The sequence below is a fragment of the Panicum hallii genome, chromosome 1 (assembly GCF_002211085.1).
Source record: "Panicum hallii strain FIL2 chromosome 1, PHallii_v3.1, whole genome shotgun sequence".
Lineage (NCBI taxonomy): Eukaryota > Viridiplantae > Streptophyta > Magnoliopsida > Poales > Poaceae > Panicum > Panicum hallii.
Window position 1 is genome coordinate 11,295,425 of NC_038042.1, and position 72,089 is coordinate 11,367,513.

General features: G+C 45.0%; 2 protein-coding genes across 5 annotated transcripts; one reads left to right on the plus strand and one right to left on the minus strand.

Moving 5' to 3' along the window:
• Nucleotides 1–27,939: 27,939 nt before the first annotated feature.
• Nucleotides 27,940–31,490, plus strand: LOC112899878 (recombination repair protein 1-like). Its single transcript, XM_025968528.1, has 2 exons — nt 27,940–29,830; nt 31,138–31,490. The coding sequence occupies exon 1, from the start codon at nt 28,004–28,006 to the stop codon at nt 29,798–29,800; it is 1,797 nt and encodes a 598-aa protein (XP_025824313.1). The 5' UTR covers nt 27,940–28,003; the 3' UTR covers nt 29,801–29,830; nt 31,138–31,490.
• Nucleotides 31,491–33,408: 1,918 nt separating this feature from the next.
• LOC112899572 (protein DETOXIFICATION 16-like) lies at nt 33,409–35,913 on the minus strand. 4 transcript variants are annotated; one of them, XM_025968090.1, is made up of 8 exons: nt 35,541–35,913; nt 34,909–35,453; nt 34,709–34,795; nt 34,561–34,617; nt 34,210–34,448; nt 34,012–34,130; nt 33,794–33,880; nt 33,409–33,689 (listed from the first exon to the last, which is right to left on the minus strand). In XM_025968090.1, exons 1-8 carry the CDS (start codon nt 35,784–35,786, stop codon nt 33,627–33,629), a joined length of 1,443 nt encoding a protein of 480 aa, XP_025823875.1. In that variant the 5' UTR covers nt 35,787–35,913; the 3' UTR covers nt 33,409–33,626. The 4 variants fall into 4 exon arrangements, with proteins under 4 accessions (XP_025823875.1, XP_025823901.1, XP_025823884.1 ...); XM_025968116.1 differs by having other exon boundaries at nt 34,909–35,449; nt 35,541–35,665; XM_025968099.1 differs by lacking the exon at nt 34,561–34,617.
• Between the last annotated feature and the right edge of the window lie 36,176 nt (nt 35,914–72,089).

Here is a 72,089-nt window from a genome sequence, read left to right on the forward strand (position 1 = left end):
GATGTTGGAGGTTTCCAATCCATCACTTCTTGTACTTTACTGGGATCAACAGATATGCTGTCACTGGAGATAGTATGGCCCAGAAATTTCACAGTATCTAACCAGAACTCGCACTTGGAGAATTTGGCGTACAGGTGGTGGTCTCTTAAGCGCTGAAGAATGACATGAAGATGTTTTGCATGATCTTCTGGATTTTTGGAATAGATCAGGATATCATAAATGAAGACCACAACAAACTTGTCAAGTTCTTGCATGAAGACAGAATTCATGAGATACATGAAATATGCTGGGGCATTGGTAAGACCAAACGACATGACTAGGTATTCATAAAGTCCATATCTGGTAGAGAAGGCTGTTTTTGGAATGTCACTTGGCCGGATTTTAATTTGATGATAGCCAGAACGAAGATCAATTTTGGAAAATACTTTAGCTCCGGCTAGCTGATCGAAGAGAATATCAATGCGGGGTAGGGGATATTTATTTTTGATAGTTACCGCATTGAGAGGACAATAGTCTACACATAGTCTTAAGCTATTATCTTTCTTTTTCACGAATAAGGCGGGACAACCCCATGGTGATGCACTCGGACGAATGAAACCCTTATCAAGGAGGTCTTGGAGTTGGATTTTTAACTCGGCTAACTCGATAGGAGGCATACGATAGGGTCTCTTAGAGATAGGGGCTATGCCGGGCTGCAGTTCTATGATAAATTCGATATCCCGGTCCGGGGGCATTCCAGGTAAATCATCTGGGAAGACATATGGGTATTCACAGACGATAGGGATATCCTTTAACTTGATCCCGGTTGCAGCATAGGTGCAAGAGTTAATGTACTCCCGTGGTGGAAGATAGAGAATGGTAGGTTCATATTCAGGTGAATTTATCTCCACAGTTCGGGACGAGATATCTAATGACACATGGTGCTGGGTCATCCAATTCATACCTCAGAGGACATCCATTCCTTCTAGGTCCAGTAATAGTAGATCTGTCCTCATCAGAGTTTTACCCATTTGAATTGGCACGCTTCTACAAACTTGGTTGGAGGAGATTTTACCGCCAGGAGTTGCTATCATATATACCCCACTAATAGGATAAAGGTCCAAGCCTAATTTTGTTCTACACTTTGAACTGATAAAACTATGGGTGGCACCAGAGTCAAAAAGAACAATTACGGGTTGATGGTTGATAGAGAAAATACCCGTCATTATTGGTGTTCCCTCGGGGAGTTCGGAGAGAGTGGTGAGGTTCACCCTTCCCTGGCGGATCTGGACCACTTGCTTCCTACCCTTGCCCTTGTTGGTTGGATTGGATGTTTGCCCTTGGAATGATTTCCTAGGTTGAGGGCAATCCTTGATGAAGTGGGACGGGCTTCCGCAGTTGAAACAACGATAGTTGCTATTTCCTTGGTTGACTGGCCGAAAGCTCGGCCGTGGACCCTATTGTTGTTGTTGTTGTTGAGGTTGTGGTGTCGGTGGTCGATTGAATCGTGCCTGCTGGGGTGGTCTAGCTACCCATCTGCCAGGCAAGTTGCTTCGAGGCGGTGCTCGAGGAACGGTGCTCGGAACCAACCGATACCTTGCCGGTTGCGTAGCTGAAGGCCCTACGGGTGTCTTCGTTTTCTTTTCTGCTTTGTGGGCTGAGATGCAGTCTTCCTGAGTGATGGCCATGTTGACCAATTCATTAAAATTACTAGCCCTTACCAAATTCAGTCGTTCTTTAAGTTTGGTGTTCAGGCCTCGGCGAAAACGATCCCGCTTGCGGGCATCATTGTCCGCATGGTATCCCGCATACTGGCACAAGTGATTGAAAACTTGTGCATATTGCAAAATGGTGCAGGTTCCCTGAGTCAGATTCAGAAATTCATTGAGCTTCCGCTCAATGAGTCCTTCGGGAATATGGTGCGCTCGAAAAGCGGTCCGAAACTCGTCCCAAGTGACGACATGACCGGCAGGCTGCATGGCACGAAAATGATCCCACCAGATGCGGGCAGTGCCACGGAGTTGTTGGGCTGCAAAGAGCGTTTTGTTCTCATCTGAACATATGGCAGACAATAAGATGAACTTGGATTCAATGGTATGAAGCCAAGCGTCAGCGTCTAAGGGTTCATTCGCCTTATGGAACAGTGGAGGCTGGGTACTGAGGAAGTCTTGATAACTGGCCGATGGAGGTTCATCTCGACCTCGGGATTGCTGATGGAAGTGGCCCATCTGAGCCTGCACAAGCTGGTTGAGGAGTTCTGTTTGTCGGGCCATGACCTCGGCCAGATTTGGAGGTGGTGGTGGCGGTTGCTGGGAACCGCTAGCCTGATCTGCCCAGAAACCTTCCGGGGTTCCGCGAGTAGCTCCAACCATCTGAAACAAAGGAAATATCCATTATCAATCATATCCTTACTCCAATTTCAGATGATATACAATTACCAAACAGGAATGTAATTCATATGCTCCATTCAATCGACTCATTTCAGATGCAAGGAGATTAAGTAAGATGGTAGAACACGGGGTTTGGATTACTATATAAACACTGATGGTCCTTACATCTTACATCAGGGTGCTTAAACTTACTACAAGTCATTCCATACGTACACCTGCCACATACAATACAACAAGTGGCTCTAGATCTAGGTAGACTACTCACTACCTATGTCACCTCTTTCTACACTAATTACAACTAAGACGTCACCAACTCAAACCAAACTAAAAGTCATCGAAATTGCCCACTGATGACTGACTGCCTAAAGAAGAATGATGAGGACTAATAACAGGATCTCCATGCTCAGAATCGAGGTCTGAAACTCCATCGATTTCCTCTGGATCATCTTCTTCGGCTTCAGGTGCTGATACAGCAGGAGGTGCTGGCTGCTGTTGGAGTTCATTGATTTGGGCTTGAGCATCATCAACTTTGAGGATGAGGTCGTGGATTTGTTCCTGGAGGAACTCAATGATCGTGTTGCGTTGGGTGATCATTGCGTCACTCTCGTTGATTTGATCTTCCCGGTGATGAATGGTCTCCTCTCGGGCAGCGTTGATTTCATCTTTCTCGGTCACCAAGGCTTGAAGCTGCGCAATCTGGGTGACTTGTCGGTCAGCATTCCTAAAATGACCTTGCGCGATACTGATCAACTGACCCATACCACGACGTAGCAGAAGTTGATAATGATGCTGAACATTCATGAACCGCATAGTACCCTGAAGCGCTTCTTCCGTTGAGCCTTCCAACCTGTGACTTTCAGGGACTTCCCTGAGGTTCCACTTAGGATCATTTGGATCTGTTGTAGGGAATCGACCGATAGGCTGTCCCGCAACTTCCCTTGGATGTTGGTTGCAGAAGAGGTAGATGGCTTCCAGAGCTGCTCCCTCAATCGTATCGACTATACGATGACCTACCACGTCAACTTCAATGGGCTGCCATTGGGAGCGGAACAGATGTTGAGGAATAGTCATTCTGACTTGACATCGGCGAACACCTTCTTCCTGATACTCCACTGCATCATACTGTGGAGGCTCGGTATAAAGAAACGAGCGTAGTGACTCCCAGAGAAGACGAGGAAAACCCTCCCAGTCCAAGGCATTAGTGTGGAGATGCCCTGCAGGATCCCAAAAGACGTTGGAAGGGGCTGCCATCTGCAACAAGAATGCAAATGGTGAGACTTATTTACCCTGCTGAGAACTCACAAGGTAAATGGAACGAGATAATCAATTCTGATAACAGCAAAGACTGGAAATCAGATGGATGCTTAAGATACTTCACTTAGAGCTACCACAAAAATCCTATTAACCCACTCTAGAAATAAGCAACACGATATTTGTCCTTAATAGAACCAAACATACATTGCATTCATGCATTTGATGATGGATTATGCATGCACGTACTATTCGACCTCATAACCAAAAATAACTGCCGAATATCTTCGGACTTACGTGGTTAATTTCGGTGGCATTACCCATACGTCTCTCATTAATAACTAGTCGATAAGTCCTATCCGTCTTAACCTATTAATCGTGGTTAGTGTACCTACAAAAGATCACATATAAATAACCTGAACCTTTCATGGCAGCACGACATGAAAGCGTTCCCAAACAGTACTGTTCACTATAAAAAAACATCTGTACAATTACCGCCGTACAGACAACGTTAACATACATCGTTAAACAACGTATTCACGGGGTACCGCAAAATGCGGGGGTATGAACAGCGATCGCCATACCCTGCGCCGAACCATATACTCCCAATATAACCAACCTAAGTTGATATATTGGCAGCATCTCAAGTAGGCCACTGCTTGAGAAACAGCGTTCGGTTCGCATCACCGACGGGAAGGCTAACTCCCCAGTTAGCTGAGGATCCTTACCTTCTTACCTCATAATTGAAGGTGTCGTTACAGAAAGTAAGGTTGAGTTGTACATAAATTTAAGTTTTGACCGAAAGTAGTGCTGCAAGTTAGAACTATCTATACATATATACATATTCTAGCAGCCACCAGATATTTCCCATATACATCCCTAGGGCTTTGCGTTCTAACACTAACCTTAACGAATCCAACGCACGTTGTAAATTCATTTGTTGCCCAATTTTATCCTGAAAACACTTTTTAAGAGCTACTGCAGTCGTAAGGGTAAACCTACAGCTCTGATACCAGCTGTGGCAGAACCGCCTGAATTATTCCGGCTCAAGTGCGCTAATTACCGCTATACAGCCGATATCATTTCAACGCACTTCAACAGAACAACCCATTGGTCTGTCAGGTCTCCGCCCGATACAACCATGGTTCAACAGGATCGAAGCAGGTTTACCTCGCACGAAGGCGAGTTTACAACCACAGCACAGCTCATCAATTTTTAAGTTACAGAAACGCAAATATTATTACAAGCTTTTTTTCAAACTTAATGTAAACTTATACAAACAGTGTTTAAAACGACAAGCTAAACAGCTTGTCCATGTTCCCAGCGGAAGGAAAATAAACACGCAACTACACACGTCGCGAAGGTTGACACCATACTCAACCCAAGGCTTGGTGTCACTCAGGAGGGTCACTGCTAGCCGGGGATGGATCCCACTCCACGGACCAGCCATACGGAACAGAAGTTGGCCATGCAGAACTATCCGTGGGGTTCTCGAAGGCTATACCTGAAAATGTTACTAGCAAGACTGAGTATTCTAATACTCAGCAAGGCTTACCCGGGATTGGGTATACTTAGCCCGTATTTAGACTCATGAAGGCATTGCAAAAGTTCTGGGTTTATTTTCAGCTGAAAAGCAACAAAGAGTATGATCTATTTTCAAATTTTAGCATTCAAGTTCTAGTTGATCATCCATTCTAGGTTAGCACCTACACTAAACAAGCAAGGTTGAGATTAACTTTCATCAAGATAATTCCATTAATAATTACACTTCTTACTCTATGTGGCAGAAGTAATAAGCAGTCGCAATTTTCACGAGAGACGGACGATTCTGAATCGAATTTCACCCTTGCAAGGTAAACCTAACTCACACGCTTGGAACATCTAAATATCATTCCGAAGCAACCGTTTCCCTCATATTCTGGGTTATGGATCAGGGCCACCACAACCGACTGCAGGACCGTACGCACACCAATTGTGCAGGACATACGTCTGTAGCGCGACTACATGACCGTATTCCTATCTGCTTTGCAGAACACACTCCCACACGTCGGTGCGTTAAACATAAATAAAAGTCGAGTGGTGGAGACATGTCCATTTGCTAGGCCAATCAGGTACTAGGCTTACCGCTTTACCATATTTCGCGGTATGTGCCTAGTACTTTCAAACGCTTAGCCACCACTACCACACACTGCGACCTTATCAACTTTTATCAACACAGACAGGGTAAACTTCCAGGTCATGATACTGCACCTGACCCCGTACATGATCCTTATAGTGATTGCAAGAGAGTAAACATTCAATTCCTATATCGCACGAGTGACAGGAAATTACTCGACTTTTACCGGTCCTATTTAGCAGAGCATCTATGCGATAAGGACTCGGGTACAATACATTGGATTCCTAGGAATTATGCAACTAAGGTTTCATTTCAACTCCTAGACGTAATGCAAGATATATAACATATAAGTGAAGTGGTAATAAATTAAAATACTGAGGTATGCATCGGGGCTTGCCTTCTTGAGTGGGGTTGGGGGCAGGAGTGTCAAAGACTTCCGAACTTTGGTTTTGGGCTTCAGTTAGGTTCTCGACGATGTTTGTCGGGTCTTCAGAAAGCCCTTGGTCTTGTTCCAGGACTAGTTCGTAGTCTCCATCATCGAGTGTCGTTGATTCTACATGATATGCAATAATTTAAGCGAGATGGTGCTTGAGTTAAAGATTTTATTTCATGATAAAGTTGCAATCCAACAAATTAACACACATGAACTCATGAAACAGGGGGTTAATCTCAAGTTACTATTTACACTTAAGTTATGGTTATAGCACTGGAATTATTGAAAACAGAAACTAAAACATTTGAATTTGAATTCAAACTTCAAGTTTAAATTCAAATCTTAGGTAAATAGAAATATAAAGTCTTGAAAATTTAATTATGAACTAATTATCAACATATTAGATTATGATAAAAAGATCTAAATAAATAAGCCTTAGGAATATGCTTAACTAAATTCAAATCCTTTTAAATTTGATTTGCACAAGTTCAAAAGAACTTAGACTACAAAACAGTACTGAGCATGAAATTTTTACACTAGCTCATACATGACCTAAAGAAGCTACATACCAAAAATCATAAGAAACTAAGCTAGTGTGTAGAAGTTATGCATACTATACCCTTTTACCTTAAGTTTAAAATAGATTCAAAAGTATTTAGTTTCAAACTAAACTTTATTAATAAAAGTTGTAGAGTTTGAAATTTAGTTTCCAACAAAACTAGTTTGCAAATTTTTGGATTTTTCTACAATTTTCTACGAATTTTACAAGCTGGCTGATTTGAAAACAAGAGAGGTTTCCAGACAGGTCCCTGGAATTTGCACTAAGGCCCTCAAAATAGGAAAACAAATTGCAGATATGCCCTTGCCAGAGCTCGACGGCGGCCGGCCTGTCTGCTCCGGCGCGTTCTCGCCGGCGGTGAGGTCTCTGGCGGGGAAAATCTAGCCTAGCAGGGCCTACGGGACGCAAGGTGCTTGGCGGTGGGTGATGTGCTCGAAGAGCGGCGGCAGAGCAAGGCCGTCGGCGAGGTATGGCGGCGGCCGTGTCGGGGTACCGGTGTTCCCGGCGAGGGACCGATGAACACGGGCAAGTAAGGCACGCACGAGCACCAGTGGCTGCGAGGGTAGGATCTGAGTACTAGATGAGCTGGAGGTCGAGCGGAAGGGGGTTGTCGACGACGAGGCGGTGCGCGGGCGTCTCCGGCGAGGGGCGGCTCGGGATTAAAGCAATTCCGACGAAGGAGGGCCGGAAGCTGGACCAGATCAGGTCGGGGAGCTAGCGGAGGAGGTGAGGAAGCGGTGGGCAGCTGGAATTTGGGCGGGGTGGAGCGGTCGCGGCGAATTCCGGCGAGGAGCGCGGGGTGAGCTTCGGTGTCGCGAGGAGGAAGAAGGGAATCAGGCGAGGATGTAGGGGTTTGGGTCGGGTTTTATATCGACGGGGCGCTCAGTGGAGGAGGAAGGGAGGGGGAGCAGGCACATGGCCGGCTTCAAGATGACGAGCAGCACCGGCGTGCTCGACTGGGCTGCGTGGCAGCCGCTCGGGATCGACGGCCCGACGTGGCTGAGCGGGGGACGGCCAGCGGGGGCAGCGGGGGCGGTGGGAGGAGTGGTGGGGCGACGCGTGGAGCAGGATAAGGGCGGCGCAGACCTGCAGGGGCTTGGGAGGCGGCCGGCGGCAGAGATCACGCGCGCGGCAGAGAGCAGAGGAGATCGGGGCCTGAGGAAGATGAAGGAGGACCTAGGTGCAATTTCACAGAAATGCAGGGACCCTACTGTAATGCTCTGATAACTTTCAAACCAGTGCTCAATTGGAGATGGGCCCAAAAGCAAAAATGCAGGGTTTTCCAAAATGTACAACTTTTCTTTAAGGTGCATTCACAGAAGAGCTAAGGATTTGAAGTTAATATAAAACTTAGCAAAGTTTCTAAACTTTACATAAATCCTATTTAAAAATTGCACTACATTTACATCCCATGTGTAGTTTCACCTACATTTGCGATTTAAACACAAGTTCTTGACTTTTACAAAACAACCCTCATACTTTTAAATTCTACCTCTCATGTTCATCCTTTTAACATTAAAGGACCTTTATTAATTTAGAATTATTTAAACAACCATTTTTCCTTAGCATTTAAATTTTTAAACATACTTTTACCACATTTTGCACATAACATCACACTAAATTTAGGGTGTGACAACACTAATTACTTGAGTGTCACATACAGCAGGCCATTTGTAATTCATCAGTTTAATATTGTCTCGTTATCGCTTTGCTCATTGGTGAACACTGGCTCATCAGTGCCACATAATCGGTAATAATTTTTTAAGTTTATTCAATATTGTTGTAACTAAGCGATTGCTTCAATTCATAATTTTGTTTTTTAATTTCAGCATATAGCCATGTCATGTAGAAGGTATCCATCCGGTTCTGAGAAAAGGAAGAGGAAGAAACGAGCAGATGAGTTCATAGAAACACAGAGAGGAGCCATGGACAAATTTTTTTCTAGTAATTCAAGAACTTCAAGGAATCAAAATGAGATGGCTACAGTTGCTATGGAGGAGCAACCTGATAATAACCCAGAAGATCAGGGCTTTACACCAGAAGAAAATATTGACACCAATAGGAATGATAACAATGTGAGTGATCATGAGCCTATGGTTAATTCACCTCCTACAGAAAATGCTAGTGTTGATGAACAACCTATTTTTACTGAGGATATTTATGATCCAAGAAATTGGGATAATCTTGATAACAAGTCAAGGGACATATTAGTAGAGAAGGGACCCATCAGAGATGAAAATATTGAATTTCCTTTGGATACCAATGGCAGACATTTTTCATATACTCAATACTCTAGAAAGATGAGCAATGGAGAAGTTTATGATAGAAAGTGGTTGGTATATTCAAAACATGTTGATAGAGTGTTTTGTTTTTCATGCAAGCTTTTCAATACAGAAAACTGCAAGAGTTCATTGGGTATGAGGGGTTTAAAGATTGGAAGCATATTAATGAGAGGTTGAAAGAACATGAGGCTAGTATACAACATATTACAAGCATGAACTCTTGGAATGAACTGAGGGTGAGGCTCGGTAAGCATGAAACAATTGACAAAAACATTCAGCAGCAAATCACCAAGGAGAAAGAGCCTATCAGGAAAGTTTTACAAAGAATAATTGTTGTTGTGAAATTTCTTGGTAAGCGGAATTTAGCTTTCAGAGGACCAAGTGAGCAACTTTACAATGATCAAAATGGTAATTTCATAGCTTGTGTTGAGATGATTGCTGAATTTGATTTGGTTATGCAAGATCACCTCAGACGTATTCAAAACAATGAGATTCATTATCACTATCTTAGTCATAAAATTCAGAATGAGTTGATTTCTCTTTTGGCTTCTGACATCACTAAATCTATCATAAACACTGTTAAAGAGGCCAAATATTTTTCAGTTATCCTTGATTGTACCCCTGATGTCAGTCATCAAGAACAAATGAGTTTGTTGATCCGATGTGTTAATATGTCTACTGGTAAAGTTGAGGAGTATTTTTTGGATTTCATGAAGGTAGATGATACATCTGGTGAGGGACTTTTTAATTCATTACTTGATTCCATTAAGTCCTTTGGCCTAAATATTGAAGATGTTAGGGGTCAAGGTTATGATAATGGATCTAACATGAAAGGAAAGCACAAGGGCATGCGAAGACGACTGCTTGATATAAATCCAAGAGCTTTGTTTATGCCATGTGCTTGTCATAGTCTTAATCTTACACTTTGTGACATGGCTAAATCTTGTGGAAAGCTATTTTATTTTTTGAAATTGTGCAACGAATATATACATTGTTCTCTAGTTCTACTAAAAGATGGGATGTTTTGAAGTATCATGTTGAAAGTTTAACTGTGAAGTCATGGTGCAATACTCGTTGGGAGAGTCGGATCAAAAGTGTCAAAGCAATAAGATTTCAAGCTCCTCAGATAAGGTCAGCTTTGCTTCAGTTGAGTACCGATAAGGATACCGAATCAAAGGATAGGAGTGATGCAAAAAATTTATTTGATCTTCTTGGTACCTTTGATTTTATACTTGGTATGGTTATTTGGTATGATATTTTATTTACAGTAAACAAAGTGAGCAAGCAGTTGCAATCCCCATCCATGTGCATTGATGCTACATTAATGAGAATAGAAGATACAATGAGTTACTTTCAGAACTATAGAAATAATGGATTTGCTTCTAGTTTGATCATTGCCAAAGAGATTGCATCTGAATTGTGTATAGAGCCATCATTACCAGTGAAACATCATGCTAAGAGGAAGAAACAATATGATGAAACTGATTGTGAGGAAGCAAATCTTGAAGGTGAAAAAGCATTTGAAGTTATTTATTTTTTGGCCATGGTTGATATTGCAATTAGTTCATTAAAAAGTATATTTGAAGAACTCCAATCATTCAAAGACATATTTCGATTTTTGATGGACTCCATAACCTTGAAGTCATTGGATACTATTGAACTAAGAGAATGTTGCACCAAATTTGCAAACACTTTCTCTTTTGATGGCTCATCAGATGTTGACCTAAATGATCTAATTTCAGAGCTTAGTGTTTTGCAGTTGACTTTATCAGATAAACCAATGTCTGCCATGGATATTTTTGAGTATGTTAGAGAAGTGGATTCTTATCCTAATACTTCTATTGCTTATCAACTTTTATTTACTGTGCCCGTGACCGTTGCGTCAGCTAAAAGAAGTTTTTCAAAGTTGAAGTTGCTGAAGAATTATTTGAGGTCCATAATGTCTCAAGAAAGACTACATCGTTTGGCTATTTTATGCATCGAGAAAATATTATTGGATCAAATTGATACTGATGCTATCATCAATGACTTCGCTTCGAGACATGTTAGAAGACAATTTTAAGGTAATCACATATTTATATTTTTTTCTTATGATGAATAATTTCTTGATATATTTTTAAATGTTTATTAGCAACATGTATTATATATATTATTATAATAAGGGCTAGGACCGTCGCTGCCCACGCCTGCCCTCCTCGTCGCCCCTCACTGCGCTCTGATTCCCCCGCCTCGTCGCCAAGCTTTCCACTCCGCCCCTCGCGGCATCACCCCCTCCACCCGGCAGCTTCCGCGGCTGTGGAGACACCGACGGCGGCGATGGAGGAGGAGGAGCGGACCCTCCCGGCCCCGGCGACGGGTGGTGGTGTCGGTGGCTCCAGGCCCTCCACCCGGAGTTCCTCCTCTTCCTGCTCCTCCAGTCCGGCGCCGCGTCCGCGCTCGCCGAGGCTCCGGTGGCGCGTTGCCATGCGGGAGGTCCTCGTGCCCCTGCTGCAGTCGCTGCTCGTGCTGCTCGACCACGCAGGCTACGCCGCCGGCAACCAGCTCCTCTTCTCACGCGACGATGGCTGCTTCCTTAGGACTCCTTCTCCGACGCCGCCACGGTGGTGCCGCTCCCCACCCTGTCCCGTGTCCGGCGCCGGTAAAAGGAGAAATCAGATGGGTCCACCGTCAATCACGACGACACCGTGACGACGACCATGACCGTGACGAGACTGCTTCTGTGCTCGCCCCTGCCGGTGCGCTGCGTGGGGCAGGTGCTCTTCCTGTCGGAGCATGATGGCGGAGCGGATGACGGAGACGGTGATCCTGCTAATACCGAGGCTGGTGTACGCGGACCCGAGGTCGAGGCTGGAGACGCTCAAGTACGCCGTGGACGTGACGGTGGACGCGATCATCGAGAGGGTCAACAAGCTGAGGGAGGAGATGGGCGGTGGCCGAGGGCACCTGTAGCAGCAGCGAACCGGCGGCGGAGGTGCCGAGCGAAGTTAGATCAGAAAATTAGTGACAGATTATTAGCTGATTGTGAGAACCGCCCAATTTAATATCATTTTAAGCGAAACCGTCGGTCCTTATCATGATGATGAGAGTTAACTCGCGCTCGCACCAATGGCGCGCCACGGGTTAACCCACATCTAAACTACCAAGAACCAACTTAACTTTTCGCCGAAAATAATATTAAACCCGGTAGTTCCGGTATGTGCTCCAACATATGCCCAAGATCACACACACGCACATACCGTCACAAGCTCATACATCACCAATGATCCACAAAGAGCAAATTTTAATACAAAGTTAAGCCAATAACCATTACAACATTGACATAAGGGGGGGTTCCAAGTCTGAATTTTAAGGTTCAAATAAAGGATACAAGCCTCGGCTCACAATAACATAGAAGAGATAAAAACCATAAAGTTTAATGTTTATCATGATAACCCCAAGTACGATACGCAGCGGAAAATATAACGATAGATAATATTAATGGCGTCTTGCTCAAGGACACCATTGACCATATCGGCCTATTCCTCACCCGCGCCGGGTTCGGCGGGGTAGAAATGGCCAAACACCACTTCCGGCTCACCTGCAACTTAGTATAATAAAGCAACATGAGTACAAAGGTACTCGCAAGACTTACGCGAATAAATAGATCAAGGAAAATGCATATGAAGGCTCACAAAAAGGCTTTAGGGTTAAGTAAATTAAATAAGCATGAGCTCCCTAATTCCACCATCTAGGCTCCTAGCATTTTAATTAACTTGCCCAACCCACCTCAAATTTTAGTTAATTAGATAACTCAATTCCTAAGCATCATCAAGAGGTAACGTAACATGTAACCAACCATTTGACCAAAACTTCTACGAAGATTTCATAGGATAAAGAGCTTGCTCATAACCGAGAGCACGGCAATTCGAATTGATTCATTAACCTTGCAAGGGTGTACTACTTTACCCACACGACACGAGGACCATGCGACTCACCCAACCGATCACGTGGGGTGAGGTGGTACTCGCATCAACCTTTCCCGACAAGTTGTAACCGTTGAACATCACACCTAGCTTGCGCGGAGAGTTACCTAGGTCCACCGAGGACACCCCTAAGCCTCTCTACAAAGCCTTACGGCCACGCATCTAGGACCGTGCATCAACGATTAAAACTAGAGGGTAATCGGTTTATCCACCCCATGAATGGATATGTGGTAGTACGATAAGTGCTCAATTTCCGAGGTCATCCACGGACGGTCCTTAATCGGTTCAAGCGGACTAAACCTCCGAGACTCCTTTCTCTAGGCCCTACTTCCGCTCAAACCTCGAAACCACACTTCCAACTAGACCGATCCCAAAACCAACAACCCGACACCGGACAACATGTTTAAGATAATAAAATGTGGGTGAAACAAGTGATCCTATTCCAATCTTCCCTACAAGATATCTACCAACTCTAGGCACGACTAAGCATTTAGTTAATTGGGTTGCAACTAGCTACGTGTGCCAAGGCATGGATATACAAAATCAAGAGAGGACATTGCATAAAAATAGGACCAACGATGCAATAGATAAATATTTAACATAAGCTTAGATACCCCAAGTGAAATAACTAAATTTAAGCAAGTTAAGTAGGTCAAGAGATCATGCTTAGCTGCTTGCCTTGGTTCTCTTCTTGCTCAACAACACACTCGGCTCCCGGCTCGGTCTCAACGAACTCGGTGGGCTCAACGGGTGCGTCCTCCGGCGTCTCGGTCACTAAAATGCATGAATGAGATGTGTGCATTAGGATGATGCTAATGATATGAAAAGAGTTGGTATGATATGAAATGGAAATGAAGTACCACTCAACACAAGGAGGCACGCAAGCAAAGTACACGAAGCTCGATCAATAATTCAAAATCTAAACCCGAAGACGAACCTGCTCACATAACATAAAGCAAGAATAAATCATGATTTTATTTCTGCACACAGGGGATCTCAAGAGGAAATCATGAGAGTTGAAATTGCATCAAGAGCATATTTGTGGAATTACTTATGTTATTTATAATTTTCAGCGGCTAAACTCAAGTTAAATCTTAAAAGATACCCAAAGCATCTAACAAAAATACTTCCCGGGCTCAAAAAGTCACCAAATTTTTACTGAAGCAAGATCATACTACCAAGAATATAATGCAATAACAAACACTTAAAAAGACGTCAAAAATTGCCCACAATAATTCATCCAAAACTGCAGTTTTCAAACTTTCCAAGAATTTTATGGCTCGGCAGAGACATCCAAAAATTGAGGAAAAATATCTAAAAATCATCATTTGAAATCTAGTATTTGAATAAAATCTTTGGGGACACAGCCACATAGCAGAATTTGAACTTGCTTCACAACTTACACATAAATCACACAAGAAAATGGATGCTCATGGTGTAATTAAGTGCATATGATGCTTGGATGATGCTCATGTTGATGTAATTAAATTTTCCTCCATGTGGTTTTAATTTTTGGGTCATGACACTGATGGCGATACACTAGTATCTGATACTAGGGAGATAGATTTAAGGAGAAAAAAGTGGTCACGAGTCCCCGACGACGACGGGTATAGCCGTATAGGACGCAAGTTTTCATTGTATTTCTGTCAATCTGCGGAGGTGTGCTGTTGCACTGATAATGCCGTGAATGGCTAAAGCAAATTTTGGATCTTCTCTGTATTCTGTTCATAATTGATAGAACGTTCTAACAGCAGTATCAAAAGGTTGATTCCAATTACAAGTTTCCAAACAGTAGTATTGCAGCACTACTAACAGCAAGATCGCCGGCAGCGCGGGGCTGTTCGGTTGGGGTGCCGCACTCCTGTTCCCCGGCGGCCCGAGCGCAGCGAGGGTGGACGACTCCGACAGCAGCGCGGACAGGACGCCGCTCAGCGGGGGGAAGCAGCAGGTTCGGCACTCGCTGACATCCTCTTCTACGGCTGCCAGCAAAATTGACAATTGTGTTGAGTTCCCAGTTTTACGATGGCAAAAACGTAGAAGCCAAATTAATGATAGCAATCGAAGGAGTGTCATCCATAAGGATGACAATAAATTAAATAACCTCGGGGGCTAAGATAGCATGAAGATAAAATATGGGACTCGAGAAAATTCTATCCAGCAGAAGGACCTGATGTCGGTGTAGAAGTCGAGAAGGTGGGGCGGGTGGAGGTCGTAGGAAGCGGCGGAGGAAGCCGAGGTCGGAGGCGATGCCGAGCCACCTGCAGACGGCCGCGGCACGGATGAGGCTGGTGGGGAACTCGAGGCGGAGGAGGATCTCGCGGAGGAGATAGTCGTCGAAGAGCACCGACGACACCGGGGCCGCCGCCGCTGCCGTCGGCGTTGGCGGCTGAGTAGGCTGCAACCTCTTCACCCGAGCTTCCATTGCGGTTCGGAGGAGAGGAGCACAGATCCGGTGGGATTTTGGAGAGAAGTGTTGGAGTAATGGGCTTGGCCCATTCATTCCATTGCATTAAAAGAATTTAAAGCCCACTATTAATGCTAGGGAATCAATGCTTAATTCCGTACCGGGAATTGAGGAGGATCTCAACCGACTTAAAAGGTGGACTTCGTGTACACCACTTGAGAAGCCGGTAAGAGGAGGACGGTGAACCACACGCGCGCGCGCGCTCGCTCGCCTCGCCGGGCCGTGGCCGTGGCCGTGCGGTGCGCGGCCGGACGTGACGTGCGACGTGATGAGATGAGAACGTTTTTGCAGTAAAGAGCATTCAAACAGAGGGTTAATGTCGATTCTAATGACCAGACATTGAAGGCTCTTTACGACATCCAGGTTCGTTGAACCTGAGGCACATTAACTGCCGCTCATCAAAGCCATTCATGACGTCCAGGTTCGTTGAACCTGAGGCATCTCGTGCCTATATAAGCCAGCACCCTCTCCTCCCATCCTCACTCATCTCAAGCACTCATCCAGGTACTCCTCTTCAGGAGACCTCTCCCTTCTCCCTCAGCTGCTTTCTGCCTTCCCACCGCTAGCACTGCGCGCACAGGTCTAGCGAGAGCAGGGCCTCCGGAACCTCTGCTCGCTGAAGGTCCTGCACGGGACGCGGGCAATTAGGTTTTTGGGGAGCGTCTTGACGCGACTGCTCGCTCCCTGAACGACTCCTTCGTCTACTTCCCGGCGCAACCGCTCGTGCGAACGACTACTTCGTCTACTTCCCGGCGTAACCGCTCGTGCGAACGTCTACTTCGTCTACTTCCCGGCGTGACCGTTCGTGGGACTGCACTGCGAACATCTTCCTGCATCGACATAGTTCGGCTACTTCGAGCAAGGCCAGTCGAATAGCATGTCTATTCCAGCTGGTAACGGCGCAACCGGTGCCTCCGGCACTGGTCCCGCCTTGGGGTACTTACTAAACCTACTGTGGTTTAATTCTTTGTTCATGCTTATTAGTGAGAATAACATGAACACTAGCACATATATTGTACACACATTATCACTCATCTATATCATGAAATTGATATTAATATTTGGAATTAAAATATACCGAAAATTGCCTAGTTATCTAGCAATCCAAAAACCTAATCTTCTTAATAGGCTTTCGGTATCTAGCTTTGCTGCATCAATCAAACCACCACCTTTTGATGGTTCAAATTACAAACGTTGGCAAGAGCGGCTTATACTATGGTTAACACTATCGAGAGTGATCCATGTCAAAGAGGGTAAGCCTGAACAATTCTCTCCAGAGGAAGAGAGTGCGTTCGATGAGGCTGATATCCTCTTTCGAGGCTTGATCATTAGTGTTCTCGGTGATAACCTAGTGGATTCTTATATCCGGCTGCCAACTGGCAAAGCATTGTGGGCTGCTCTTGAGGCTCAATATGGAGTATCTGACGCCGGGAGTGAGTTGTATATCATGGAGCAGTTCCTTGAGTACAGGATGGTCGAAGACCGTTCTGTAGTGGAACAGGCTCATGAAATACATACTCTGGCAAAAGATCTCAAAAATTGCAGCAAAGAGTCCCCATGTGTGTTACCCAATAAGTTTGTGGCCGGAGGTATAATCTCTAAGCTGCCACCTTCTTGGAGGGACTTTGCTACTTCTCTAAAACACAAGAGACAAGAGTTCACAATAGATGGACTCATAGGGACTCTTGATGTTGAGGAGAAGGCGAGAGCAAAGGACATACGTGGGAAAGGAGTTGTTGGTGCTTCAAGTGCCAATCTTGTTCAAAAGAACAACTCCCACAAGAACAAGAAAAAGCCACCGCAGAACCAACCAAAGACTAAGAAGACAACCACTTTTAAGAAGAAGAAGAAGACGGGAGCTTGCTACGTGTGCGGTAGTACGGATCACTTTGCTGCAAAGTGTCCGAACCGCAAAGGCAACGACTCCGCCAACATGGTTATTAGCGAGCCTGGAGGAACATCGGGGTACGGTAATTTATTACCTACTGTTCTTTCAGTCTTTGGTTCACCCGAGTGGTGGGTTGACACTGGTGCTAATATTCATGTTTGTGCTGATGCTTCTTTGTTCTCTTCTTACCAGACCGGCGGGACTTCCTCCTTGCTGATGGGGAACGGATCACATGCGCGTGTTCTTGGTGTTGGTACGGTAAATCTGAAGTTTACTTCGGGGAAGACCGTGCAGCTGAAGAACGTGCAGCATGTCCCCACCATCAAGAAGAATTTAGTCAGCGGCTCTCTACTGTGTAGAGATGGTTTCAAATTAGTCTTTGAGTCCAATAAATGTATCTTGTCTAAGTGTGGTACTTTTGTTGGAAAAGGTTATGAAAGCGGAAGCTTGTTCCGTCTTTCTTTGTCAGATGTTTGTAATAAAGTTGCATACAATGTTATTAACGTTGATGAAACAAATGTTTGGCATTCGAGGCTTTGTCACGTTAATTTTGGTTGTATGATGCGCTTAGCTAATTTGAGCTTAATTCCAAAGTTCACTTTTGTCAAAAATTCTAAGTGCCATGTATGTGTTGAATCAAAACAAACTCGTAAGCCTCATAAGACCGCGGAGGCAAGGAGCTTGGCACCCTTAGAATTAATTCATTCCGATTTGTGCGAAATGAATGGAGTGTTGACAAAAGGTGGTAAAAAATATTTCATGACTTTGATTGATGATTGTACTAGATTTTGTTACATCTATTTGTTAAAGTCAAAAGATGAAGCTTTACACTACTTTAAAATCTATAAAGCTGAAGTAGAAAACCAACTTGAGAGAAAGATCAAAAGAGTTAGGTCAGATCGTGGTGGCGAGTATTTCTCAAATTTATTTACTTTATTCTGCGAGGAACATGGTATTATTCATGAGAGGACGCCTCCCTATTTACCTCAGTCAAATGGGGTTGCCGAAAGAAAGAACCGCACTCTAACGGATTTGGTTAACGCCATGTTAGATACAGCGGGACTTTCCAAGGAATGGTGGGGTGAGGCTATATTGACTGCAAGTCATGTCCTAAACCGTGTTCCTACAAAGAATAAAGAGATAACTCCATTCGAGGAATGGGAGAAGAAAAGGCCAAAACTATCATACTTACGTACATGGGGTTGTTTGGCAAAAATGAGTGTGCCAATAACCAAGAAACGTAAGCTTGGACCTAAAACTGTGGATTGTATCTTTCTAGGTTATGCTATTCACAGCGTTGGATATAGATTTTTAATAGTGAAATCTGGAGTACCTGACATGCATGTTGGTACTATAATGGAGTCCAGAGATGCTACATTTTTTGAAAACATTTTTCCCATGAGAGATGAAACAAGTTCATCTAGGCAAGAGTTCATCGAGGATGATGGCTCTGCTGAGCCGGTAGAACACAATGAACATACACTTGTAGAAAATCTTGAGGAGGATAACAATGATGCTCCGAGAAAGAGCAAGAGACAAAGGACTGTAAAGTCTTTTGGTGATGATTTCATTGTATACCTCATAGATGATACACCCAGAACCATTGAAGAGGCATATTCATCTCCTGATGCTGACTATTGGAAGGAAGCAGTAAGGAGTGAGATGGATTCTATTATGTCTAATGGAACCTGGGAGGTCGTTGAACGTCCTTATGGATGTAAACCAGTTGGATGCAAGTGGGTGTTCAAGAAAAAGCTTAGGCCAGATGGTACTATTGAAAAGTACAAGGCTAGGCTTGTGGCCAAGGGTTATACCCAAAAAGAAGGAGAAGATTTCTTTGACACTTATTCACCAGTTGCCCGATTGACCACAATTCGAGTGTTACTTTCCCTAGCAGCCTCTTATGGTCTTCTCGTTCATCAGATGGACGTTAAGACGGCTTTCCTCAATGGAGAGTTAGAAGAGGAGATCTATATGGATCAGCCGGATGGGTTTGTATCAAAAGGTCAAGAAGGAATGGTTTGTAAGTTGTTAAAATCTTTATATGGTCTCAAGCAAGCGCCTAAGCAGTGGCATGAAAAGTTTGATAGAACTTTGACCTCTGCCGGCTTTGTTGTGAACGAAGCTGACAGATGTGTGTACTATCGCTATGGTGGGGCTGAAGGAGTGATTTTGTGCTTGTATGTGGATGACATACTGATCTTTGGCACTAGCCTTAATGTGATTAAGGAAGTCAAAGAGTTTTTATCTCAAAATTTTGAGATGAAGGATCTGGAAGAAGCTGATGTTATCCTTAATATAAAACTGGTAAAAGAGATCAATGGTGGGGTGATTCTTACACAGTCTCACTATGTGGAGAAGGTGTTAAGTCGCTTTGGTTATAGCGACTATAAACCTGTCTCAACACCATATGATGCCAGTTTAATTCTTAGAAAGAACAAAAGGATAATGCGAGATCAGCTGAGATACTCTCAGATCATTGGTTCATTAATGTATTTAGCGAGCGCTACAAGACCTGACATCTCGTTTGCTGTAAGCAAACTGAGCCGGTTTGTTTCAAACCCGGGAGATGATCATTGGAAGGCTCTTGAAAGAGTAATGCGCTATCTGAAGGGGACAATGAACTATGGAATTCACTACACCGGGTACCCAAGGGTACTAGAAGGGTATAGTGATTCAAATTGGATCTCTGATGCTGATGAGATAAAGGCCACAAGTGGATATGTGTTTACACTTGGTGGTGGAGCTGTTTCCTGGAAGTCTTGCAAGCAGACCATCTTAACGAGGTCAACTATGGAAGCAGAACTCACAGCATTAGATACCGCCACTGTTGAGGCTGAGTGGCTTCGTGAGCTCCTTATGGACTTGCCGATAGTTGAAAAACCGTTACCGGCAATCCTAATGAACTGTGACAATCAAACGGTAATTGTCAAGGTGAATAGTTCAAAGGATAACATGAAGTCATCTAGACATGTGAAAAGGCGGTTGAAATCTGTCAGGAAATTGAGAAACTCCGGAGTTATAGCCCTGGACTATGTTCAGACGGCTAAAAATCTGGCAGATCAGTTTACAAAGGGTCTTTCACGAAATGTGATAGACAATGCATCTATGGAATTGGGCTTGAGACCCACGTGAGTCATTCTATAGTGGAAACCTGTCCTATGTGATCGGAGATCCCGTGAATTAGGATGGTGAAACAAACTAAAGTCTGACGGTGAGAAGAGAACCTTTGTGAAAAGGGCTCATTCCGTGTATAAGGTGCATTTCTCTTCTAATCTGTATGGCAGGTTGGTCTATACCTTAATGTGTTCCAGGTGGTTTCTTTAAAACAAATGAGTTGTTTTCTTGAAACAAAGATGTTGTCCTACAGAACATCTGAAAGGAACACACCTATATGAGTTTGACCATTGGTCATGGTCTATGAGAATTGGGTATTCTCTAAAAAACTCAAGAAGGGCCTGGAGTATGACTTATAAGCTCCAAACCGCGGGGATGCTCTTGCAGCCTAGTATCAGTGTAGGGCTCTGGTCAAACTTGTTTACACAAAACTGGCAATTCAAGGCATAGTCCATTGCACAGTTGTGAATAAGTGTAGCCTTTGTCCTAGATGGAAGTTCAACTTAACAGTCTCTGTCAAATACTGGTATATCAGTGAGGGAATGAGGGCATTTCTAGTGCGGCTTGAATTTCTTGGTGGGGATTGTTGGAGTAATGGGCTTGGCCCATTCATTCCATTGCATTAAAAGAATTTAAAGCCCACTATTAATGCTAGGGAATCAATGCTTAATTCCGTACCGGGAATTGAGGAGGATCTCAACCGACTTAAAAGGTGGACTTCGTGTACACCACTTGAGAAGCCGGTAAGAGGAGGACGGTGAACCACACGCGCGCGCGCGCTCGCTCGCCTCGCCGAGCCGGGCCGTGGCCGTGGCCGTGGCCGTGGCCGAGGCGAGGCGCGGCGCGGCCGGCCGGGCGGTGCGGTGCGGTGCGGTGCGGTGCGGTGCGCGTGCGCGTGCGCGGCCGGACGTGACATGACGTGCGACGGGATGTGCTGAGATGAGAATGTTTTTGCAGTAAAGAGCATTGAAACAGAGGGTTAATGTCGATTCTAATGACCAGACATTGAAGGCTCTTTACGACGTCCAGGTTCGTTGAACCTGAGGCACATTAACTGCCGCTCATCAAAGCTATTCATGACGTCCAGGTTCGTTGAACCTGAGGCATCTCGTGCCTATATAAGCTAGCACCCTCTCCTCCCATCCTCACTCATCTCAAGCACTCATCCAGGTACTCCTCTTCAGGAGACCTCTCCCTTCTCCCTCAGCTGCTTTCTGCCTTCCCACCGCTAGCACTGCGCGCACAGGTCTAGCGAGAGCAGGGCCTCCGAAACCTCTGCTCGCTGAAGGTCCTGCACGGGACGCGGGCAATTAGGTTTTTGGGGAGCGTCTTGACGCGACTGCTCGCTCCCTGAACGACTCCTTCGTCTACTTCCCGGCGCAACCGCTCGTGCGAACGACTACTTCGTCTACTTCCCGGCGTAACCGCTCGTGCGAACGTCTACTTCGTCTACTTCCCGGCGTGACCGTTCGTGGGACTGCACTGCGAACATCTTCTTGCATCGACATAGTTCGGCTACTTCGAGCAAGGCCAGTCGAATAGCATGTCTATTCCAGCTGGTAACGGCGCAACCGGTGCCTCCGGCACTGGTCCCGCCTTGGGGTACTTACTAAACCTACTGTGGTTTAATTCTTTGTTCATGCTTATTAGTGAGAATAACATGAACACTAGCATATATATTGTACACACATTATCACTCATCTATATCATGAAATTGATATTAATATTTGGAATTAAAATATACCGAAAATTGCCTAGTTATCTAACAAGAAGCAGGGCGATGAGCCGACAAGCTACAAGATGGGGGAACGGTAAACGGGGTAATTTTTTTTGAGCTTGTTTGCCAATTTACCGGTGCAAACAACTAACTTCGCCCATTTACCATGCCAAAAGTTGTCTTCGCTCATTTACCATCCGAAACGTTATCACTTTGATTATCCAACCACAATGACCATTTCACCCTATCCCCACCCGTCAGCAAGGTTTTGGGATTTGGTCCGAAATGATCTGTGAAATTCGCCCATTTCGGTGAGGACCGAAAGGAAACCGAATCGTCCAAAAAATTTGATCAAAGTTGAATTTGTATGCCATGACTATGGTCCATACAAGTCCATATACACCTCTAGCTATAAAAACATGAATAAACCCTAATTATAGATCCCTTTTGTGACTCTCTCGCTTTATGATAGTTATTAAATGCTGAAATAGTATGATTTCACCGTCTTTCTCCTTAGTTCTCACCGTATCTCCCCAATTTTCCCCATTATCTACTACAGGAGTGATCAACGCTCAAATTTCCATCAAGTTCTATCCAAAATTCATTTAAAAATAAGTTCGTTGACCGGTCAAACAACTGAATCCGGGTCCAAAATTTCCGAATTTTCCGAAATTCGCCTATTTCGGTAGCAACCGAAATTTTTCCGGTTTTGAATCCCTAAACTGCCCGTCAGTTTCTTCTTCTCCACCTCCTTCCCCATCCCATCCTCCACGAGCCGCGTGACGGCGTGAGCAGGAAGGCAATCTCGGGAGTTGCTCGACCTCTATTGGGCGCAAGAGCTTCTTCTCCGCCGGCTGCCGAGGCGAATCGAGCTCGCACAGACGATAAGGTACGGGCTGCATGAAGGAAAAGGCTCGGGGAGGCAATGGTGGGCGGCCGCATGGTGGACAGATGCGGGAGGGCCGTGGGCGACTCAGCATGGCGGCGCGGTCACATGGGAGGAGAAGAGGAAGGAATGACGTAGGAGGAAGAAGAGTGCGGGCACGGGAGAGGAGAAGAGAAGCTCAGGTGAGGCAGAGGAGCGTCACATGCGAGGTCAGGTGCCTCCACCGAGCTGCTTGGCTGCGGGCGAGCTCTCAAGCTCAAGTGTCGCAGGTGAGGTTGGGTGGGCCGCGCGAGCTTAGGTGTTGCTGGCGTGCTGCGCAGCCGCGGGCACCTCCTCCTCTTCACGCTCGCCGTCAAAGACGAGATGGCTGCCTGCCTTGCCGGCGTCTTTGGCTTGCACGGACGGAGATGAGGATGAAGTTGATGGGAAGAAAGAAGATGACAGATGAGGGGTAAAAGGACCAAGAGCAAGGAAAAACGAAGTGGCAATGCTTGCAGTGGTAAACTGGCGAATTCAATCTTTGGATTGGCGAACTGGCGAAGCTAGTTGTTTGAATTGGCAAATGGGCAAAAAGCTCTTTTCTTTGTCTAAAAAGAAAGGGTGATTTTGGTAGCGTGGATTATAAATAGCGAAGCCACCAGAGTTCAAAATTTTGTTGAATCGCCTTTACCATTTGAATGACTTTCTAAGCTTGACATAAAATTTTGGTATTCAGATATAGAAAATCATGTCATGTATATAAGGTTTTATTACAAAATAAACCTTCATGACAATTATGGCGTTAGGCAGTAGAACATATCCACCATAGTTCTATGAACTTAACATGAGTGTTCACATTTTCTCGTCACTAACAACTTCAATCAGTTAGTAGCTCTAATACCTCATTTTTTAAGTTTCTTTTATTAATGTATAACCAGTAGGGGCATACAACCCTTCCTGTTTCATAAAAAAAATTAAGATCCCTTTAATACAAGATACACGGCGCTCAATTAAGCATATATATGAGGCTAATGTTTATTTGTATGCACATATAGTACTAAATGTTTTTTTCGACTGTAGATATATCATAGGATAGTTAAAACAGAGGAAGCCCCCTTCACAGTTTCTAAAGTCATGATCACTTGACATCCAAAACTTAGAAAATCATAATGCTTGCCGTGCTGTTTTGACTATGTTAGTGAAATGGCAGGTGGACTAGTATTTAGAAAAATACATGTCATGTACCACCTGGCCTCAAGCATTATAAATAAGATCTACATCAGAAACCTTGGACCTTGAACCCCGTGCATTCTCAAGAAGCTCTGGTAGTAGAACACTGTGAGCCCATAAACGGGCAGGAACCAGTACTGCCATGCCAGTACAAATGGCCATTGATAATAAACCAGACACTTAAGTAATGGTCAATCACGGTCATTTGAGACTGAATGGGCCCTAATAGGCCATACGATTATTGTTGCAATCCACATTTTTCTATATCCCAGAATTTTTCATGAACTACATTGTGCTCATAATCTGATCTCTGTATCTGCTTTAGTTTATTTAACTGTGGTAGAAAAAACAAACCATGGAAGCAATGGCAGAAAGCAATGCCGATGCTGGTGTAATTGGTGTTGCTGATATTCTTAATATCTTGGATTTTGTCAATTCTTACAATGCATAGTTTCTGCTTATGCGCCAATAGTTATACTATGCTATAAGTTGGGAATATAATTATCTGAACTCTGGCCAAGGGTATAAACTATGTTTCTATTTAACGTATTGCATGGAGTCCATTTGCTTAATCAAAGTTAGTAATCCGTACGCTATTGACAAACAAGTCTCATACGAATACAAAAGTATCTACTTCAGGGTAACTTCAAGTGAACAGCTTGTACTAAAAAGGAATTTTGGTATCTATAACTACATCATGAAATATTGTTATGATTTTATAAATGGTCGATTAACCACGGGCATAAGTAATAGAGCAACTAGCAGCACATTGGTGCCAATTTTTTGCACAGACAATGGATTGTGATGGCATGTTGATAGAAAGTTAAACAAAAAAGATAATAATTCACTCCAGCTCGCTTGTCACGAATGGTTAAGCAGGCATCTAAACTCTAGCTCGTGCAAGTTGTAATGTCGATGGTATATATCACGGATTTCTTGATCTCTCAATTTTTCCCTTATTAATGTACTTATTTTCTCCTAATAGCTGAAGTAATATTATTATCTACTCCCTCCGTCCAAATTGCATGTCATTTTGATAAATCTAGATACATAGTTTTTATTATGTATCTAGACATAACGTATATCTAAGTACACAGTAAAAGATATGAAAAGCTAAAATGATCTATAATTTTGAATAGAGGGAGTATTGTATAGTCTACCAGTAGTTTTATTCTGATCTATATATGCTGGATGCCGGAAATGACCAATTCATAGAACTAAAGTCTCCATCAAAGCTATTAGTTCATATATTATTCACTAAGACGTGTTGGCATATGGATATCAGGAAAGGATCATGATGATGCTTAAGAGGGGAGGGGGGGTGTGAATTAGGCTTCTACAAATTTCTCAAGCGAAAATTAAAACCTACACAAGCCTAATCATCCCATGTGCCTAAACTTTAGAAAGTGAAGGTATTCTAGTGGTACCAAAGTTTTAGTTCCAACCCTAGTAACTAACATGGCGATTCTAGGAGTTGAAATTGAGAAAAAGTAATTGTGGAAAGTAATAGGAAGGTTAGAACACTGGTTAGAAAGTAATTGAGAAAAGTTCCGCTGGGTCGGGGAGCCAGCGCCGACACGGCAACCGCGCTCGACCCCTCAAACCCTTAGAGAAGGCACAGGGAGGCATTAAATGCTCCTCCCTGTTTGTGACGTGCATGTGCGCCCCTCCCCCTACAGCTGGGGCAGGGGCGCCGCCCACGGACCGGAGGATCAGCGGGAGGATCCCCGGTCAGCCGGGCCATCATGACGCCGCGGATCCGCTCGCATGCTCGCTGCATCGCCCCTGTCAGATTGATGGGACGTGTCGTACCCAGTCACCCTTCACCGTCAGGCGTAGGTGAAGTGGGCGCACCGAGCTAGCAGGCCCCACCGCTTACGATCGCGACCAGGTACAGGACCCCAACCCCCCAACCCCCACAAGGGTGGTCGATCCAGCTAACGGGACAAGAGGCCCGCCCCCGGCGGATCGGGGTGGGCGTGCCACAAGTACGACGGCGCCATGCCCTGCCATAGGCATGGCGGACAAGACTGAGGCCATGTCAGGCAGTGCCATGGAACAGGCGAATAGGACTTGGCTTCGGATGCGAGGAAGCGCAACCGAGGGCCTCGGATGGGACACGTGTAGGGCTCCTGACCTCCTCACCGGGATGTCAGCCCTAGGGGGTGAGGCACCCCTTCTCACGCATTGTAGCCCGGCCCAGTAGACTATATAAGGTGGAGCTGAGCCATCTTTCTCTCTGCCTAAACACTTTTCGACCCATACACGCACACCACTTGTAAGCGTCCCGTTGTAAGCACCAGCACTCGAACTCAAGGAACACGAAGCACGCCACCTATCATGGACGTAGAGCAGTCGTCCGAACCAGTCTAAACCCTTGTCTTTGAGTGTTAGTCATCGAGCTACATAGAAGCGCGGCGCTAAATTACTAGCCGGTGATCGAAACACCGACATTTTCCTACTTGGGTAACTCAAGTAAACAACTTTTGTTAAGATAGCAGGGGAACACTAGTATATATATAACTCATCTTCTGTCTTGCACGGCAGATATTTCTGAACTAGTATACAGTAGATTTGGACTATGGAATCAATCTTGAACCTAAACCCTACAAAGATTACAACAAATGTTCAGTGGATAGTAAACCAGACACGTAAGTTGGCAATCACCAGTACCACCATGCCACTTCATTCCACGGTTACTGCATCATGATGGTGTGCCAATTGGAATTCAGAACTACTGCTTTTGCTAGATAAAACTAGCATATGGCAAATCAGAAAACATCATAAACTAGATATACACTGCACAACGTTCTATCCTTGACTGCAATAATATGCACATCACGGAAAGACAAATAACCTTGCAGAATACCTATGTCAATTGCAATTAAGCTTGACATAAAATAAATGATAACAAAAGATATATGTCTCATATTTCTAGGTGGATCAGAAAATTATCTGGGTATTTTCCTCATCTCGAAATATAATTTTTCTTCTTTCTCAATTTTCTTTCCAATAACAACTTTGATATGTTTAGTTAACCATAGCAACACACGTGCATTTTCTAGTAGTGAAAAAGAGAGAAGGCAGGTATGTTGCTATGTGGAAGCTCAATTTTAAATTGATGAATATATGAGATCAGGAAGCAGTGGAATGCCGTTTAAATGTAATGTGATCAGACCAATGATTACATTATTAGGAGAGAGCAATGGACGTATTATTGTTGGTAAATAAGTGAAACATCTTGTTGGACTTTGAAACATTTACAAACATAATGATATATATATATATATATATATATATATATATATGTAAACTTGCCCAACTAGCTATCAATTTGTCATACTAGACACCGATTCTATTTATCCTTAGTATGCTGGCTACAGTCTATAACCATCAAGGGAGATAGCGCAGTTAAATAAAATTTTCTAAAAAATATAGTTTGGCAGTCACCTAGAATTTGGCAAACACAAAACAATCAATTTAAAAGCGTATTTAAATTAAAAATTTTAAGATTTATAAAAAAACAGGCACTCCTAGCTGGACTGAGCCCAGTGTGCTCAGCCCGATGCCACCGGTTTTGAATTCTTTTGGTTTCAGGAATTTTTCGGAGTCCAGCTCAGCCGTCCAACGGTCCAACCCAAGAGGCGTCGAACCGTCCTCATGCATCCTCCTCCAGCTCAAAAAAATAAAAAAAAACTCCTCCCGCATCTGACCCATCCCATTCTCCGTTCCAAACCCTAGCGGCGAGCCATGGTCCGCAAGCGCCGCGCGCCGTCGCCTCCGCGTCCTCCTCCTCCGCCGCCGCAGGACGAGGAGGAGTCCTCCGAGGGATCGGGCTCCGAGGAGTTGGAGCCTCCGAGCCTCCCCCCACGACGGATGCCCCCTCCCGCCGCCGCGGCCGCCGACTTGTCCGAGGGCTCCGATTCCGACTCCGACACCGACGCGCAGGCCTTCCAGCTGCTCCAGGTGCACCGCTCCCCCACCAAGCTGCCGCCGCACCGGATTTCCCAGCCCGAATCCGACGGCGACGGCGACGGCGAGGAGGGTGAGGCGTCGGAGTCAGAGCCTGAGAACCCGGAGCCAGTGGTTCACAAGGCGGTGGCGGCCGGGAAGTCCAAGGCGGAGCAGGAGAGGAAGAGGCCCGCGGCGGATCCTGCTCCGTCCGGCAAGGCGAAGAAGGCCAAGGCCGGGGCTGCGAGGGCTGCTGCGGCGGCTGAGGCCACGCCGCCCGGCAAGGCGAAGAAGGTCAAGGCGGAGGCGGGTAAGGCGGCGCCTGAGGCCACTCCAGCCGGCAAGGCGAAGAAGGGCAAGGCCGAGCCGGAGAAGGCTGCGCCTGAGGCCGCTCCAGCCAGGAAGGGGAAGAAGGGCAAGGCCGAGCCAGAGAAGGCTGCACCAGAGGCCACTCCTTCCGTCAAGGGGAAGAAGGGCGGAGCAGAGCCGGAGAAGCCAGTGGCTCTCGATTCCTCCCCATCCAGCAGCAAGTCTGAGAAGTCTGCACGAAGCCAGCGTCATTGGGGGAAAAATGATGAGATGAAGATCTTGGAGGCCATTGCGGCGCACGTCAAGAGTGAGGGCACACTGCCGAAGACTGATTTCATCATTGCTACTGTTGGTGACCGCCTGGATAGGAAGAACTGCACCTACCAAGATATGTATGAGAAGGTACGACAGCTCAAGGGACGTTATGAGAAAGCAGTGAGCACAGGCATTGTGCCAAGTAAAGAAGATGAGCTCCAGATGTATAAACTCTCGGAAGCAGTCTGGGGAGAGAAGGCGAAGGAGGCAATTGCTGCTGCAACATCTCAAAATGATGGTGCTGTGACAAAGAGTAAGAAGGGTCAGGCTAACAAACAGAAAATGGATGGAAATTCAAAGGGTGGCACACCAAAGGAGGCCGTCACCAATACTGCCAATCAAGATGGTGATTCTCAGAAAGGAAGTAAGAAGGGGCAGGGCATCAAAGAGAAAACAGAGAGAGATTTAAAGAGCAGGTTGTCAAAGGAGGCCACTGCCACTGGTCAGCCAAGTAAGAGTAAGAAGCGGGAAAATCATAATGAGGAATTGAACAAAGATGCAAAGAGTGGCGCGTCGGAGGATGCTACCACTAATCGCACTCAAAATGGTAATGATTTGGCCAAGGGCAAGAGGGAGAAGACTGACAAAGGGAATATGGACATTGATAGGGATAATCTTATGCCAAAGGAAGCCACAGCTCCAAACCAGAATGGTGGCACTCCGACTAAGAATAAGGAAGGGAAAACTCATGATGAGGAAATAGAAAGAGATGCTAATGTGCAAGGTATGCGTAGGGGTTTTGATGAGTTGCAGACGTTGTATTCCAACCTTGCTGCCTATGTGGTGGAGATTGAGGCCCAGCATCCATGTGGGGAGACTCTGAAGCGAGCATTTGAGTTCATTGGTGATGAGAAGGCACAATCTTTGGAATCCAAGGTCAAGAAGCAAAGAGTAGATGAGGCAAAGGCGCAGATCCGTCGAGCTGACGTAAAGAAGGATGTTCTTAATACGTTGATGAGTTTGGTGGATTAAACTTATATGGCGTTATCAAGTCTTTTGTTGGTATACCATTCTTCTTGCTGGATTTATTATGTTTCCTTTTGATGTCTGAAGAATTGTTATAACTCAATCGCAGGTCCTAGAATTGAATTTCAATTCTGAACAGTTTCTGAAATGTCCCTAATCCTCTGTATTAAATAAATATGGCAGCAATTAAAAATTTGATCCAAGTTCAGAACGTCAGTATAAATTGTATATCAACACTGGGACCTGTAGATTGTGTGGGCGTTTGATTGAGCATGTATGAAGCTGCACTTCTCTGGGGACACTCGGGCAGTTTTTTCGCTGATGATATAAGACGCAAGATCGATGTAGTCATGTAGCATCTCATGAAACAAAAGCCACAAAATTGATATATTATCACATGATTCTGGTCTTGTTAAAATATCTAGTTTCACTTTTAGTCTAGCACATATTTTTTGCGAGGTATAGCCTTGAAAATTTGTAGGAAGTTCTACTATGTTCAATTACCCATGAATTATCAGTTTAGAGTAATTCATTCTTCACAATAATTATTTTTATGCTCCCCTTAAAACGCTGCAGCAATAGATGAAATTTGTAAACTGTGATTCTTGTAATTTAGATTTTCATTTAGTTGCACCAACATTACTGGCATAAACATTTGAGCATATGTATTGCCTTGAAAGTAGCTTGTATGACAGTGATTGCTTCAATGAGGTTACCATATCTCATATAAATATTAGATGCTTCCAGTAAGGTTACTGAGACGTATATCATTTAGTTTTCTTAGAAGTTGGTCATTGGTTCTAACAAGATAGTTGATTTTGTTGATAAGAGCTGATTTCCCAAAGGCACTACACTTGATAGTTCTGTATGAGCATGGAGGTTGAAGGATGAGTAATTGTAAATAAAATTGACATGAATCAAATTTTGAGGTTCAGCACAGAGATATGTTCTGAGCTGCTTAAACCAAGTTGTTGGTAGCAACTTGGGGTCTCAACATGATTTACAAACTTAATATGTACTTTTGATATCTGTGCAACTGTGTGCCTTGTTAGTTGAGGATGATAAACAGCTTAAGCTTGTGCCTGTTTGGGGAATTGGGACCAAGCTCAATATTAGGTCTGAATCTTATTCAACCATGCCTGCTACCATGGACTTAAGTGGAGCTGTTTTAGAGGTGTCAACAAATCTGACCACACACACTTGGATATTTTATTTGTGTGCAACAGTGCATGTCTGTTCTGTAGTCAAATTGTATTTTCATCTACGTTGTGTTATTTTAATTAAATTTGTGATATTCAATTGTTGATGCACTTACACGAGCCCTGTTCATTGTTCATAATCAGATGGCTGGATAGAAGATTCAGGCGGCAAGAGGTGATTTAGTATTAGTTTAAGGGATGAGATTCGAGGTGTCTAACAGGTGGCTATGTTTCTGTAGTTGTCAGCTATTATCATGTTAGTGAATGCTAGTGATGAGATGATTGTATTTGTTCCAAGCTATTGCTTAAGCTGTTGGTTCTGCTAGTCTTTAAGATATTACGTCATAGCATTTGGCTTTGGCAGGTGTACTTAATGGGATGGTAAATTTTTGTCAATGCTTTATAATGAGGTTTTAGGCCGTGAAGTCCCCATGATTCCTAGTAGTAGCTCTGTTTTTGTTACAGTCCCATCAGTATGATTTTCCATTTTCACTTTTTCAGTGCAAGCTGTAATCTGTGATCCAAGGTTTCCATTAACAGATCTGTGTGATTGTCTTTGATCTGTCCTGTATGCTATTGCCATGTGAATCAGGTTGATATTTGGTTTGTGGCCATACCTTGAACTCTGAAGGCACTAAGGGTCCGTTTGGTTGGGGGAGCCAAGTTGAATGGAACTGTTCCATACGGTTCCATTCCAATTTCTAAGGATGGAGCCGTTCCATTTTACGTTTGGTAAGGAGAACGGAGCCGTTACATTTTTTGTTTGGTTGGAGAATGCGTTAGAGTAGAACCGTTCCATTCTGTGTTTGGTTGGAGAGCCAGGTGAGTGAGGTTACCTCCTCCTTTGTTGGGGTGAGGTTACCACCATAACATAATATGCAATATAAACTGAGTTTCAACGTGACATAATATGCAATATAATTAACTGAATTTCAACATGACATAATATGTAATATAATTAATTGAGTTTCAACATAACATAATAAATCATGACATATATGAGTTCAAATCAATGGAAATAACACATACATGAGTTCAAATTAACTGAAATAACACATACATGAGTTCAAATCAAATCAAGCCAGAGGCGGCGCCCCAGGGGTCTCCAGGGGCGGGGCGGGGGGGGGGGGGGGGGGGGGGGGGGCTCCAGGCCGCCGCACGGCGCCGGCGCGGGGGCAGATCCACCGCGGGGGTGGGGGTTGCTGTGGCGCCGTGCGGCGGAGGGGAGGGAGAGGCCGGTCACTCACCTGCAGAGGGGAGAGGGGCGGGCGGTGATGGGCAGCGGGGCTCGAGCGCGCGTGGAAGGCGAGCGCTCGCGTCCGCTCATTTTTACCGAACGGTCTCGTTCCGGATCTTCGGGGTATATTCCCCTGCGGGAGCGGCTCTGCTCCACCGTACTTCAACCAAACGCACGTAAAAATAGAACCGCTCCATTCCGTTTCCCCTCGTTCCACCAACCAAACACACGCGAACATGTCATAATCCGAGATATTGCTGGTCTGTCATCTATGCCCACCACTTTACATTGTCGGCTTGTCGCTGTCCCATTACGGATATGCTTGTCCTGTTATTCTGTGTGGTAGGTTCACTTGGTTCTGTTAATCCTAATTCATAGCAATATGTGATGCGTGTTCGTTGATGTGGTGAGCTGAATCTTCCACACCTTGTTCAGATGCAACTGAAAAAGGATCAGATCAAATATCTAGGGCCCTGAAATGCTGAAGTCGTCAGGTATGAAGATATGCCTGGAATTACTTATGCATCAATGAACGTCCACGCCCTACAGATGTGGATGACGGGGTTCGCGGATACTTTTCTTCAAGAAATATAGGAACCTTCAAGAAATCAAGAGTTTTAGAGTACCGGTGAAAATATGAGAGAAGAAATTCTGTCTAGGTTGTTGATCGAATTGTCAGTTCTTGCATCTTGCGTCGCAACTAGCAAGAAGTCGGCACCAACGTCCAGGAAGCTTTGCCATGGCTACTACGCCTGTGCGGCACCAAGGTCCTAGAGCTACAACAAGGAACGTTTGAAGCTACAAGAATGCTTCTCCTGTTTAGGAGCTGACTGATGTCTTTTGCTGTGTTGGAGTATCTTGGGGGTTTATGGCGTGAAGTGTAGCTCAAATTTTTAGTTTGGGTTCCGTAGGGTTAACTTTCTGGTAGGTGGTTAAGCTAACTTGTGTGTGGCAGATATGAACATTGTTACAGGCTTACAGCTGTCTTTCATGCTTTGTGTGAAAGCCAAATAAACTATGGGCATTTGAATTATGTTGAGTAAGGCAGGGTTAACTTGTGAACTCCAGCTATGACTACAGACATATCGAGCTGCTTGTGCTTAGACATGCCATGCTGATACTGAACTGAGGAAGGGTAACCAAAAAAAATAAGGAGGAAAAAACAGAATTCAACCAGGTATAAAAAAAAGTTTCGAGCAGAGAGTATTCTGGTTTGGTGTTTGAACAGATCATCACTTGCATTCGTGCCTCAATGTTTTACTGAAGACACGTGGACGACCAGACCACCTAAAAAAATAAACAGTACGGGCATCAACACAAGACCACTTGACTCGATGCCTCGAGCGTTATTCCCAGCAAAACCGCACCCCTTTTGTCTGTTCTACACTAGACCACCTCATGCTGCTGCCGTGTCTGCAGGAAGAGCAGAACTGAAAACTCTGTCCTTCGCCTTCAACGCCTGAAAAAGTTTACCCATGAACAACAACAACAACACTAATTCAGAAACTGAGATGAATAACAAAGAAAACACGCGCATTGAAGATTGAATGAACTTCTGCTTACCTCCTTGTTCCAGTTGGTGAACAATGTGATGGAGAGCAGCAGGAGCATCTGCACCACCAGCCCGCACATGATCCCGAACCAGAGCCCCTGTTCAGAGTTCAAATGAGACCAGCGTTCAGAACCTATCCAATTCAAAAATATAAAAAAAACAGCTGCAAAATGAAAGAAAAATAGTGAATACTCCTAAAATTAAATGTTTAAGAGAGCAGAACACGTGCCATTCCTCCTAGATGCCAAACAAAGGCCAACACGAACGCCGAGGGGATGCCGGCGAGGTAGTACGCCGCGAGGTTGATGAACGCGCCGGCCTTCTGACGGCCGCAGCCCCTAACAACACCTGCAGGTCAATGCCAGTTATTATTCCCAGACATCAGCAGCTAACTGAGGATCAGAGACTGTGCTTCAAGTAAGTTCACCTGAGAGCACGCACTGCAGGCCGTCGAAGACGAGGGACACGGCGAGGATGGGCATCATCCTGGCGGTGTGCCGGACCACCTCCTCCTCGTTGCTGTAGGCGTAGCCCCAGAGGTTGCTCACCAGCACCATGGCGAGCCCTTCCGACGCGCCCACCGCCAGCGCCAGGAGCACCACCACCCGGGTTGCCAGCCGGGCCGCCTCTGGCCGGCCCGCGCCAAGCTCGTTCGACACACGCGTGCTGCAGTGACCCAACAACTCAAGTCAAATCTATCCTGTTGAGTTCCTGATGATGGAATCATGGAGATGAGAGACATCTGTGTCCTAGAGGGGGACTGATTGGGGCTACTGACCTTATGGCGCCACCAAGTCCGAGCGGCACCATGAACGCGAAGCCGTTAGTGTTCAGGCTATACAAGCAGAATCAAACGCAGCGATGAGCGACGGATCGGCGAGAAATTTCAGGAAACCAGCTACGGAAGAACAGAGATCAAGTCTGACCAGATGGACAGCACGGCCGTCTCGAGCTTGGGGTTGGGGAGAAGGCCGGAGAGCAGCACCAGGAGCTCGAAGGACCACCACTCCATGCTGCGGGCCAGCCAGCGCAGGCGCGTTTCATGATCAACGACGCCATGGATCGATTCCATCGATCGATGTCGTAATGAATGGAATTGAAGAATCTCAGAAGTTGTCAACCTCACCAGACCATGACGGCGGACGGCACGGCGAGCTTGAGGAAGTCGGGGATGCCGCGGAACGCCTCGGCGGAGAACTCCGTCCAGGTGGCCTTGCACGACGGCGAGAGCCGGACGTAGAGCGCCAGGAAGGAGAGGTTGGCGAGGTAGGAGATGGCGTTGGCCAGCGCCGCGCCGTTGCGGCCCAGGCCGAGCCCGCGCACCAGCAGCCAGCAGACGGCCGGGTGGCACAGCGCGGTGGCGCCGGAGCTGAGCATCACCGGCACGACGAGGTTCTGCGTCTGCAGGAACCGGACGTGGCACTGCAGCGCCCCGTACACGAACAACGCCGGGATCATCCACCGGATGTAGCTCCCGGCCCCGGCGGCGATCTCCGGGTCCTGGCCGCACCACGCGAGGATCTCGCCCGTGTAGGCCCAAACCGCCGCCACCGGGACGCTCACCAGCGCGAGCACGAGCATGGCGCGCTGCTTGTAGACGCCGAGCATGTGGTGCTGCCGCGCGCCGAAGGCCTGCCCGCACAGCGTGTCCAGGCTGCACGCCATGCCTGCCTGATGACGAGCACGCCGCCGGTGAGTGAACCGGATTGACAGAAACGAGAGGATAAAGAGGGGGGGCAGCGGGAGGGAGATGTTCACCAGCAAGCTGAAGCCCGTGACGCCGGCGAAGGAGGTGGCAAGGGAGGCGCTGGCCAGCGCGAGCTCGCCGAGGTGGCCGACGAACATGACGGAGACCATCTGAACCAGGTTCTGCAGGAGGAACCCGGCGACGAGCGGCCCGGCGAGGTACAGCTGCTTCTTGACCTCGCGCACGGCCAGGCTCTCCTCGCCACCTCCGATCTTCTTTCCCGTCCCGGTCGCTGCGGCGAGGAGCGGCTCCTCCATGCTTGCCTTCTCGCTTCACCGCGTGGGTGAGAAGCCGAGACGATGGCAGCAATGGAGATCGAGCCGGGCGCTACTGACGCGTCACCTTGTTCTAGATTAGTTTTGGAGTGCTCTATGTAGGTTTGACCGTGTGATCTGAGCAGGAAAGAAAAGTAGAAGCTGCTCCATTTGGCCGCCGCTTAGAGCCCAAAGGAAGCCACCAGCGCGAAGGACAAAGATCGATCACATCTTTGTAACACGTGATCAGGGTGATCTACTATCTTAGTAAAAGTTGCAAAAAGTTCTAACATGACCATGTGGTTTTCATTATCTGCAATTCGATGACCAATCTGTTGAGCACGTGTAATGGAGGTGGTTTTAACAAGTGAGGTGAGTAAGGCTGCGTTTGGCAGAGATTCCCTGCTGGTTCTGTGAAGTGATTATGCGAAATGAACTAAATGGTGCATTTGGCAAAGCTCACATAACTGATTCTCTGCTGAATCCAGCAGGAGCCAAAAAGAATTGATTCTCTGCTGATTCTGTGAGGTGATTCTATAAAATGAACTAGAGGCTGGGAGCTAAGAAAAGTAGCTTCTTCTAATTCTGTGAAGCGATTCTCCATCCTGATTTTAAAAGTTTACGTTAGAGAATAAAAAAGAATCACTTTCAATCAAAGAATCACTTGTCTTAAAAATTCGGCTCCCATAGAGAATCAGAATCAGATGGAGCTCTACCAAATAGGCTCTAAGAGGCTGAGAGCTGAAATAAGTAGTTTCTCGTAATTTTGTGAAGTGATTCTCCATCCTAATTTTAAGAGTTTATGCTAGAGAATTAAAAAGAATCACTTACAGTCATAGAATCACTTCGCTCGAAGAATCAGCTTGCTTCCATATAGAATCAAAACCAGACGAAGCTCTACTAAACGGTCCCTAATAAGTGCAAAAATAATTATCCACCTTTTACTTACACAGAAGGGAGTATAAGGCGTACGCTGCTTTTTTTATATATAAGAAGGCGTACGCTGCTTTGATATTGGTAACATGGAGATGCATCCTGAAAACCTAAACTAGAATATCTTTTGGCATCTGTTTCTCGATTGATTTGATCGGATCGATCTAACCGCGAGCACCATACAGATTCGTCGTTTTGCCTGCACTAACAGGACTCGATCAAGGTGCCAACTAAATCCTAGTAATTTAATTCTTTTGGTCCTGCCATCGTAGTTGTGTGGAGACAACACTGCTTGTTGGAATAATTAGCAAACGCATGATCAAATTTCGAGTATAAATCTTGAATACAAGTCTTAGCACAAGTACTTATCTAATATACTAGGCGCAGTAGAAACATTATAACCATAATTTCAGAAAATATGATTGCAGATGGAAACGTCGTGGCTGGTCAGCTGTATTATTCTTGTTGATGTTGAGTTGCAATAGCCAGTGAATACGATGGATCCGTCCAACTGTTGATGTAGGAGTGTCACAAATTTAAGTAGTAGCACAGAGCATTTTTTGAAACCTTATTCATCCTCTCCCAATGTAGTATTACAAGTTGTTTTAGAGATCTATCCTCCCGCTCGTCGGTTCACGCTGATGCAACGGAATGGAGAAGACCATAATAGCGGCGTAGCAGTGAAGAACCACTTGTCGGTTCATGCTGATGCAATGGAATGGAGAAGAGCATAGTGGCGGCGCAGCAGTGAAGAAAACGCAAACCCTAACTAATATAGACTATGTTAAGAATTCCCAAACGTAGGGGTCTTCCTGTATAATAGTTTATGGTACAACTTTTCTATGAGGGAGTTGGTCTGTATTTATATGAATTAAAATCCTATACACCCTCCTCCATTAGCAATAACGACTAATAGATGGTATCTCTCCTCCAATACTGATGGGCTTTTCATATTTATTTAAGAATTATTTATATGGATCGGGCCTATATTTGTAACAATCTCTCACCAGATCTCAAATGACCATTTAGAAATTTGCATATTTCATACTATTGTTCAGAGTCTGTTAAGTTAAACTTCTTCCTAGAGCTCTTTAAGCTACATTAATCCATAGCTTAACAATGAACTATGCCTTGAATTGCAAAATTTTTACCAACAAGTTTCATTCAAAGTCATAATTAGTATTTAGCTGCCAGTAGCCTACCCTGTGGGTAGAGCATGTAGTCATACTCTCTGATCTCTTCGTTAGCTTGCTAGAGATTAACGAAATCTTATAGACTATGGTGTTTAATAGTCGGGCTCATATATGTGTTCTTTCAAGAATACCCTTAGGATAACATCACAACATCTTTGCTAATTAAAGCTAATAAAAACACATAAAGGTACGAAGGAAGCGTAGCTTAGAGCATTTAAGGGTATTGCATCTTCACTTAGAGAGGTTTAGAAATTGCTATCCTCGTCTAACCAATAGCTTGTTCTTTCCAAAAGTCTTAATTTACGGGTTCTCCAATCATATAGATTGGATTGCTACAACAGTAACTTATATGGGTCTCATACCCATCTTCATAGTACAACCTCGTCTATGCAACATTCTGACAGCACTGACAACACTTGCATGGCCACCCCAGTTGGCCATTCAATAGCCGATGGGATCCAATCGGCTTTCCAGTAGCCGATTAACCTTCGGTCATCTATCCAGTAGCTGATTGGCTACTAAATCTGCATTTTTTTTATTTCTAGCACCTATTTCTGCAATTTTATATTAAAATAATATTATTTAAAAAATTCTACAGTTTTTTCTCTCACCAACCCGGTTTGAGTTGAACAAATAGAGAGGCATCATCTAATAGATAATACAATGTTTCTCACATAATTTATCAGAAGTCTTGGAAATATACTCGCCACCATGATAAGATCTTAGACGCTTGGTCTTTCTCTCTAATTGATTTTTAAATTCAACGTTATAGCTTTTAAAATAGTCTAATGCTTCATCTTCATCTGCAAAATAAATATAGCAAAATCTAGTTATCAATCAACATCATGAAATCCAGTCATCAAGATACTTGCGAAGATTGGCCAGGTAGCTTATAAACTGTTGCTACCAGAATTATTATCAATTCATCCGGGCTTCCATGTATCCCAGCTGAAGCAAGTGGTGGCAGATCCAACTCATCAGGTACTGCCATCGATGCCTTCTGATATGGTTTGGCCATGTATCCCGAACTTTATCATGCAGTCCAGGGTGGTTTCCCGTGGGCTCCATCAATACAGTGCAGGGGTTGATCAGGTGGTCATAATGGCCGAAAGTGTTGGTAACCCAGATTTTGTACCCGTTCAACGCAGCTTCATTTGGCATCAGCTTGCGCCGCGGCTATATATCACCCACATTACAAATCTCGCATCCTCTGAAAGAAATCAAATAACCCGCAGGGATAATTTCAGCTCATGAGAGCGCGGAAGCCTATTAGCCAAGCGGAAGCGGGCTGCATTGATATAAGGCACAACTGCTGCCGTGTCTGTCGTGCTGCATGTTGCGCAAGTCAGGTGCTGGGCTGCTGGCTGTGCAAGTTAGGGATGAAGAAGGCCACGTATTTTTTTATTGTTCTCTTTTATTTAATTTATCTTTTCTATTCATTCTGTTCTTATTTTTTCTTCTTATTATTTATAGTCCTTTTGTAGATAATTTTTCTTGGATATTTGATTTCTATTTTGTATTTATTTTATTCTTATTTTCTTCCTTTTAATTATTTTTATTTTTCCTTAAATTTTGTAATTATAAGTTTTTCCCTTTATTTTATTGTATTTTATTTTTCTTTTCTTCTCTTCTCTTTTCCGTGCCTTTTATTTCTCCTTCTATTTTCTTCTTCTATTTCTTTCATTACAATTTACATTTTCTTTTCTTCTTTCTCGCGGATGACTACTAGTCGCTGACATATTATTTTTCACTTTTATTTCTTCTACCTTTTCTCTTCTTTTATACTTTTTCCTCACAATTTTAATTTTTCTACTCTTCCACGTGATTCCATATAATTCTCTATCTTTATTTTATTTCCTTTTTGTTAACACTCATATTGATATTTTTTTCTTTGTGTCTACAATGCATTCTTTCTCTTTCCTTCTGAATATTTCCTCTTTGTCGGTGTTTAACCGGCTACCCACCGAGGGATATATCCAAGGTGGTAAGTTTTGGGTGAGGAGACGCTGAGATCAGGAACTCGAAGGAACAAGTAACACAAAGTTTAGACAGGTTCAGGCCGCTAGGTGCGTAATACCTTACGTTCTGTGTGGTGATTTGTATTGCCTTAGGTGTAGAATGATCTAGAGATCGTGTTTTGAGAGGGGTTCCTGTCCTCGCTTATATATCCAAGAGGTTAGGGTTACAAGGATACTAACCAACACCAGCTAAAGAATCGTACCAGAACATATCTCGAGTAGATTCCCTCTGTATCGGTTAGCTTTATCTCCTACTTAAACGGGATAAATAAGAGATAAATAAGATGAATAAGAGATAAGACGGACTTAATCTCTTAAACCTCTTTAAACTACGTTATGCACACAGTCTCGTGGCCCCGAGTCTGATAAGCTCCCGAGCTCTTCGAAGCTGAGTACTGCAGGCTTATTGAGTACTTTTGAAGTAGTCTTCGGCTTCTTTTAAAGCTCCGTCTTGAAGTCCTTCTTCGAGTACTTACTTGGCTGCATCGAAGCTATGAGGTGCTCATGCCCCGAATTATATTTCTGTTATGGTGTGCGATTGAAAAATTGCACTCTATAAGGAGTAACCCCCGAGCCTTAGGTTGAATCGGAGAATCAGGCTGAGGGTCACATTAGGCTTGAATCTTCCTTACTTACTTTTCAAATAAATTTGAAAAAATAAGTAGTCGATGCCACGTATCCTGCAGCCCCCGAGCCTTGAATCCAAATCTCTCAAGTTTGGAAATAAGGATCCAAAAGTCGTGGCATGCAGTGTTACTCTGAAATTCCGAGAAAAACTCTTCGCCTTCTGCATAGTGAAAATGAGCCTCGCGCTGGTGTAACGCCCCGAAAATTTCAAATCTAAACTACGCGTTCCGACTAAAAAACTTAACCGTCGAAAAAACCCTGACCCTCTTCGCCACACGCGCGCTGTCACGTTTTCCGCCCTGTGCCGCACAGCGCCCGGCCGCGTCACGACAACCGCGCGCGACCGCTTTTCGCAATCAACGCCGGCGCGATTCCTTCCTCCTCGCGCAGTGCGCTCCCCCGCGCGTGGCCGACCGGCCGCGGTCGCCGCCGCGACCGGCGCCGACACTCTCTCTCCCCTTTCTCTTTTCCTTCCTTTTTCTCTCCCTTCTAATTCTTTTCCTTTTTTTTCCTCTCTTCCTTTTCTTCCTTTCTTCTTTTCCCTCCTCTCTTCTCCTCCCTTCTCTCCTCTGCTCCCGAGCGCCGCCCAGCTCCTGGGCACCGGCCGCCCCCGCCCTGGCCCGCGCCACGCCGGCTGCCCGCGCCCACGCGTGCGCACGCGCGTGCACCGCGCGCCGCGCCGCCCGCCGTGCCGCCCGTCGCTCCGCGCGCACGGCCGAGCCGTGGCGACGCGCCGCCCGCCGCTGCCGCACCCCACCTCGCTGCCCGCGCCGCCCCTGTGCGCACAGCCCCGGCCCCTCCTCCCCCACGTGCTCAACGCCGCCTCGGCGCTGGCGCCTTGCCGCACGCCGTGTCGCGACCCGAGCGCCATTAATGGCCGCCCGGAGCCGCTCCGCCGGCCTCCACCCGCCCGCCCACTCGGCCACCTATAAATAGGCCCTCGCGCAGCCCCTCGTTCCCCCACAGCTCCCACCGCCGCCTCCTGCCTCTCCCCGCGCCCCCATTGCCACCCGTCCGTGCCGCACCACCCGCCGACGCCGTCCCCCGTCGGCCGGCCTCCACGCTCCGCCTCAGCCCGAGGTGAGGCCGGGGATGGGATCCCCACGCGCCCCTCCCCCTTTTCCCCCACGCGCCCGAGCCGCCCCGGGCCTCGGCCGCCGGGATTGGGCCGGCGCCGAGCCCCCCTTTTCCCCCTCCCCTGTTTCCTGCGGCAGGAGGAAGAAGAAAGGGCATTTTGCCCATAACCCCCTGGCCTCCCCTGTATTTCCCCAAAGAAACCCCCCCCCTTTTTAGGAACACCCCTATTCACCCGTTCTTTGCAAAAGAAACCTCGCCCTTTTTAATATTTCAAAGTAAACCCTCCATTACACAAACCCAATTATACTAGACTTCCTTTAGCGTGCCCTGCGTATTTCTAGAAATTGCAAATAGGCCCTTGCCCCCTCCAGATACTTACGAATAAATCCCTGGAGCCCTGTTTAACCACCCGAACCCTCTTTAGCTCGTCATTTTATCTGCGAAACGACCTCCGATCAACCCGAAACTTTACCACGCCCTTTCTAGTATAGTTTTAGCCATGCCATTAAGAAACCACCCAAAGATATCACCCCTAACTCCGTAACTAAATTATTTCCGATTCAAGCCCAACGATAAAAGCTTTTAGTTCTTTCGCTTGATTGTATGTCTGTTTGTTTGCGTCGTAGGACACAGAGTGAACGAAGAAGTTCCTGACTGCGACCAAGCAACCGAGGACCAGTTCTGCAACCCCGAACCCGAAGGACAGTGCTTCGATCAGGACCTCCCGTAAGGACTTGACGATGGCAAGTTCAATTCCGCCCTTTGATGCATGTTTCTGTCCTAGTTTTTATAAACACAACCCGATGGCCTGTTTTATAAAAATTGCATCGTTTTGCGTGCCGTAACCATGGTAGGATAGCCACCCTTGCTGTGACAACCATACCTTGACCACCTGGTTTTGCAAAGAAAGTGTATGTGCGTGTGGGAAGGGATAAAGTGTGGTTTTGAAAAGTGAGTTAGACGGGATGGATGGCATTTCTGTGTGAATTGCCGTTGGTGTGCTCGTACCTGTGTGGTTGAGCGTGGAAGGGAGATATCCATCTTGTCACCCCTAAGGACCGAGTTGATGTGTCGTCTTACCTAGCTTCCTGTCGTGCAAACCACTTGACCGTTGTATGGGCAACAGCTTGGCCTAACCCCACTAGTTAGTCTGATAGCCATCAGGAGAGCTGGGAGCAACGGGTGATCAAGGAGACGGGATAAGCTCTGTGTGACTTATGCCCTGGTTAAACCTTGGAGATAGGTCGAATGACCCCTTGATGGATCCCGTGATGGCTAGTCAGGTCTAGCTAAGGTGGGTAATGGCTTTGTTGGGATCTGCACCGACACTACGGTGATCGTGCTGTGGTACCCCACCTGTGGGTAAAGTTGCACACCTCTGCAGAGTTAAAAATCTATTCGAATAGCCGTGCCCACGGTATTGGGCAGGTAACGGTGTGGTCACATAACTAGTGTTTCTCTTTGGGAATGAATGGGCAGGTGTGAGTCGTTTGGAAAGTGTCCGGCAGTTGTGCCGTATGCTACGGCGGACGGGGAGTCCGGTAGCGGTTTAAAATTTGGATCCGTGTGGGTCAACATCGTGTGCCCCTTGGTAATGGAAAACTTGTTTTGAAAAGTGCTTTTAAAACGAACCCCTGCATACAACTGTGTTTTCCGCAAATGAACCGTAACCTTATCCTTGGACTACCCTGTGCATTAAATTCTGTTACAACCCCTCCATGGGTATGATTGGACTTGCTGAGTACGTTTGTACTCACCCCATTCTTACTTTTACAGTGGAAGACCCAGACTACGTCCCCGAAGACAACGAGTAGGGTTTCGTCCTGCACCCAGTCTTGCCTGTGGTTGAGGCCACCGTTGGATTCCGCATGGCGCAAGACTCTGATGATCCTCTTTTCGTAACTAGTGTAGTGGTGTGGGTTTTAGTTGTAATCCTCGCGATAGTGGCGCTTCACTGCCCATTGCCGCGAAGAGTTGTACGGTGATGTACCATCTGTTGTAATAAAAGTGTTATCAGCCTCCTGGGACTGATAAATTAACACTTTTAAGTCTTCCCTGATGGGGGGACGCTTCAGGTGGTATCAGAGCCGTAGGCTGGCCGTAGGACGTGGCCCTAAGAGCGAGACACCTTTTCAGACCCTAGAACTTGTCCCGATTTAGGGATTTTCTGCACAAGCACTCACCACTGGTCTTTGCCTTGTTCCAGATGGCTGGCAATGGATGGGTTAGCGGAATCTGCCACGCAGAGCCCGGCCTCCCCAAGTTACTATTGCTCAGCTTGGAACGCGTTGGGATTATGGAACCACCGGAGTATGCCTACCGTGAGTACATCGCCGGAGGCACCCTTCAATGCGACATGATGGTTTTTGTGGAGAGAAGCACCCGCTACCCTGATGTGGACCCTTGGTTCATCTCCACTGCTGGCTTCCGCTTCCCCGACACCTATCGAAAGGCCGCCTGTAAAGCCCTGCGCCGGCTGCGTGTGCTCTACAGGCGACACCTTCAGCGGACTCCTATGGGATTTTTCCCACCCGCTGAGGGAAGAGGACGCACTTGGATTGCCCGGATAGGTGGATGGATAGAGGAAGAAGAAGAAGAACCCATGGAAACCCATTGGGATAAGGGTACTCAGACCGAAAACGAGATGGATCGGTTCCTTCCAATAAAGAAGCGCTCTATTCGGACCGAGGAAGAATCCCCATGATAGGATTAGCGGCCCTAGCCAAAACCCTACCCTAATGATCACGTATCCATGAAAACTGTACCACCCTTGTTGTAATAATAAATATCATCTACTCCCTTTTACGCCTGTACCAGGTTGTTTACCCTGTTCATGTTTCAGATGGCTGAGGAAGGATGGACCCAGGGCGATTGCCAAGCAGCACCTGGCTTTCCCGGCCTCTTAATCAACACCCTGGAGGACCTTGGCGTTACGGAACGCCCAAGGTACTACAGCCGAGAGTACGAGCACCATGGTACCCTCCGCTGCAGGGTGATCCTGGTCATCGCCAGGAGCAACCGCTACCCCGACATTCAGCCTTGGCGAGCGACCGCCACAGGATTTAGACACCAAGATACCTACCCTTGGCCATCAGGAAAGCACTCCGTTATTTGTGCCGGATTTTCGAAGAACACCTCGCCCCCACACCAGCGAAGTTCTTTCCGCCGGCCATCAGAACCCCAGTCTAGGAAGCACGCATGAGAAACCTGGAACGACGTCGCCACGAAGAAGGTCCCCTGTACCAAGTGGCTACTTACCTAGCCGCCCTGGATCAACTCTTTGATGAGCAAGCCAACCTTCTAAGGGGGCAGACCCATCGAGCCGAGCAAGCAGAGCTCGCAGTGAGGATACAGCAGATCCGAGCCGCCCACGCCGAGGCGAGAGCCGCAGCCGCGGTCAGTAGCGAAGCAGTCGCCCAAGAGAGCCTCCGACAGGCCCGAGACCGGCGTATGCAAGATTGGACCCAAAGTGGAACACCGGTCCCGGCAATTGGAGAAGACCATGTTTTACTCGGAACGCCCGTCATAGGGTGGGGATCACTCTTTGGGAGCACACGAGCCCCACCCGAAAACCCTGGAAGTTCTGCTGCCGCCGACGAAGGGGATGCTGCGATGCAACCCCTGACCGATGGGGACCCAGAAGACGGCGAGCGAGAACCGCTCACCCTTTCCGCCCCGGAAGAAGGCACGCCTCACGAATAGAATAACCGACGCCGTCCCAGTGATGCACCCCCCCAGCTTAAGACGTGCCCTTAGACAAGACCTTGGCCGAGTAGCACGAGACCTAGTCGTACCCCCAAGTTGTACCCCCCTTGCAGTAATAAAATGGTTTGTGCTTGTTGTTTGTGATGTGTGTGCTGGTTTGTTGTGTGCTGATTGTTTATATGAGTACCGGCAGAAGGTAGATTCTGCCTTATATATACGAATTAAACAACTTAAGCATCACCTAATCGTAACCCCACTCTACCCAATCAACAGATGGTTCCCCGGAGCGTCACGAGGGCCTCCCGTGGCCGGAACCCCGCAGCCGCTGGAGCCGGAGCACAGCCTGCTGGACAAAACCCTCCTCAGGTAGAACAAGAAGTAAGCCAGAACCGAGGAGGAAGTCAAGAAGGAGAACAACTACCACCACCCCCACCCCTCGGAGACTTGGCGCAGATAATCCATAACCAGACCCTCATTCTGGAGACACTAGCGAATGCCCTCATTAACCGGCAGCCACGAGGGCAGAATATGAACGACAAGCTGGCGGCCTTTCTAAGGACCAAGCCACCCACTTTTGCCGGGTCCTGCAACCCGTTGGATGCTGACGACTGGTTGCGAGTGATTCAGAGGAAGCTCGAACCATTCGAATGCTAGGACCGGGATAAAGTCCTTCTGGCAGCCCACCAGCTCACCGGAACAGCATTATCCTGGTGGGAAAACTATTGTGCCGCAGCCGAAGACGCCTCTACCATCACCTGGGGAGAATTCGTAAGGGAGTTCCGCCGCTACCACATCCCTTCGGCCACCATGAAATGCAAGGCGGATGAATTCCGCGCACTACAACAAGGAAGCATGACGGTGGAAGAGTACACCCACCAGTTCATGGAATTGGCCCGATATGCGCCGGAGGAAGTGAACGACGACGATAAGTAGCAAGATATGTTCAAGAAGGGATTAAGCCCAGAACTCCGGACCTTGCTTACCCCTCAGATTTATCCGGACTTCAACACCTTGATGAACAAGGCTATCCTCACGGAAAGGGCCAAAGCCGAAGAGAGGAAGGATAATAAACGCAAATTCCTGGAGAGTAAGGCCCGCCAACAGGACCGCTACCAAAAGCCGAGGAACTCCAGCTACACTGCACCAAGATCTCAGGCCCCGATGCAGTATAGAACTCAGTCTCAAGTGACAGGATCACAGGCCCCGCCCAGGAGCCAGAATACCACGAGGGCCCCGCAGAGCAATGCAAGCCAGGTCGCCCCCGACAACAACAATGTTAGGGCCTGTTTCAACTGCCGTGAAATAGGGCATTACATTGCCAATTGCCCTTATGCCAAGAATAAGCCGGCCACATCAGCCTTCTCCAACACAGTGAATGGACCCAGACCAGCCCTGACTGGTGCCAACCGTGTGCCCGTCCACAACAATGACAACAGTCAGCAGACGAAGCAGCCCCAGCAATCGTTTGGACGAGCCCGCGTCAATCACATCGATGCGCAGGAGGCTCAAGAAGCTCAGGGCGTAGTGCTCGGTGAGTACCTAGTCAACTCAGCTCTGGCAACAGTATTATTTGATTCTGGAGCATCGCACTCGTTTATATCCTCGAGCTATATGGAGAAATACAAAATACCTACAGTACTACTAAAAACACCCCTATTAACCCGGACGCCTGGAGGCGACATCAATTGTCAATTAGGTTGTCCACGGGTAAGGATCAATTTAAGTGGGGTAGAATTTCTAGCAGATTTGGTAGTACTTAAGTCTGGGGGAATAGACGTGATTCTTGGAATGGACTGGTTAAGCCGACACAATGGTCTCATAGGCTGTACTGACAAAGTGGTACACCTAACAAACCCCGAAGGAGTACAAGTGATCTGCCATACCCGAGACAGTAAGTTTGACCCGATGGTGTTTAGCGTGGAAGCCCAGCCCTTAGAAGGAGTCCCGGTAGTAAACGAATACCCAGATATTTTTCCCGAAGAACTTCCCGGTATGCCACCAGACAGGGATATAGAATTCGTCATCGACCTTATCCCCGGAACCTCCCCTATAGCCAAGAGACCCTATAGGATGGCGGCCTCTAAGTTAACAGAATTAAAGAAACAACTAGAAGAATTGCAACGAATTGGTTTCATCAGACCAAGCTCGTCGCCATGGGGAGCCCCAGTGCTATTTGTCAAGAAGAAAGATGGGAGTATGAGGTTGTGTGTAGATTACCGGGCACTGAATGAAGTTACCATTAAGAATAAGTACCCCCTCCCCAGGATTGATGACCTGTTCGATCAGCTTAAGGGAGCCAAGTACTTTTCCAAGATCGATTTAAGGTCAGGGTACTTCCAGCTCAAGATTAGAGAAAGTGACATCCCTAAGACAGCTTTTGTCACCCGCTACGGGCAGTTTGAGTTCACCGTAATGTCCTTCGGACTAACCAATGCCCCTGCCTATTTTATGAACCTCATGAACAAGGTATTCATGGATGAGCTAGATAAGTTTGTCGTAGTCTTTATTGACGACATACTTATCTACTCCAAGAGTATTCAGGAACATGAGCAACATCTGCGGGTAGTATTGGAGAAGCTGAGGACACATAGGCTCTATGCTAAGTTTAGCAAGTGCGAATTCTGGCTGGAAAGAGTAGCTTTCCTTGGTCACATCCTGACCGCGGAAGGTGTAGCTGTGGACCCGGAGAAGGTCGAAGCGGTTTCCAACTGGCAGCGACCAACTAACGTCAGTGAAATCAGGAGCTTTCTTGGGTTAGCCGGATACTATCGGAGGTTTATTGAGGGATTCTCTAAGATAGCCCGACCCATGACGGAACTTCTTAAGAAGGAGAAGAAGTTCGCCTGGACGGAAAATTGTGAAAGAAGTTTTCAAGAATTGAAGCAAAGGTTGACAACCGCCCCAGTGCTGACCCTACCGGACATTCATCGGGACTTTGTCATTTATTGTGACGCGTCCCGACAAGGATTAGGGTGTGTACTGATGCAAGACGAAAAAGTCGTTGCATATGCTTCCCGCCAACTCAGGACTCATGAGCAGAATTATCCGACCCATGATTTGGAATTAGCAGCCGTAGTGCATGCCCTTAAGATTTGGAGACACTACCTGATTGGAAATAAGTGTGAGGTTTACACCGACCACAAGAGCCTGAAGTATATCTTCACTCAGCCGGATTTAAACCTAAGGCAAAGAAGATGGTTGGAGTTGGTCAAGGACTACAATTTGGAAATTCAGTATCACCCCGGGAAAGCAAACGTAGTAGCCGATGCCTTAAGTCGAAAATCCTATGGGCCCACGAATGACCATCTGCGAGAGGAAATGGCACGATTAAATGTGCACATTATACCTCGAGGTTCCGGCCAAGTGCTAAACGTCCAATCGATATTAGAGGATAAGATTAGAGAAGCCCAAAGCTCGGATCGGGAGTTAATGAAAATCTGCAAACAAACTGGAGAAAACAAAGCACCAGGATTCCGAGTAGACGATAAGGGAACGTTGTGGTTTGAGAATAGGATTTGTGTACCCCAGGAAGGAGATTTCCGGCAGATAATCATGGACGAAGCCCATAACTCGGCCTACTCCATCCACCCAGGATCCACAAAAATGTATATGGACATAAGGCAAAAATATTGGTGGAATGGAATGAAGGCGGACATCGCACGATTTGTGGCCCACTGTGATACTTGTCAGAGGATCAAGGCCGAACATCAAAAACCAGCCGGGTTATTACAACCCTTGCCCGTTCCGGTCTGGAAATGGGATGAGGTAGGAATGGACTTTGTAGTGGGTCTACCCCGAACATAGAAGGGACACGATTCCATATGGGTGATAGTGGACTGACTCACTAAATCGGCACATTTCATACCCGTACGAACTAATTATGGTGGAGAAAAGCTGGCAAAGCTTTATATTGAAAACATAGTAAAGTTGCACGGAGTGCCTAGCCGAATTGTCTCGGATAGAGGGACCCAATTCACCTCTAGGTTCTGGAAAAGCTTGCATCAAGCCATAGGCACCAAGTTGGATTTTAGCTCTGCATATCACCCACAGACGGATGGTCAAACCGAAAGGGTAAACCAGGTCATGGAAGATATGCTGAGAGCATGCGTCCTGACCTATAGAAATGATTGGGAGCAGAGCCTACCTTATGCAGAATTCTCGTACAACAATAGCTACCAAGCCAGCTTGGGCATGTCGCCATTCGAAGCCCTCTATGGAAGGAGGTGCAAAACTCCCCTGATGTGGTCAGAAGTTGGGGAACGTGCCCTAGTAGGACCCGCACTCATAAAAGAAGCGGAAGAAAAAGTAGCGGAGATCCGTGAGAAATTGAAAGCAGCCCAGTCGCGACAAAAGAGCTACGCAGACAAAAAGAGGCGGGAAATAAGTTTCAATCCGGGAGATTTTGTTTATCTCAAGGTCTCACCCATTCGAGGAACGCGAAGGTTTCAAGTGCAAGGAAAATTGGCCCCTCGATACATTGGACCGTACCGAGTTCTGAAAAGGGTCGGAGCAGTGGCATACCGACTGGAGTTACCGAAAGAAATGTCAGATATACACCCAGTATTTCATGTCTCGCAATTAAGTAGATGTTTAAGAGTACCCGAGGGAGAACATGTGCCTGCGGAAACAATCGATCTACAGCCGGATCTGCGATACCAGGAAATACCGGTCAAAATTCTGGACACTGTCACAAGGAAGACAAGAAACTCCGAAGTACGGATATGCAGGGTTCAGTGGAGTAGACATGGAGTAGAAGAAGCGACATGGGAACGCGAAGAGGCCCTAAAGAAGGAATTTCCCCATCTGTTTAGGAGCCAGCCGAATCTCGAGGACGAGATTCATTTAAGTGGGGTAGGTTTGTAACGCCCCGAAAATTTCAAATCTAAACTACGCGTTCCGACTAAAAAACTTAACCGTCGAAAAAACCCTGACCCTCTTCGCCACACGCGCGCTGTCACGTTTTCCGCCCTGTGCCGCACAGCGCCCGGCCGCGTCACGACAACCGCGCGCGACCGCTTTTCGCAATCAACGCCGGCGCGATTCCTTCCTCCTCGCGCAGTGCGCTCCCCCGCGCGTGGCCGACCGGCCGCGGTCGCCGCCGCGACCGGCGCCGACACTCTCTCTCCCCTTTCTCTTTTCCTTCCTTTCTCTCTCCCTTCTAATTCTTTTCCTTTTTTTTTCCTCTCTTCCTTTTCTTCCTTTCTTCTTTTCCCTCCTCTCTTCTCCTCCCTTCTCTCCTCTGCTCCCAAGCGCCGCCCAGCTCCTGGGCACCGGCCGCCCCCCCTGGCCCGCGCCACGCCGGCTGCCCGCGCCCACGCGTGCGCACGCGCGTGCACCGCGTGCCGCGCCGCCCGTTGTGCCGCCCGTCGCTCCGCGCGCACGGCCGAGCCGTGGCGACGCGCCGCCCGCCGCTGCCGCACCCCACCTTGCCGCCTGCGCCGCCCCTGTGCGCACAGCCCCGGCCCCTCCTCCCCCACGTGCTCAACGCCGCCTCGGCGCTGGCGCCTTGCCGCACGCCGTGTCGCGACCCGAGCGCCATTAATGGCCGCCCGGAGCCGCTCCGCCGGCCTCCACCCGCCCGCCCACTCGGCCGCCTATAAATAGGCCCTCGCGCAGCCCCTCGTTCCCCCACAGCTCCCACCGCCGCCTCCTGCCTCTCCCCGCGCCCCCATTGCCGCCCGTCCGTGCCGCACCACCCGCCGCCGCCGTCCCCCGTCGGCCGGCCTCCACGCTCCGCCTCAGCCCGAGGTGAGGCCGGGGATGGGATCCCCACGCGCCCCTCCCCCTTTTCCCCCACGCGCCCGAGCCGCCCCGGGCCTCGGCCGCCGGGATTGGGCCGGCGCCGAGCCCCCCTTTTCCCCCTCCCCTGTTTCCTGCGGCAGGAGGAAGAAGAAAGGGCATTTTGCCCATAACCCCCTGGCCTCCCCTGTATTTCCCCAAAGAACCCCCCCTTTTTAGGAACACCCCTATTCACCCGTTCTTTGCAAAAGAAACCTCGCCCTTTTTAATATTTCAAAGTAAACCCTCCATTACACAAACCCAATTATACTAGACTTCCTTTAGCGTGCCCTGCGTATTTCTAGAAATTGCAAATAGGCCCTTGCCCCCTCCAGATACTTACGAATAAATCCCTGGAGCCCTGTTTAACCACCCGAACCCTCTTTAGCTCGTCATTTTATCTGCGAAACGACCTCCGATCAACCCGAAACTTTACCACGCCCTTTCTAGTATAGTTTTAGCCATGCCATTAAGAAACCACCCAAAGATATCACCCCTAACTCCGTAACTAAATTATTTCCGATTCAAGCCCAACGATAAAAGCTTTTAGTTCTTTCGCTTGATTGTATGTCTGTTTGTTTGCGTCGTAGGACACGGAGTGAACGAAGAAGTTCCCGACTGCGACCAAGCAACCGAGGACCAGTTCTGCGACCCCGAACCCGAAGGACAGTGCTTCGATCAGGACCTCCCGCAAGGACTTGACGATGGCAAGTTCAATTCCGCCCTTTGATGCATGTTTCTGTCCTAGTTTTTATAAACACAACCCGATGGCCTGTTTTATAAAAATTGCCTGGTTTTGTGTGCCGTAACCATGGTAGGATAGCCACCCTTGCTGTGACAACCATACCTTGACCACCTGGTTTTGCAAAGAAAGTGTGTGTGCGTGTGGGAAGGGATAAAGTGTGGTTTTGAAAAGTGAGTTAGACGGGATGGATGGCATTTCTGTGTGAATTGCCGTTGGTGTGCTCGTACCTGTGTGGTTGAGCGTGGAAGGGAGATATCCATCTTGTCACCCCTAAGGACCGAGTTGATGTGTCGTCTCACCTAGCTTCCTGTCGTGCAAACCACTTGACCGTTGTATGGGCAACGGCTTGGCCTAACCCCACTAGTTAGTCTGATAGCCATCAGGAGAGCTGGGAGCAACGGGTGATCAAGGAGACGGGATAAGCTCTGTGTGACTTATGCCCTGGTTAAACCTTGGAGATAGGTCGAATGACCCCTTGATGGATCCCGTGATGGCTAGTCAGGTCTAGCTAAGGTGGGTAATGGCTTTGTTGGGATCTGCACCGACACTACGGTGATCGTGCTGTGGTACCCCACCTGTGGGTAAAGTTGCACACCTCTGCAGAGTTAAAAATCTATTCGAATAGCCGTGCCCACGGTATTGGGCAGGTTACGGTGTGGTCACATAACTAGTGTTTCTCTTTGGGAATGAATGGGCAGGTGTGAGTCATTTGGAAAGTGTCCGGCAGTTGTGCCGTATGCTACGGCGGACGGGGAGTCCGGTAGCGGTTTAAAATTTGGATCCGTGTGGGTCAACATCGTGTGCCCCTTGGTAATGGAAAACTTGTTTTGAAAAGTGCTTTTAAAACGAACCCCTGCATACAACTGTGTTTTCCGCAAATGAACCGTAACCTTATCCTTGGACTACCCTGTGCATTAAATTCTGTTACAACCCCTCCATGGGTATGATTGGACTTGCTGAGTACGTTTGTACTCACCCCATTCTTACTTTTACAGTGGAAGACCCAGACTACGTCCCCGAAGACAACGAGTAGGGTTTCGTCCTGCACCCAGTCTTGCCTGTGGTTGAGGCCACCGTTGGATTCCGCATGGCGCAAGACTCTGATGATCCTCTTTTCGTAACTAGTGTAGTGGTGTGGGTTTTAGTTGTAATCCTCGCGATAGTGGCGCTTCACTGCCCATTGCCGCAAAGAGTTGTACGGTGATGTACCATCTGTTGTAATAAAAGTGTTATCAGCCTCCTGGGACTGATAAATTAACACTTTTAAGTCTTCCCTGATGGGGGGACGCTTCAGCTGGTTTATTTAACCACGCGGTGACTTAGGATTTCTTCTGCACTCTCAGTCTTCATATGAATCGTTTTCGAGTAGTTTTGCAGCATCCAGCTCCCGAGCTTACAAGCCAAAAGAGCCGAAGGAGCCATGTCGAGTAATGTGCATCGCCCAGCCCCCGAGCCTGGGAACTAGCGGAACTGTGATGGAACGCTGTGCTGCCTGGAGGGTAGTTGCCGAAGCTTGATCTGAAAAAAGACAATGTATACATTATGTAGCATAATGCGAAGATACCGAGTAGTACTCAGTAATAATGTTAAAACACCAAAATTTATTCGGTGTAAAAATTTCGCGTCTTGCTCTTGCTAGGCCATGTAATTTTCCCGGGCAGTTAGCCTGTTACGTTTAAGCACCTGATCCCTGATGGCCGTAGACCATAGCGTAGGGAGCTTAGCCGCATGCACGCGTAGGAGCATAGGCTTACAGAAGAGGATGCGTGGTGCGCATAAAGTAGTCGGCGATGTGTAGCTCTGGAGGGTTTCGTACCCATCGAGAGACATACACGCATAAGTAGTCGGCGAGAGCGTGTGTGGCAACACGCAAAGATCTATACTTCCATAGGGTGTAGTCCCATGAAGCCTCCAGCACTCAGAACACAACCTTGTGGCGTAGCCTCCGTAGTCAGTGTCCTAAGGCCGTGGCAAAGCCGCCAGCACTCGGTGCATTAAGTCTGTGGCAGAGCCTCCAATACTCGGTGCACCAAAGCTGTGGCTGTCGATCTAGCATCCCAGGAGTAGTCGATCAGGGCGTAGCCCCAAGGGTTTCATGCCCATCGAGAGGCGTACCCGAAACGGTAGCCGATCCTGTGAAGAACAAGTTGGAAAAGGTATAAATCACTTAACTTGATTCGTGGACGAATATCGATGAAGCCGTGGAGCTCGTTGATGAAGCTCGACTAGTCGGAGTCGATTCCGACTAGTTTTCAAGTCGAGACGAGTAGTTGAAGTAGTCGTCGGCGGGCTGCCGATCGTCCTCGCGAAGTCGAAGTAGTCGAACCCGTTGCTGCTGTGTGCGGATATTGCGGCACAAGCCGAAGTTGAACCGGGTCGTCAAGGTCGACGACCGCGGTGCATCGACGTTGCAGCGCGAGGTGAAGTCGAGTTGAGTAGTCGAGGTCGGCGACAGTGCATCTGATGAGGCAAACCAGTTGGCACTCGCTCCTAACTAGCTCCAGTTGCGGCGGAATTCCATCGCAGAGTCACGACGCGGCGCTGGGTCAGTTTGCTATGCAACTTCCTCGCTGCCACCAACACTCTCGTGCCATCCTTGTCTGTGAGAGCTCCCCAGCAAGCTCCGCACGGATGAGAATACTATGCAAAGATCACGTTAGCAAAGATAGATCAGTATAATAATCCTTGCTAGTAATAGCCACGGATTATATCCAATGTAGGAAAAATAGAAAAGGAATCTTCCCTGTTCAATACGTGTAGTATGTGCCCGGTGATCCATCTGTCATCTGCTGTTGCTGAGTCACCAGTTGTGCCTCCTGGCACTCTGCGACGGTTTGTTGATGAAGCTCGACTAGTCGGAGTTGATTCCAACTGGTGAACTGGAAAGATGCCATCAAGCTCGCTGGTGGATCTTCGACGCGCACCCCTACCTGGCGCGCCAGCTGTCGGTGTTTAACCGACTGCCCACCGAGGGATATACCCAAGGTGGTAAGTTTTAGGTGAGAAGACGCCGAGATCAGGAACTCGAAGGAACAAGGAACACAAGGTTTAGACAGGTTCGGGCCGCTAGGTGCGTAATACCCTACGTCCTGTGTGGTGATTTGTATTGCCTTAGGTGTAGAATGATCTGAAGATCGTGTTTTGAGAGGGATCCCTGTCCTCCCTTATATATCCGAGAGGCTAGGGTTAAAAGGATACTAACCAACACCAGCTAAGGAATCGTACCAGAACATATCTCGAGTAGATTCCCTCTGTATCGGTTAGCTTTATCTCTTATTTAAACGGGAGAAATAAGAGATAAACAAGATGAATAAGAGATAAGACGGACTTAATCTCTTAAAACTCTTTAAACTATGTTATGTACACAGTCCCGTGGCCCCGGGTCTGACACTCTTCTTTATTCTTTTTATTTCTTTCCTTCATTCTTTTCTTTTGCTTTTCCTATTTTTTATTCTAAGCCTGCATATACTAAATCTTTTTCCTCTCTCCTTTTACTTATACTTATTTTTCTTTTGTATTCTTATCTTAATTTTTAAAGTAGTTTCTACATTTTTTCATAGTTTGTATCATTTGTATTTGTTTTATAATTGTATGTTATTATATATATTTGATTGGATTATCTGCTATGCAAAATATTAGTTTGCAATGAAAATGGTAAATTATAAAGTATTTGTTCATATTTAAGAGCAAGGCATACATAATGTATAATAATTTATTTGAATTATAGATTTATAAATTGATGTGTGAAATGATTTATTTCCCTTATATGCTAATTGTTTAGCATGTGTACATATACTTTTAAAAATAATTTTTTTATGATGCAGATACATTTATCTTCATGTAAAATTATTTATCTGTGCGTAACTAATTTTTTTGCAACTCCAAATTATTTATTCGCTTTGTAGATTAAATTGTTCCGTGATTTTGACTCTTTTGTTCATGATATTTATTTTTTATTATTTATCTTATACAATCAAATATTGGCGATGTGTAATATTTTATTCGTTGTGCATTATTTATTCGTTATGTTTAAATTTTTGTTCGTAGAAAATAATCATTTGTTCATGTTGATAAAATATTATTCCTAGTAGCTGAAATTCATTATTGAGTATTTTAAGAAATATTTTTTCAAAATATCGTGCAAACATAGGCAAGTGTGGTCTAGTTTTGAAGATCTTATCACAAGAAAGATAATGTGCAATCCAAATTTAATTTGGATGCTCGGTTAATACTTATATTTTTTTATTTTTGAATTTGCATGCACGTGGGTGGCGTTATCATCCCTATCCTCTTTTGCATGCACATAATCTCAGCAATGAGTCTAATTACAACCCAAAACGTTGTCCGCACCCACAGTCCGTGCACATCAGATGATGATTCGTTAAATCATCACCTGAAGCGAGGTATAACCTCGCCCCTTGCTTGGGACAAACGGCACTTCAACACGAGGGGAATGCCAACAGTCCTACTCTCACCAGCAAACCAGCAAGAGGACGAGCAGGCCCAATCCAAGATTCATTAGACAAGAGTGGGTCAAGTTATGGTGCCTGCGCGCACGTGATTGGGCTGAGCCCATGTATCGATTCGGAACTATATAGGTTAGGGTGGGTGAGGATGGGAGCAATTTTAGGGAGTCGTTTGCATGTAGGGACTAATTTTTAGTCCGGATTACATCAGACATTTAGATACCAATTAGGGGCACTAAATATGAGGTAACTGTAATACCAATTGTATAAATGGAGACTAATTCACGAGATGAATCTATTAAACCTAATTAATCCATCATTGACCATGTTTACTGTAGCAAAACATTGTCAAATTACGGAATATTTAGGTTTAATGGATTCGTCTCGTGAATTAGTCTCTATTATTTATTTATGCTGATGCAGCAAGGAGCCCCTGCAAGACAAGGTGCCAGTAAGGACAATTGCATGAATAGATCAATCTAATCAAATTTCCAATCCAACTAGGTGTGTGCCGTTGCTACGAGTGAAAATAGTTTCACAATAATAAATATAGCTTCAGAAGTACATAATATTTTAAGCTTTATTAATATCCACACGTAATCATCTACGTAATACTCTCACTGCTGCAGACGCCCGCCCGTGCGCAAGATCACGAGGTGCATATGCGTCGATTAGGCCCCACCGCGCTTGAGCGTGTAGTGCAGCCAATGCTTAATTTTTCTTTTTGAACGGTCGTTCCGTCTCTATGGCCCAAGATATCTCTATGAACGGAAACAAGAACTGATAAATCATCCTCACCTGCATAAACAAATCAAAATGTTCAATATCGTGAAACATAAGTATGGCATGTATACTGTATCCCCATCCGACGACATGGGCATGTGAGATGGGTGAATGGGAATATTCAGGAGCGATGCAGTGTCAGCCTTTTTGAGTGTTGAAAAAAGACCATTCAAGCAACCCTATGTTTTTAAAATGTTTAACCATGGATAGGTTATTATGATAAACAAATAGAAACTAATCCGCATGTTAATTTGGTCTTTTTTTTTACTCTATCACAAAACTGAAATCCTAACGTTATCAGACATGACAACTAATTAGACAATACCATATCAATATAGAACCAATTTAAGAATTGCAGGCTGGTAAGATCTAACAGATAGTGTGCAGTGCACAATCAAAATTTATTTGGCAAAATCAGACTGGGTTAGAGTAAAAGAAATTAATTTGAATGAAACAGAAGAAACAAGACCAATTGTACCGTACTTCACATCAGTTTACAAATGAAAAAGTGTGCTAATCAGATAGATATCCCATAAACCAATTCTAACATAAACCTTCTGTGAGTTCGCGCATTACAAAATAAGTGGAGTTCTTTAATTTCTTATTATGTAACCCATGTACCATCCAAAAACACATAAGTCATGTTCCACATAAATCCTGAGTTTACTAAGCTCACAAATTCAAGTACAAAAAAGGCACACATAATTAATCAAATAATTATCATATCCATGTTCCAAATAGATGAAATTTTGGCATTGCAATTTGATTAATATCTCTCATTTACAACTTTCCGCATGGATCAGACGTAAAAGGAAGGAAAAATAATAGGTAGGTTGAAATTTAACTAAATTCAGAGTATCTCAAGACTGATCTGTATATCTGATCCAGAAAAGCACATAGCAATCAATTGGATCAGCAACAGGGCAATGCCAGAATAGCCATAGCATGGCCAATAATTCATACCAGCAGTAATCTTGTTTTCTCCGAGAAACAGTCTGAACATGAAGCAAATTACACTAAATTTTTAGTTAACAGAAACAACTGACAAGTGACAAGAAGAACTATGAATTGGGTTAACAAAAAACAAACTCTGACTCCGAAGCAAGCAAACTACGTATACTGATATGAAGCAATCATGAACTGGCTTGAACAACCATACGTGTACCATTAACTATTGGAGAGTAAAATATGCATATAGATGGCATGACACTCGTAGAGTAGGCAAATGATAAATAATCTAACACCCGACGAGGCTGCACCTGTAGAGAATCTGCCCTGACTTCAGCAAATGAGCAGGCCTGTCGAAGACGGTGAGCGTGGCCACGTTGACCTACCGCCGCGGTGGACTCGGCAAAGGCGATGGTGATGCCCTCCTCTCGTTGCATCGAGGGCAAGTGCGAGGGCGCCGCTGCCACGGTGGTTGGCTGCCATCGTTTTCCGCCTGCGATTCTCACGCAGTCCGATCCATTGGATCGGACTGCGTGAGAGAAGACCGAAGTTGCAGTCAGCGAAGGGCTTTACCAAATAATTTTCTCCCTTAAGCGTTTTAGTAGTATTTTACCAAATAATTTTCTCCCTTAAGCGTTTTAGTAGTAGTACTAGGTGTGTGGAGACCCAAATTTTTTGTATTAGCATCAATCTTTATCATATGAAATATTTATAATGATTTGTAGCAATTGAGGCATGCGCACGCACATATGTTTGACACTTTATAGCATACCAAATACTTATAGCATACCAAATATGCATGTGAAAATATTTTTTTGCTTTATCGCATATGAAATATACAAAATCAAAGCTCCTACAATCTAATATATATGATAGCTAAATTGAAGAAGCAAAATCTGGTATTTCATTCTTGTGGAACAAATTAATTCATTCTTATGGAACAAATTAAAAAATATTGGTATATAAAAGATATGATTTAGTTCATATTTAATCCTTGGCTGGAAGGAGCAAGCTAATCTCATGCTCGATGCCCTCCACGCCTTCTTAAATTAGATAAGATTGCATTCATTATGTTGCCTCCTCCAGCCAGCAGACTGTACATAACTTCTTTCTCTTTCTCTACCAGTGCTCTCATTCTTTTTCTTTCATGACCTGCAGCACCAAGGCATTGGCCCACAGACTCTGAATGTATATTACATCAATAAATAAACCTATAGGACTTCAACTACTATGCTTATTCTGTTACTCACTATCGCCTCATCATTCCATAAGACCTGCACATTCCTTTCCTTCTACAAATGCCAGGTGACCAGAGCAATCAGAGAATCAAGGCCTTCTCGTTTTTCTGTCGGTAAATGCATTTACAGGTTGATCCACTATCAGCATCACATCTGCAAATCTAGATTTTTCAAAAGGTTCATTGAGTGTCATTTAGCCAAAAATATCTGCATACAAAAAAATACAATCCATTAGACATCTCATAAAGAAAATCTAGGCTCGCATCTTTCTAAAGGACTGTGGATGGTGCAAACAATAAAATTACATCAGCAACATATTGCAAAAGAAAAATCATTCTGAGGATCGCAATCTCTTTCTCCCTCTCATATTTCAAAAGCAAAAAAAAGCAAAAAACCAATAATACACCCTACATTGAGGCTAAAAGATGAATTTAACCCAGTTTTATTGTTACATATTGATATGGCAATTTATTGAGCCCGTGCTTTACTACGGGTGGCAAAATATTTAATTAGACATCATTGTTGTTCAAGAAAAGTAATGAAAATCAAATCATCATTTGAATGTTCAAGAAAGCAATCTAAGACATGATTTGCACATTTTCACCGAACCTAAAACTATAACAATATACGTAAGGACAAATAATTATCTATAATAGGTTGCAGATGCAATGGCTCAGTATAATCAATTTACTTCCACTAAATCTCCTCCTTTTTCTTCATTCCCTTGTACAACCTGCAGGAAGCTGCTAGTTTGGCTTACTAAACTATAGTTCAGTCATGGATGATCAGTTACCAAATTACTCATGCAAAAAAAAAAGTATGGCAAACTGTTTTACCCCTATGATGAGAAATTCAATATGATGTTCTGTTTTGATGTGATATTTTCCATGGAGAAAGAAGGAAGTAAGGTTGCTACCATAATACTACTGATCATTGTGGCCTCTTCCTTCTTTTGATATCTAGTTAAGGATGTTACATCAATAAGACTGTTAAAACACTAAAGTGGGACAGATAAACAATCTGAAATACTGTAAATTTACCAGGTATAGCTAAAAGTTCACTATGTCATCACGACCGGAAAGACACTTGAGGCTCCAACCCCTACCTAAATATCAATTATCTCTACTCAGTAAAACCGGAAATTACCTGTGAAGATGAGGAATTCTCTTTCAGCTATGTTGTCGTTTTTTATCCATAGTGTGAACCATCCTTGCAACCTACTAAAGAATGATGAGGTTGCACACATATGCAGATTCTATAGGAATGCTGCGGATCCATTTTCTATCAGATGTCTAGCTCCAAAACAAACTGTATTTGACTCTTCACTTCCAACACAAGAGGTCCCAGGCATTGGGACATGTCTGTCCAAAAGTAATCTCATAATTATGGATTTTACTGTTTTTCTAGCATATATCACTACCATATAGACTTTCATATTGAAGGCACATTTCATGAGACAAGAATCAAATGGCCTGGAAAAGAAATACAAATTCATCTTAGCCATTCAACAAACACATCATGTGAAAGTGGATCACACGAACCCGCAAGTGATTTGTTTCTGTCCAGACAATTAACTCATTGCTTTGCTCACCTTTAGTCAAGATGACAAGCACAGCATAGCATGCATGACCCCGTTCACCTCCACGCCTCGACTCCATTGATGTCAACAGCTTCAGCATCACCTCCTGCACCGTTACTGCTCTAATTGATCGGGCCACCCTTCCCTGAATCTAAAGTTCTAGCATAGATAGGCACAAATTGCTAATCTTAAAGGGAAGGATGAAATTTTACAAATGGAATCATCAATTGAAGCCTGAATAGGAGAGAACACCTGATCTCAATAACTCGAGCGGCCATGCACCTAAATTAATCCTTCCCTGATTTTAACATTCCGTTTCTCAAGTTTCAGTATTTGTGGACATATAAATCACTTGGGTTAATCCAGCTCTAATCTATCATTGTACAATAGTAACTTTTATCTTATTGTCTATAAAAATTCAAATTTCAAACATTACTAAGGAAGAAGAGGCAAGAAAATAATCCATCCAGGCATGTTAGAGTTGCTTACCAAAAGTTTTATTTAAAAAAAGTTCACTTACCAACAAATCATATCAATTCCAACCTGTGCCAATCTGAGAAGGATTCTAATGTACATACCCATCATAAAGTTAATTGCTGGTACCAATCTCTTTAGCTCTTTAGCAACCAAAGTGGATTCGGCACACATCCGTGCATCTCTTTCCCTAATATGGTGGATTGGTTCTTGATAAAAGCAGCGGAAAGCCACAAAATAAACATAAGGCAGTTTCAAGAGAGATATCGATTAGAACAGCCCACATGTCCGATATGAGGAGCGATAGCATTGTTACGCCGCATATCTGAACCAATCAAATGTAAAAACATTTCTGTAAGAATATTCTGTGCAAGTGTGAGTCTGCCCACAAGAGGACAATTCTATACGATTCATTGTACTGAAGTTCTTACAATGACGAAAATATTATGTTCGTTCTTCATAATTTATTCACCGTTTAGTTCCAGCTTCTTTACAGGGAAATAATGCTCATTATACAATCTGAAAATGCACTAACAGCATTGATTGAAGTGTAAAGGAGAAAAAAATGCAGAAATTAGCACTGATGAAGTCAATAACATAGAACCAAATGAATATGCAATTAGAAACTACTATAAATACAATGTGCTATGTGTTTGCTATAGAATTAATACAAATGATTGATTAAGGCATAATATCAAAATATTTGGTCTAAGACTGCTTTTTTTATCATAAATAATCTAATGTAACTGAACATGTTCATGCCCAGAATTCAGAATATAATTAAAGGAATTTCCGTTGACCATTAAAATCAAAAGCTTCAGGCAAAGAATTCAGAATACTCAGTTGTACCTGATGATTTGCTATGGCCTATAACTAAACGACAATGAGGGTTGTGCAGTCTTTCACAAGCATCAATTTTTGTCAATTGTCACCGAGCGTAATTACAACTAAATTTAATATAAAATGATGGCTTGTGTTACATTCTCATTTTGTTGAACACTTTAGAGGCATGAAGGCAAATGGAGAAGGTCACAGTACCTTGGCAGTTTGCTTGTTTCATCAAACACTTTTAGAGCTTGCTTGTCTTGTTGCCTCCTTCAGGGGAAGGCAAACGCATAATTTTGCCTTGCGTCTCCATTTCACGAGAACCCTGCTTGGGTCTGGTGTCTCTTTGGTCCAATCTCATTGTGTGGCCTCTTCAGTGATGACAACAGGTTCATCATTGCAGATCTGAGGGGAAAAAGGCAAAAGGGGATCAGGTACCTTGGCCTGAGCCGCATGAGCTTGGGAGCTCCCTCCTCGTGGTGGCCTCTTGGTGCAATTTAAAATGTAATAGACAACATTTAAATTGTCATGTAGGAGTTTCAAGAAAAATTGAACATAATTGGTATTTTCTATCATTTAAATGAATTCTTGCGTGCTTATCGAAAGTAATTCCATGTTGAACTATATATACCTCCAATAAGATTCCAAAAATTACACAAAAATTATATTTAGGCTCATATGTTCCATTTTAGACCATATTTTGGAGATAGATAAAAAATTTAATTATTATTTAGGGACAATTTAAAGTTATTCCTCCAAATTACCACATAATAATTACAATAATATCTAAATTTTGAGAAAAAATTCTATAAATTGACATGACAATATATTTTTGGTCCATAAGCATGCCATAAAAAACTTAAATAGTTTTAGTAAAATTAGACCATACGTTGTTCATAAAATGACACATTTCTCGTATAGTTTCATATAACTCAAGTGGAACTTTGATATTTGAATACCTCATAATATTTTTAAACTTATATGCACCTCAAATTTGTAAACAATCTTATGTTTACCATAATGTTAAAAAAAAATACCAAGTTACATTACCAATTGTTATTCAAAGACATGTTTTTTTTATTCTCTACTTAGGTGTAAGAAAATAAGCATATGAAAAAGACGCAAAAATAGCAACTTACATTGAAATAAACGCTATTAAATGAAAGATGCTGATTTTAGAAAAATTTAGAAAAAAGAACCATCAAATTTGGATTACATATGACGGAGAAATACTAGGTACAAATTTTGATTCTAGATTAAAAAGAGAAAGAGCAACTATTTATATGTTCTTATTCCAAATCAGTTGAGCCAATAATCGTGCGCTGAGGTGCTGACATAGGCCGATTCTGAGTAAGTAAGTAAAAATTTAATAGCTTAACGCAAATGAACAAGTGGTGTGGTGGTAGTGCTAGCCCTACTCTTGCTCTTAGGCGTCAGGTATCATTCTCCGCTGAACCATAAGGCTAAGGGGGTGTTTGGTTTCTGATATTTTTTTACAATAAGGCTAAGGGGGTGTTTGTTCCTGAGGCTTATTTTAAGCCTGTCACATCGAATATTTTAATGCTAATTAGAAAGACTAAATATAGGCTGATTAAAACTAACTGCATAAGCCTAGAGCTTATTCACGAAATGAATCTATTAAGTCTAATTAATTTATATTTAGCATATGATTACTGTAGCATCACATGGACTAATCACAAACTAATTAGATTTAATAGATTCGTCTCGTGAATAAACTTAGGGTTATAAAATTTATTTTATTATTAATCTATATTTAATACTTCTAATTAACATCCAAATATTCGATATAATAGAGCTTAAAATAAGCTCGTGGCGAACCAAACACCGCCTAACAAGTGGGCCTTTGCTCATTGGACTGATGAGGTGGGCCGGCGCATACCACGCTAGCAACAAGCATGATTATTGTTGTAAAATAGTATAAATAGCAGAATTAGAAAATAGTATTGCAATAACTCAATGGTAAGATTGCTTGCGAGCTCCGTGTTGGTCTCAGGTTTGAATCTCTTGTGCAGCTCATCTTTTTTTTTCTTATTTCTCATTCAATTTTTTGTTTATTTTCGGTTCTCACGTTCGAACCTTGTGCGGCTGATTTTCTTTTATATACACGGCAATATAATATATATTAAACATTAAAATAAAATATCTGAACTATACACAACCGAAGAAGTGGCACAGCGGTAAGGACTGCTAGAGTTTGACACTAGGTCGCGGAATGGAATCTCGATTTGACAATCCTAATCAAAATTAATCACGACATCACGTATGCTTACTCGCAGCCTAGGTGAGGTGTCTATTGGCCTAGGCAGGTTCATTATGCGTAAATTCGAGACAGCAGCGGACAAGACTCCGGCGTTGCTGCAATCTCAGTCTATCACTCCGTCCAATCCGAATAGAATTTTGGGACAGTAAATGATTTCAAATGGAAATATCATCAAAAGTGAAGTTGTTCATTTATTCATTTCTCCATCTAATTTTGCTCGAGCAATTCAAAATTTATGTTGAGATAGCTGAAGTCATGGTTCTTATAAAAATTAAAATAAAATATTAGTGATTTTGCACAAACATACAGGAGGTCTAGTGGTAGTGGTGGTGTTGCTATCATCGTGAGGGTTTGGTGAGATTGTGGATTCAAATTTTATTAATGTCGTCATTTTTATTTTTATTGCTATTTTTCATACCATGCTAAAGTTGAATTTCATAATATGAAAAATTCCAATAGAATTTTGGGACTGTAAATGATATCAAAAGAATTTCTCTTATTATTTTTTCCACGTCACGCTAAATTTGAATTCCGAAAAATAAAAACTTCAAACAGAATTTTGGTAGTTTAAAAGCCCACTAAATACAAGTGTCACCAACAACATTATATTGCAACAAAGAAATTGATCTATAGCAATATAAAAAATCATAGCAATAGTAACGTGATATTGCGTCCATTAAGAATTTCATTAAGGATTGTAGTTGCAATAAGTAACTAATAATTGCAACCCCACAAAAGTTATTACAACCAAAAAAACCGTGGCAATAGGAACATGCTATTGCCACCATTTTAGAGTTCTTGATACAATTATCATCTTGCAATTGCAATACTACTTAAGATTATTGCAACCCTGAATAACTATAGCAATATTTAGAAGTAAAAGCAACCCAAACCAATATAGTGGCAATAAACATCAAGTAATTGCAACGAAAATCAATACTAATGCAACTCCAAAGCGCCATGGCAATAACGCCAACTAATTGCAATAGAATTCTAATATGGTCGTAGTAGCACGCTCATGTTGCAACAACAAACTACACATATTGCAACACATTTAATCCATTGCATTATGGACATATATTGCAATTATTTTACGGAAAGGTTGCAATACAATCCCCTATGGCAACCAAATTAGTGGTGTTGCAATCGTGTGGCGTAGAATTAGAGGAAAATCCTTGTAGTGCCTGACACCGGCCACCGGAGGTGTCCAGGGAGGCGCTGGCCAGCGCGAGCTCGCCGAGTTAGCCGATGAACATGACGGAGGCCATGATGCTGGACCAGGTTCTGCAGGAGGAACCCGGCGACGAGCGGCACGGCGAGGTAGAGCTGCTTGTTGACCTCGCTGAGCACCAAGCTCTCCTCGCCGCCACCGCGCTTCTCGGTGTTCGTGGCGGCAAGGAACGCCGCCTCCATAGCCGCACTCTAGCTTTACCACCTCGTTAGAAGCCAAGAATGGTGCCACAGCTAGGTCCGTCCGTCCATGAAGCCAGGTCGCACTGGCTCACGAGTCACGACTGACCTCTCTATTGTTTTGCTATACGTGGTGAGGGTGGGTTAGACGAAAGTCATACGGATCCAATTCCAATCTCGACAGGACAACAGACAAAAGAAGAGTTGTCAGCAAGGTTCAAATGTTCAGCATAGGGGAGCATATGTGAATAGTAGCCTCATCTCCGTGGCAGGTGAAAGCAATCGGTGCTCGTAGTCTAAGAGGGGGAGGGGTGAATTAGAAAATTCTAAAACCTTAACCTAGAGGTCAAACTAGTTTGCACAAAATATAATCTAGAACCTGCTATCTAGATGTATAACTATAATTCATCTAGTGTGAAACATTCATCCCAAATAATTTTTGCAACCTAGAGCCAATCCTAACAATATACTACACTAAGAAAATAAACAGTAAGAAAATAAAGGCACACAAGTTGCATGTATGAAATGCGGAAACATAAAGGAGGGGTTGAGAGAAAGCAAACTCTGGACGTAAGAATTTATCCCATGGTATCGGTAGGCACTAAGCCATCCGTAGTTCATGTTGTTGAAGCACTCACTAATGGTATTGCTTCCCGGTTACCAAGTCTCTTCCGGGGCTCCCCTTGACTTGCCACTAAGGCTCTCGCCAAGTCCCCGGTCGCCTTGATGCCGCATTCACTATGGAGCTTCCCATGAAGGAGGGATCTCCTCATCCCCCGCACAAAGCCATCGTCGATGCTCCACACCAAGCCAGAGGTCGAAGACTTGCCGACGAGCCACGAAGACTCTAATGGACCGGCACATCGAGGTACAAGCTTGAGGTTCACTCAAGAACCATCACAGGATCACAACACCTAGCTCTCATACTCTCTTTAGAGCTAGCCTAGCACTACACCTCACAAAGCTTGTGTTAAACCTAAGGATTTGATCAATGAGCTCTTTGGTTGGCTTGGAGAACTTCAGCAGAGTTTCTGTAGCTTCTCACGAACTCCAGCAGCCTCAAATGACCTGGGGTGAGGCCTTATATAGGCTAGGGGGCAACTCATAGTTGTTGCTTGCTTTTATCCAGAAAAGCATAAAGCGTTGATTAAACCGGTCGCCACCATCGGTTTAACCGGTCACATTGACCTTGCCTGCTAGCCGTTGAACTCCAACTGTCTTCTTCTGCTAGCGTCATTGCACCGACACCTTGTACCGATGGGTATTGGTTCAACTGGTGCTAAAGACCTTCAGGCTTCTCCAACTCCAAACGCTTCTGTATCAGTAAACTATCAATGCATCGACGCCTTCTTTTTTACCGTCGGTTCAACCAGTTTCTATGTGTTTCTTCACTTGATCGTCATAGCACTTGACAGATGCACCGACGTTTTATTCAACCGATGCTTTATCAGTTAAACCGGTGCTACTAACTTGCTCATAGTAGTATCTCCCCGATGCACCGGTCAGTACAATTTTCATACCATCGATTTAACCGGTCGCCCTTTTTCTGCATTTTCACTACAACTTGGGCATCTTGACTATGATTTGAATTGTCTTGTATATGGATTGGACTCCATCCATGGGATCTAAAAATGCTACAAACTTGAGCTCACAAACTTGTTAGTCCTATTGACTATATTGTCACACAATCACCAAAATCACAATCATGGCCTAATGGGACGTGTTGAAAGGATCTAGATGTTGACTAGAGGGGGGAGGGTTGAATAGTCAAAACTGAAAATTTACAACACTTAAAACAAATTTATCAGTAACTTTCGGAGTCTCCGGATATTTATCCAGAATCTCCGCAACTTTCAGAGATTCCGAAGAAATGTCCGGATACTCCAAAAAAAAGTGCTAAAACTAAACTCGACCAATCAAACCTCAATCAAAAGTAGATCGAAGAAATTTTCAAGGTTTGTAGACTTGTTTCTATCCGTTTTCTTCCACTACCTGCGGTCAAAACCTTTCCAAAAATGTAGATCGAGAGCAAACCCTAGAATTCTAGCAAGAAATAAGAACTTCAACTAATCACAAAGTAAAAGCACCACGACACAAAGATTTGTTTCCCGAAGTTCAGGTCCGCATTGGGAACCTACGTCTCTGTTGAGGCATCCAAGAAGAACACTTACTTCTTGAGCTATGAAGCCTCCCCTTAGCAGCCCCAAGGTTGCTAAGGTCACTTACTAGAACGTGGAGGTTGTACAAACTTCTCGGAGCACACCACAAGCTTGGGTGCTCGACGGGCAACGCCTAGCCGGCTAGGAGCTTGAAGCTCCAAGAGTAACAAACACAAAATCCACCAGCTTGACAAAGAACGAGATGCTTAAGAGATGAGAAATTAGCTCACTAGCACTCTCACTTGCTGTCCCCTCAATTTCCCTTCAATCCCCTCACCAAATTTTACTTGGAAGTTAATGGAGTGACTTAGGATGGCTCTTGAATGCTCAGTGAAGGAGGCAGGTGAGTTTTGGTCGGAGGCCCAAGTAAATGAAGGGGGTAAGGGGGTATTTATACCCCTTCCTCCAAAACTAGCTGTTATAGGGTTAAGTTCCAGAGACTCCGAAGAAATCTTCGGAGATTCCAAACAACAACTTCGGAGATTCCGGATATGTGCGGAGACTCCGCACATTCCAGTCTCCAAACACATTCCGCAGAAAGCCCATGTCCGGAGGCTCCGGAAGATTCTCCGGAAACTCCGGATTTTTCTATAGAAACACACTCTATAGATATTCCAAGTGATGTGTGAGTGCAAAGGTCTCTCTTATAGGTTAGATCATCTTGAGCACCTTATTCTATGCACACCGAATAGATTCCATGTCCCTCTTGATAGTATGGTATTCCTGTACTCAAATTCAAAAGGTAAAGTAACTAAACTCCATGGACCTTCACCTTGCAACTTTCATTAATGTTTTGTGATCATATCCTTTTCAACTGTTCATCTATCACCTGTAGTTCCTGCTCACATTCTTACAAGTAGCATTAGTTCTACAAGTGTATGTCATTAATACACCAAAACCCGCTAAGCGGACCTAGATGTTCTTTCAATCTTCCCTTTTTGGTGATTGATGACAACACACTTGTAGCTTAAAAGAGATAGATCATTTATGAATTTTCCAGAAAATGAGATGAGACCTCCCCCTTAATGCGTGCATTTTGCATTTGAATACAGTAACCATGACTTAGGCAAAAGTCAACATTTGCACACATGAAGTGGAAAACTCATCAAAACTAAAGTGGGGTGCCTCTATGTGTGCAGCAAAGCATGTGCGATGCAAAAAATGATAGATCATGCACCGAATAAGCTCAAAAAGGTGTGAAGTGGCAATATCTCCGGAGACTCCACACAAGTGCGGAGATTCCGGACTTATCTGCGGACTCTCCACAGATTTTGCCATTTCACAAAAAAAACAGTAAGTCATCAAACATCATTTAAACACATTAACAAAGGTCCTTGATGACATAAAGTTCAACAACGATCCTAGCACACCCATAGCACACATTACAAGTCTCATGCCACATAGTCTTACACAAATCAAGTCTAGGAAATGAAATAAGGGTACGGATACAAGACGGTGATACATAAATGATCTCTTTCACTACCCCTTTGGCAACAAGTCACCAAAAAGGGAATGAAAGGCAGTAGGAGTAACTGCTCATCGTCGTCGTCATCCTCATCATGGTAGTTGAGGGGCTGATCCTCCTCGGTCTACTCATCATCATGAGTGTGGCGAGTATGTCGAGAGGCAGATCTAGCAGTAGGTGCAGGGTCTTCCTCTTCTTCCTATGCAGCTCAGGCATCTTGTGCATCCCACTCTGCAAAAGAATCATCAAAATCGGGCAGCTCATGATGTTGGTCACAAGGCAGTCCCATCTTACTCTTTATCTCTATGATGTCACTGCGGTTCTCATTCGCTTCATGGACCATGGTTTTGCACATGCAAAAAATGCTGCGAAGCACTCTCTTGATCATGGATCCGTTACCCCGACAACTTGAAGAACTTGGAGTATATGAAGGAGCACGAAGGGGTGGGTCATCAACAAGTGGAGCAGAGCTAGAAGACCCTCTATGCTTGGATGAACGGGCTGGCATCTCACTGCGAGGCCTAAGATGAAGCGGCTCATGCTAAACATGCTTAGTGAATGTGATCTTGGTGACCCTCTCAATCATGTACATAATGTATGGGGCATAAGGCAGATGCTTCCTTGAGTCAACCATGACTCGCCTAAGCTCATTCCATATGAAGTCAAATGCATTGAAGGGTCTTCCACCGGGTGCCATGTGGTTTAAGAGATTCACTGCATAGAAGTTAAGGGCAGTGTAGTCACCTTTCTAGGGATCAATGGTCCACCTCATCATGAAGTTTGTATAGTTGTAACAGGGTTGCAGGTAGGTGGACTTTCCTTCATGAGCCAAGATAGGATTGAAAAATATGAATTGAGCATCCATTGGCTTTAATCTTTTCTCCACATGAATGGGATCATATTTCTCATGCTCAGAACCAAGGCCAAGAATGCGAGAGAAGGTCATGTAATCCACACAATACTGCTCTCCCTAGGTGGTCCTGTGGAAGGTGCAGTCAATTGCCTTGTAGTAGAGAGAGCAGTAGAACTGACAGATGATCTCGGTGTTCCAATTGTACTTGAAGCCCATGAGATCTCTACGTTTGAATTCCTCAAATTTTGCTATCACAACATTGACTGCAGGGTCTTGCATATCCTCAAAAGTATTCCCAGTCAATGTATTTCATTGGCACAATGGGAGCATCACTTTTCCTCATTATCATTGATGCATAGAAGTCCTTATGGAAATCAAACCAAAACCTCCTCTCAAGACCTTCACTTTTTTGTTATCGATAGACATCAATGTCTCACTAATTCTTGACAATAATGGATCGCTTGAAGTAATCTCTAGGGAGTTGCCATAACAAAACCCTCAACTATCCCCGGTGGCTTCCTCTTGGAAAAATATTGATAGTTGATTTGACTAGGCCCAAACTCTACAACAAGATGATCTGGAGTCCTTGGGAAAATCTCATATGCAACGCCCCTTGCTCTCGGATTGGGTCTAGCTATGGGTCGAGGAACGGGCATGGATCTCATCATGTAAGGTGCTTGCCTAGGGGGCTGCTGTGTGAGGAGCATATTGAGTCTGAGCTGGCTCCTTTCCAGGTCTTCTACCTCCCCTTCTTGCCCTTGGCTGAGGCTTAGAGAACTCCTCTATGTCTTCCTCCTCTTCCTCACTCTCATAGTAGTTTGATTGTGGATTGGGATCATGTCTTGCTTTCATTCTCCTAGAACTTTCACCACTAGAACCAGGATGCCTTTCTCTACCCATCTAAACAGAAGATATGATATGGAGTTAAGGATTTGAAGCAAGGAATCAAAGCTATGATACAAATGTTAGATTTTCTGCACAATTTTCGAAGTCTCCGGCCAATTCTTCGGAGTCTCTGGACAATTGTTTGGAGTCTTCGAAGATCTGTCCAGAGATTCTGGAACTTGCAGCACAAACCCTAAAATTTTTCATGCGCATCGATCCACTATGGAAATTTTATGAAACTAGAGATCCAAGTTCTAGAGGTCCTATAGAGTAGTTCTATCCAAAGGGAACTAACTACAACAACCTACATGGAAGGATCGGGGAAAGATAAGATTAGGGTACCTTGGAGTTCAAAATGAGCAACTTAAATCCAAATCCAAGGTTCCCACACCGTTTCCTTGCAATGGAGGAGCCTCCCTCGAAGATCTTGATTGATTTTGAGGGAGGGAGACAAAAATCGCCCAGTGGGAGAGCTTCTAGAGAGAAGAATGAGAGAGAGAGAGAGAGAAAAAGCATGGGGTGAAAAAAAAAGCAACTGTTCACTTTTTACCCTGGGTAGGGTAAAAAGAAACCACAACTTTTGCAGTCTTCGAAAAAAGTTCTGAAGTCTCCGGAAAAAGTTCTGGAGTCTCCGCTCCCCCATAAACTGAGCTGATCTTAGATGATTTTGAGTCTAAGGATTGATCTAGAAGGAGGATAGACTTTCTCTAAGAATTCTATATGGCATGAGAGATTTACTTGCCCAAGACTAGCCAGCAAACAAGTAGTGGGAAAAATAGTCTCAAGCAAGCAAATATAAAATGCAATATTTTTCTCAAAAACACACTTCTAGCAACTAGACAAAGAGAGTTTTGCAAAGATCTA

Excerpts from the sequence above, each read along its gene's own strand:
- LOC112899878 (XM_025968528.1), top strand. The coding sequence starts at position 28,004 with ATGGTCCGCAAGCGCCGCGCGCCGTCGCCTCCGCGTCCTCCTCCTCCG.
- LOC112899572 (XM_025968090.1), bottom strand. The coding sequence starts at position 35,786 with ATGGAGGAGCCGCTCCTCGCCGCAGCGACCGGGACGGGAAAGAAGATC. Across the intron at positions 34,796-34,908 it reads CCGTCCGCCGTCATGGTCTG|CATGGAGTGGTGGTCCTTCG; the intron begins GTGAGGTTGACA and ends GCTGGCCCGCAG. Across the intron at positions 33,690-33,793 it reads TCACCAACTGGAACAAGGAG|GCGTTGAAGGCGAAGGACAG; the intron begins GTAAGCAGAAGT and ends AAACTTTTTCAG.